Genomic DNA, 72,089 nt, shown 5'->3' on the forward strand with positions numbered 1-72,089 from the left:
GTCTGCTTGAAGTGGGGATAGCAGTTGATGAAAGCACCAAGTCTGAAGGCCTGAGGAAATATGACTCGTGGTTTCAACTTGCATTCAGAACAGGGGAGGTGTGGGACCTCCAAGATCGAATTTTTAGTATGAGGGAGCGAAAAGAAATAAATGGTCAAAGATGAAAGAAGGCTAAGCTCGACCCCCAAGTGGAGATGAAGTCTAAGTCACGTAAAAGTGACTTAGTAATTGAAGAATTACTTGAGGATATGAAGCTGCTTCCTTGGAGGTCATTGCAAGGAATCAAAGATGACAGATTATTAATATCTGTATTATAAGGACTGGCCGCCAAGGAGTTTAGTCTTGATGAAATGGTCATAGAGTTTCAAAAGTGAGTAATCTATGTGATGATTTATTTTCATTGTATTGATTTGTTGATTTGCTCTTAATTCAAACCTTACTTTCTTTTAATTTTTAGTGATAAGGTTTATATGAAGATACAAGGGCTGATGATGAAAAAATTGTCCCTGCTTACGTGGGAAGAGGTGGAGAAATCGTGCCCCAAAATATCATCATCCAAGGCTCTTGAAGAATTCTTCATTGTGTTTATAGAGTGGGTATGTATGTTTTACAAATATTAATTGATTTTAGGATAATAGGTATCTTCTTACAAAACGTAATTACAGAAACTACCTCGCTCAAAGAAAATGGGTGACACCAATGAAGGCATACCAAGCGCTTTCATCACCCATTTGGAACGAGCAAAATATGAGAAACGAATGACAAAAGGAAAGGAGCTCAAGGTGCTTGAGGACTCAGATACTATGAAAAGTTTTTGCACAAGGCTGATCGTTTCCAACAATTGTACTATAGTGTTTATAATGGTGATGTGGGTAATATGCTTGACATATTACCCAAGAGGCATTATACATTGCTCGTTGTAGATATACCATATGGATTCCGGATATCAGGCTCTACATACGACGATGTACAATACAAATATCCGCAAATAGAGAAGATGGTACAGGACTTTGCAGAGCTGACCTTGGCTCCATTATGGTGAATTGTTATATTTCATAGTATGGGTCAGGCTTTATCAGTCACTACTGCATTGAAGTCGAGATGCCATGATACCGAACACATGCATTGGTAAGATTTATGTTACTATATATTTAATACATGGATTCTATGGGGCTTACTACATATATATATTAACTTGTTTAAATTCAATTACGAAATAGGGTTAAAACAAACATAACTCGTACCCCGGGTGATCGAATGGCGATCGTTGTGGAGGATTTGTGCGTGGGATATTACGATGTTATTTCTAAGAAGAAGGCTCGGGCACATGTGAATTAGCGGAACGTCGTCAACTATATCATGTGCCCATTTGTAACGAAGAAATTGTGCCATGTGTCTAGCGACAAGAGTCTTGTAAACCCATATCAAAAGCCCCAACGATTGATTAATTGATTGGTCGAGTTGTTCTCGAATCCTAATGATTGGGTGATCGACTTATTTTCTAGTACAGGTAATCTCATAAGTCCAATCAATTTTTCTTAAAATAAAATAGAATTTCCTGTCTTTGTTTTCTTACTTTTGCATGTTTGTTTAGGAACAACGACTGCGTGCGCTATTAAATTGTTCAGGAACTGCGTCGCATTAGAGAAGGACCCCGAGCAAGTCAATTTTATTAAGATGAGGATCCAAGGCAGCTGGGATTGTCCCGACCAGGACCAAGAGGTTGGGGCAAAGCATATCAATGAAATTGAGATGTTTCAGCTGACCTCCAGAGAGCCGATGGAACCTATAGACGAAGGAGGGGACCTTGTCGACCTTGAAGATGCGCTGGGGTCTGATCAAATACAAGATTCAACTGAGGAGACAGAACATGTAGATGCAACACAATTGTCAGCTGATCTTGGAGAGCAGCTTGTTCCAGACCTCCTAATGAAGAAGTGATTGTATAATACTTTGCATTTGTAACTAAAAACTTGTAACCATAAACTTGTTTTGTAATATAGGTTTTTTTTGTTTGAGTACCATTTCTTTACACTATTCCATTGGAGTCTTGAACTTTAAGTGTCTATTATATGTTTGCAAAGGTTGACTCGTAAAGTATGTGGTTAAGTATAATTTTCATTGATAGAAGATGATGAACTATCCATAGTTACATGACAAATGTTGGTTCTAATAATTTCTTGATTAATATAATTGAATTTAGCTTTATTGTATGATCTATGTTGTCTTTAATCTTGGTTATTGAGTTTCTAGTAAACACAATAATATTAAGTCAATGTTGTTGCTCACATGATAATACATTCACGTTGTTCATGTATGATTGGGATATAATGTTCGTAGTAGTTTTTGGGCATGTGCGGTATATCATGCGATATTCATTTGTGAATATTGTGGTGGTCACATGGACCACACCTAGATTAGGCCCCTACCAAGCCCCATGCACCACACATAGACCACACCCAAATTAGGCCCCTACCAAGCCTCATGCACCACACCCAAACTAGGCCCCCACCAAGCCCCATAATTAGTAGAGCTAATTGGAGCGGGAGAACACCCTCCACGCTAAGAGAGAGTCTATAAAATGTAACTTGAGACATAATGAAAAAGGGGGCTATTCTTGAGAGCATTTCACATCTTGAGCATTTCACATCTTGGTGGAGAAGACGGGCCAAGCCACCCCAACTCACGACCCCAACAACGCCCGCCACGATGCAACACGACAACAACGACGGCAACGCAAACTCGATGAATCCGGAATTCCTACAACACAATCAAGGACACCAGCCCACATCGCCAATCAACCAACTGGTTCAAGCTTTGTCCAACATCATTTTACAAGTTAACCATACTAACCAAGCCATGTTGTCCTTTCTTTCAGCACGATCCGAGCCACAACAAAATCTCCCGGACTCTCGAGTTCGCCCAAAACCGTTCTCCGGCCTACCATCGGAAGACGTCCTTTCTTGGCTGGATCATTTCGAAATGGTGGCCAGTTACCACCAGTGGCCACACACTCGGAAGGCAATGGAGATGAAGACACTCCTCGAGAATATCGCGGCAACATGGCTTGTACAACAACCCGAAGAGACACACAACGATTGGGATCTGTTACGGGCAGCCATGATTCGGAATTTTGCTCATCAAGACTCCCGCCAGACGGCCCTACAACAACTTGAGTCAATTACCCAACAACCACGCGAACCCATCACCCAGTTCGCGGTTCGTTTTGTGCAGATCCTACGCCGGGCTGACGCCAACATGTCGGAGGACATGAAGTTGTTTTTTTTCTGGCCGCGTATACGACATGACCTCCGCCGCCGTGTACGCGATCAAGGCCCGACGACACTACACGAAGCCATCCTCACTGCCCAACGCATCGAAGCTGCAGACGCGCACGACATGCACACACCAGGTAATCTTAGTCATGATCATACAAACACTATACCAGCCGTCACTCCCATGGACATCGACATCCAGAATGCGCAATTACGTGCCAAGCGTGCATTGCCCGAACGAGACAGCCAGGGACGCCCCAAATGTTTCTCCTACAACAACTATGGCCACATTCGGCGTCACTGCCGAAAGTGGCAGAATCACCAACAGAAGCAGAACGTCCAATTAGCTGACGCTACCTCCCTCTCTGAGCTCCCGGAAAACTAATGCGCGGGGTGCCGCAGGGAGAGCCGCCCCCGCACGTCCACGTCTCCACGTCCTCAACTTCTCCCGTTTCTCCCACGATCGAGCCGCCCCCGCACGTCCACGCCTCCACTTCATCAACTTCGCCCGTTTGTACCACAATTGCCCGCCCCCAGCACACGACCCAAGAAGTTCTCCTCGACTCCGGCAGCAGCATCTCTTCCATCAGCGCAGATTTAGTCACCCAATTACAACTTCCCACGAGCCACGCACCGCCCATTAAAATCCTCTTCGGCGACCAACAACGGGTGTACCACTCACATACGCAAGTCAGGTGCATGCTCACCATTAGTTCCGCCCAGATCCACCATCGTTTCTACGTCCTCCCGCGCCAGTTGTTCCCAATCACCTTGGGATGTGATTGGTTCCTCCATAGTCGAGCCTGTCTCGATTTCTCCGCACAACAGCTCATCCTCCCAAATCACATTCCGATCGCGCTCTTCACTACTCCGCGGGATACCACCCACATCAGCAACACACAGTACCTGATATCACCGGCAGAGCGCATCAACGACATCAGACGGCTCCTCGCCACCTTTCCCTCGTTGTCTACACCACCTGTAAAACCTCCCTCGGTCCGTTTTCCGATTCACCACACGATTCCTACAGGCAATGCCCGCCCCATCAACGCAGCTCCCCGACGTCGCTCGCCTCTCGACCACGAGCGCATCGACAACGCCGTCAAAACTATGCTCCAACAAGGGATTATCACACCTTCCAAGAGCGAGTGGATCTCGGAGCCACACATGGTAAAGAAAGGGGATGGTTCTTACCGCTTTTGTGTCGACTTCCGACAACTGAACCATGTCACCACCCATGACCGATACCCTCTCCCTCGTATCGATGACCTCCTCGACCAGCTTGGCAAATCAAAGTACTTCACCTCCCTCGATCTAGCCTCGGGATATTGGCAGATCCCGATGAATCCTCACGATGCCCACAAAACTGCATTCCGCACTAGGAAAGGCATTTTTCAGTTCACACGGATGCCCTTTGGCCTATCTGATGCGGGGAGCACATTCCAGCGAATGGCTAATGCCATCTTCGATGATCTCATCACCCGCCGTGTCGTCATCGTCTATCTAGACGATATTCTGGTACATACAAGCACTTGGGCAGAACACCTTCAAGTCCTTCGGGAGGTCCTAACTTGTGTTCAACGCTATCGATTGCAGCTGCAATGGAAGAAGTGCCGATGGGGTAGTACGTGCCTCCGCTTCCTTGGGTACGTCATCTCCTCCGAAGGAATACAAATGGACCCGGAGAAGACAGAAGCAGTCCAAAAATTCCCACGCCCCACCACAGTCAAGCAGCTTCAACGCTTCCTCGGCCTCCTCACGTTCTCTCTTCGTTTCATCCCACGGCTAGCCGACCTGTCAGCCCCACTACGCGCGCTCCTACAAAAAGACGCACCCTTCCTGTGGACCGAAGCCTACGAATCCAGCTTCCTGCAGCTCAAGAGAACACTCCAAGCCTCTGACCTCCTGGCCCACCCTGATTTCACGAAGCCTTTCCATCTGCAGACGGATGCCTCCAATGTCGGCCTTCGTGCGGTCCTGCTCCAATCCGACGACAACGACCAACTCCGCCCGATTGCCTACATCAGTCGGTCACTTACCAAAGCCGAACAAAATTACTCGACAACTGAAAAAGAGTTCCTCGCCATTGTCTGGGCATTCCATCGTTTCCACCCATACCTTCACGGATCAAATACATCAGTCGAAACAGATCATCAGCCATTGCTCTCCCTCATAAAGAAGGCTCATCCACCCGGCCGCTTACTTCGTTGGGTTTTGGCGCCACAGGATTACACATTCACTCTGCGCTATCGCCATGGTCCACAAAACATCGTCGCCGATGGATTATCCCGCATATCCTTTCAGGTGAACCAGATCACCTCCAACACAATCGATGTCCCCATATCCTCATCCCAAATGGCCAACATGCAACAACACGACAAACAAATCCAAGATATCTGCCACCGCCTACGAGCTGAACCGACATCATCCCTCACCAAGCAATTCATGATCCAGGATAATGTCCTACTTTTTTGTCAAGTAGGCAAAGAACCCCGAGTCTACGTGCCTAAGCAACTACGCCAGTCTTACCTTCGTTTCTTCCACGATCACCCGTTGTCCGGCCACTTGGGTTTTCATAAGGTGCTCGACAAAATTCGTCGCAAATTCTATTGGCCTGGGCTACGCCACGAGGTCGCCTCCTACATCAAAGCATGCAACTTATGTCAGGCCATCAAATCACCTCAAGTGGCTCAAGGCCTCTTACATCCGATACAAGTTCAAGCTCCATTTGAAATCGTCGGATGGGACATTATGGGCCCCTTTCCCGACTCACAAGGAGGGAACAAATTCATCCTCGTCATCACCGAGTACTTGACGCGTTGGGCTGAGACGGCTGCTATCCCAGATGCAAAGGCTATGACCATCGCCTCCAAACTATTGGAGAAAATCATCTTCCCCCACGGTTGCCCACTCCAAATCTTGTCCGATTGAGGACCCCAGTTCAACGGTGAGCTCCTACGCCTCGTTTCAACACAACTAGGAATCCAACAGTTATTCACGTCACCCTACCATCCGCAAACGAATGGGTTGACGGAGCGCCTCAATCGAACCTTAAAACAACAAATCTCAGCCTACATCGATCCGCTGCACTCAACCTGGGACCGAATCTTGCCCTTCGTTACGCATGCCTACAACACAACTGTGCAAGCCTCTACCCGCATTAGCCCATTTCGAGCCCTTTACGGAAGGGACCCGCGCTTACCCCCAGAAGTGGCAGTCCCGCAACCAACCACACGACTCCACGCTGACGCAGTGTCTTGGTGGTCCCACCTACAACAACTCCAGCCCCTCCTCCGCAAAGCCATCACGAGCAACCTGCACCAGGCACAACTACGCCAAAAACGACAACACGATATAGGCCGTGTCGACCATCAATACCACGTCGGTGACAAAGTCCTCGTCTACTTCCCCATCCGTCGTCGCGATCTCAGCGAATCGCTCATGCACCGATGGATCGGTCCCTTCGAAGTTCAAAAGCAGATACGCGACACTACATACCTGCTCCGCCGCGCCTCCAACAACCGCTCTACCTTTGCTCACCAGTCTCGCATGAAGCCCTTCCATCAACTACCACCGCCCCCGCCCACACTCATGCCTACGCCCACGCCCGTGTCATCCCCCCGTCTGGAGCCGTCGCCCACGCCTCGTCGCGCTTCGACTGCACAGTAACTTTTTTTTTTACAAGGGGGAATTGTGGTGGTCACATGGACCACACCTAGATTAGGCCCCTACCAAGCCCCATGCACCACACATAGACCACACCCAAATTAGGCCCCTACCAAGCCTCATGCACCACACCCAAACTAGGCCCCCACCAAGCCCCATAATTAGTAGAGCTAATTGGAGCGGGAGAACACCCTCCACGCTAAGAGAGAGTCTATAAAATGTAACTTGAGACATAATGAAAAAGGGGGCTATTCTTGAGAGCATTTCACAATATGTTTCTAGTTATATCCAAAAGTGTCATTTACTAATTCAATATAACAATATTTCTAGGATTTAGAGACAAATAGAGGAACAAAATTGCATTTCTAAATTTGTTAAGTTGGATTTGAAATCAACATTATGTACAATGAAGCATATTAAAATTATGGTGGGGATGCATTCCCGTAATCGAACCTAAGAGTCAGATAAATTTGTGTATAAATTGAGAAAATATAGGTTAAATTTGAAATCTTGATAATATTAACTGTATTTTTTAGTGATGTTTTTAAAAGTCATGTGCGCATGTGTGATACATTCTTGAAAGTTTGTTCAAAAATAGTAATTCTTGACATCTCATGTATTTATCAATAAAGGAACACGACATATTACTTGTTCTAAATGATCCGGTGTTTTTTTACCATTTTTCTGTAACTCTTGAGTTCTCTCTCTCTCTCTCTCTCTCCACACACACACACACACACACACACACTTCTTCCGCTGCACAGAATCATCACCGGTTCTTTACAATAACCATTTCCCAGAACAAAAAGATATTATAAAAAATACTTCTATCTTGCAAAAAACCAGATTGTGTGTCATGAATAATAGATGGCAATACAACTCGTAATCTAATAACAATAGTTTTTGCCGCAATCTTATACACGACATTAAGCAATGCTATTGGCGGCCACTTGGAGACTTAATCACACTTAACATCTGACTTAAGAGTCATATATATGATTCCTTTTGTCCATTCCTCAGGCATATTACCACTTGAGAATATTAAATTAACTACTCTAGTAAGGAGAGGACCAAGAAAATTCTAATAATGCAAATAGAAGCCAATTCGTATTCCTTCTTTTCTCGGACAAACATCCTTACCTAAGGATTTAGGCGCAGCAAAAACCTCTTGAGATGTAAATGGTTGTAATAACTGAGGGGCCATTACATTTGTAACTTTCTGTTGAACAATTACAAGAACAACTTATATCTTGTAAAAATTGTTTGTCATAAAAGATTCAACAGACAATAACTTATGATAATAATCCGAGATTATACTTCGCATCTCAGAGACATCTGATGTATAGGATCCATCAAGCCGCTTCAAAGAAGTAATAGAAAGTGATCTAGTTTTTTGTTTAAACTAATTGAAGAATTCCCTATATTGATCTGATCCTGCCTTTGCGACAATGAGCAACAGTACGACAGTAAAAGAACATTGAGCATGCCTCCTATTTTTTCCTTAAAGTGCTTTTTACTTGCTGCAAATCACAAGATAATATAGATGAAGTTGGATACCTTTCCAACAATTGTTGTAATGCTGCAAGAGCACGACACAAGTTGGCAATTTCTGAAGTGTAGTGATAAACAGACGCTGAAACTATTTTTGTGAATAGAATCTTTGTATCAAGTATGGCATGAACCATATTGCTAATCAAACAATCATCCGAGAAATTGTAATTTGACCATATCTGAGTGATTGGTAGTCGATGACTATAATTAGAGAACAATGCATGAGGGATACACAATTGCCTAGAATATCACCTCTTAGTAAATGTAACATGCAAATTCATAGGTTCGTGGTAAGAGACAGTTGATAGCAGAATAATTCCTATGGATCCACCCGTCTCCCAAAAAACACTACTAGCATAAAATCTATTTAGTTGAGACAAATTTGTTGCAACCAAACTCCCATCTCATCTAGAAAACTGAAGGGATCCTTGTATACATGAAAATGAATGCACCTTCCATAAATCAAGCAAACCATAAGCAAAACAAAAGTAGTCCCAACACTTAGCTTCCCATCCTAAAATTGTAGTAGTTATACCTCCCATTCTATCAGTTACATCCTCAATCATATTAAAGTCACCTCCCACCAACCAACAATCTGCTAAACTCGCATAATCACACAAAGATAGTCATAACCTTGCCCTTTCTGACGTAGAATTAGGGGCATAGAGATTCATCAAACCAATCTTCTGGGATCCCATTTTTACAATAAGGAATTGTGCCCGTTTATTCATAATAATAGCAGTTGACACGATGATAGACTGCAAATGTTGTTTAATAGCAATGCATAATCTAGCCTAGTGGCCAGTGGGGCCAAGAATCCAGAAATGAGTCCACCGTCTTGGTAAAATAGATCTATACTTCCGAATCCTATCCATGCATAGGTGATGCTCTTGTAAAAAAGAATATCAATAGTACCTACATTAGCAATACCTATATCCAAGCGTAAAAGTCTTTAGATCTACGATAAAGCTTGACCACCTAGGCCTTGCACATTCCAGGAAAGAAGATGTAAGGTGTCCATCTTACACAGATTTTATTGGTGTCCTTTTCTCAACAAGAGCATCCTGACGGCCTTTTTGGGCACCCTCCAGAGATCTTGCTTGTCTTTTTAAAAGCAGATAGTTCCCTGCATACTTATGCACCCTATGATCCTTAACTTGCTTTTGAGGGGTTTGAAGTGTTAGAGTATCCTGTGAAACTATGAATTGAAATCCAGCACAAGGAAGTTTATCTACTCCTTGAGCCATTTCAAAACCCATAATATTTGATTGACCAGAAACAGGTTTTCCTATGAGCTTTTCAAAAGGAATTGAATTAACAGAAACATCGATTTGTTGGTTTGATTCGATTCCCATAACACTTGGAGTGCATTTCTACATCTGTAGTATCTTGAGCAGAAACAACTTTTCCTTTTAATTTTTCAGAAGAAACCAAATTAACAAATGTTATCAATTGATGATTCTCAACAATTTTCAAGGGTGGCTGGCCTGCTACCAACAACAGGAAAGGGAAAGACTTAGGCAATTGAGTGGAAAGCAAGTCTGTCTTTTGTGAGGAAAAACGTGAATTAAATCTCTATTGGGAAAGGTGGGACAATGGATGATCCGAAGTATTCACTTCATGTGAACGATCCTCTTCTACATGGAGGATAGAATACCTATTTTGTAAGGGGGAAAATTCCTTTAAATTATTATTTGACACATGATGAGGCTTGTCATGAGATACATGTGAAGATGTCTTCTTATGCCCTACCTCAGTCCAACCATCATATCTATCCTGATACGGAACTATAGTTGTATTGGGTACATGGCTTGTCCATATATTTATTCAATTTTGGGCAATTTTTTGCCAAATGGCTAAATCCAAAACAACGAAAACATGATTTGGCAAACCCCTATACAAGATTTTTTGAGAATAAGATTCCTGCCTTGAGTCAAGTAAATTGGGCAACAAGATATTTGAGGGCAAAACTGTAGACTTAGAAATCAAAAGTTTTGTGATGCAACTCCCATATACCTATCTTCGATCGGTATCGGACGAGGCTTATCATAAGTTTCCAAGACTATACCAATAGTGTTGGCAATTAGATGCACAAAAGGCATCCAGTCTTTGCAACTTTTGAGGTTGACTTCATGTATATACTGTGTGAAAACAATTCACAATAGAAGTTAGTGTGCCTCAAGAACCATCTTAGCAACATTCAAACATCCTATGTATGAAGATACAGAAGGCTTGTTTTACTCTCTGTAACTTTCTCAGATTTGTTGTATGCATGCTGCAAGTTTTGATTTTTCTTCTGACAAGTAGTCATTTTTCATCTGTGTACTCATATGTAGAAAAAAAGAAATTAACAAAAGAAAACCTTTTATTTGGGACTCTTTGAATACATGTACATGCATTAAAGAACGTACTCTCGCATCTTGAAAAAATACAATGATCCCAGCAGTTGGACTCTTTGAGACATGCAATAAGCTTTTAAACGATTCATGGATCAATAAGAAATTATATGATCTTATCAGATGGATGCATTTCCTAATACTAAAGGAGTTGAAATGTCATATGCATTTGGTATATGGGGGGGGATTCAATTACTTTGGCATATGGATACATTTCCTGATGACTACAAAATAATTAGTTAAAATGGTCATACATAGGTGTGCTATAAAGTTTAAACAATCCATTGATTGGTTGCGTATTTATATTAGCATATGGTTTATACAGAATCCAAGGCCTAATTTATTTTATTGATAATGTTTGAACACTTATTGCTTGCGTATTTAAACTAGCATAACCAAGAATTTAGTAAGTGTTTATTTTACTGATAATGTTTATACAAAATGATGTATTGTCGGATGGTTGTACTTCCTAATACTGTAGGAATTGAAATGTCATAGGCTATTCATATATGGGGGAATCAATTACTTTAATCAGATTCACGTGCCATTTCCCCAAGACTACGTTATTAATTATGATGTCCATACATAAGTAAGATACGAATGGTTCAAAAAATCTGACATAATCAAACATTTAATTACTGTATATGCCATCAAACAACATTCTGTGTGAAGTGCGTTTAGTTCTTTTATCCTGTACAAGGTGTATTGATTACACGCCCAATTGATTGTTGATCCTTGTTGATCATTCACTTCTGCTTAGGTATCTTGAATTTCCTGGTGACGCTTTCAATCCTTTTAGAAAACCGAATAGAAAGTGAACAATGCGAACATAAAGAAAAGTGTATTGATTACGCGCCCAATTGATTGTTGATCCTTGTTGATCATTCACTTCTGCTTAGGTATCTTGAATTTCCTGGTGACGCTTTCAATCCTTTTAGAAAATCAAATAGAAAGTGAACAATGCTAACATAAATAAAGGTGTGAAGGAAATTTACCCGTGATATATAAACACATTAAATGTAGTGAATAGGCATTACCTTGTCACACGTAAACTTCTCTTTTCCAGTAGACTCATTTAATGTTTAGATGGCTTATGATTATATTTTGTTCTTTGCGCTAGAATTTTATTTGAATTTTATTGCAATCCACAACAATCTCCCTGATTCACCCCTCAATGCCTTGCCTAATCTTTCTGATTCCAACCTGCATGATTGCATACTTAAAGACCCAGGATTCATACATTTATAGAAGCATGAGCGATTGAATGAGTTTGAGACCTGAGTTTCACATATTAATTCATACCTGTTTTGGGAGCTTCCACCGATTTCTAACTTTCTTAAGAGACTGCCTTGAAGTTTTACAGCCTTTCTTATGGGCAAGTTGAGTTCTCCATTTGTTTGGTAGGTCCTGCATAATGAGAGAATTGAGTTGAAACCTCGATTGCATTATGAAACTCAATATTACGTTTACATGATAATGCAAAATAAATTTTAGTTGTAGTAAACAGAAAGAATTGGGCACCTCATATACTGACTCCATGAAATGTTTCCAAATCAGTGCAGCATGAGAAGCTCCAGTGCCTATCAAGAACAATTCACAGGTTTTAAAAATATTAAAAACGACAACATGATAATAAACTTCCCCAAAAATCACAACCTGGATGGTGGTTGCTGACACAGCTATTGTCATCATATCCCTGCCACACCTGGTACAAGAATAAATTATCCATGACATCATTCTAGATTCACTTAACACTATTCTAAACCTCAGAAATAATCTATTTCTTCTATGAACTTCTTACCAAACAACTAAGATATGGGGTGAAGCCTGCAAACCACGCATCATGATGTCCACTTGAGGTTCCTGACATCCCAGCAGCACACATTCGAGTCTGTGCACTTTTCCCACTTCCTCTCTGGAGAACCGCCTGCCACATGAAGACGAATCCTGAGAAAAATATGAAATTGTATCGAAGTCTTTTACATGTAAGAGTTACCTGCAGCAATTTATGTAGCTCTATAATTGCATGTTCACTAACAACTCGATCATTATGGGAGACATGATGCTGCATTGAATAACATAGAGATAGAAATGAACAAATGATTGAGAATTCAGATTTACGTTCAACACAAAAAACTGCTGCTTACCTTTTCCAAGATTTCACCCTCTTTGGTTTCGATTTGGGTGATTAGGTATGGCTTGTGAAAATTGCCTCTAGCAGCAATGGTGGCGTACACAGTTGCTAATTCAATCAGAGTGACCTACCAGTATGGAAGATAAAAAAACATGAAACAAGAATGTTGGTATCTTTCATCCATATGAAGTTTCAGGAAGCACTTGAAAAGTCTCAGCAATATGCAAGCAAAACAGAGATCCATAAATTATTTGCCAAATTTTACCCTTTAAAGATAATGGAACACAATAAATAGCGCCTTATTCTACCCTTTTCCACCACAATCAGTTGTAGATGTCTACAAATCTAGGCTGTGGCTCTCATCACAAGTACATTTGATAATAAGCATATCATGCACTGCTCTTGTGTGGTTGATAAAGACATTAGATCAAGTGGCAGTCTTAAATTTGAATATTTCATCATATTACATCACACTAGGTCATGGACTGTGCTTTGATTTTGGATCAATAAGAACAGCTAATGGGTATTCACATTGAAACTACACCTGGATTCAACCTAAATCGTGGACATCTTTCTATATTCAAATGATGATGCACAACACCTGTTGGCATCATAAAATTCTGGTTGCGGCAAATGCAAGGTGACAACAAGCCAATGATGAGATGGTTTTAAATTTCAGTGACATATAGTCGATCTCTACCGCAGGTTTTCACATAGATGTAAAAAATCAGTAAAGACTATGAATCCATTTTGGTATTTTCTTTTATTGATAAATAGTAGAGGATAATGCAACAAACCCTAAACATGAAGCCCAAATTCTAGAGAACAAGCAATGACTCTTTTTTTTCTGTTTTAGAATTAAAACCCATATATAGAGTTTCCATCAAAACCAATTTTAGCCATGACATTTTCTTGCCTTTTTATTCTCTTCTGATCATAAATCAGTTATGATCCCTGCAGATTTTTGCATTAACAAATGCCACTCTTCAAACAACATAGCTTAGCCCTCTCACTTATCCACTCATTGCTTTCAAGTGAACTTACGTATGCCTCACTTACAGTGATTTTGTAAGGCACATGTTTACAATTGGATGCACAAATATCAGAATTCAATGCTAACTGGACCAATGACACGCCAATCCATGGCCTACCATGGTTCCTCTGGTCTATGAACCATCCAAAAGAGAACAAAAATGTAACACCTCATGGTGACAGTTGAACAAAGCACAGTGGTAATCAAGGTAGAAAATATTACTCACCAAGCATGTACAAGCCTTCTAACTATGTACGACTGAGGCCACAAGATTTATAAATCATAAAGTTAGCCAACTTAGGTTTCACACTATTGCCCTTTGGTCCGGCTGCCGACTTCATCACAAGACTATATGCATGCTAGGTCACATTGCTAGTGATATTATGTAGCTATATGCAGTATAGGAGGCCAACATTGCAAAGGTAAGGTACACTAATTCTCTTTTATTCTAACTTAGATTTTTATTACTCCAAATATGCACAAAGAGTAGGTTTCACTCTATGATATGTACTGTGATAAAATTGTTCTGAACAGTTGTAAGATGCCAAAGAGGGTAGTAGCTGCTTAACAATAAATATAAAAAAAGCATGGATTTTGAAACCCCTGCATTTATGAAAGGAGATAAAATATTCCTAGGTGCATAATGAGTTAATGTAGCGGAGGAGTGGACAAAGCAAGAAAGATATATTAACGTCTTTTAAGAGGCCAAAATGGCCCATAACACAAAACAAGAGATTAAATCTTAAGTTTGTCTCGTCTTTGAGAACAAATCATCAAAATAAATAAATGTTACTAAGTAAAAAAAGTAAATAAGATAAAAACTAAAGAATTTTGTTATCAGTATATGTAATATTCCCCAAATATATTGTAATTTTTTACTTCAAAATATCTCTAGAATAGGTCAATTTAGAATGGAGGTCTCCACAGCAAGGGAAGCACTCATGATGGCAGGAGATAATGGACTTTGTCTGATGATGACAAGGGTGGCGAGATCATGGTTCATGGAGCCAGGGCCTATGTGCACCACAAATTGCTATTGCCTGATCTATTGTAACCCCGTTCTTATGTCCTGGTTGGGAGCCCATTCTGTAAACCTTGATTGACTTGTAGCATGAGTAGGAGTGATGGGTCTAATGAAAGCTGTGATTGTTCTTTGTTGTCGAGCTTGTATAGCTGTATTGTTGTCCTTTTAACAACTTTTCCCTCTCTCTCTCTTGAGTTCTAGCAACGAAAGTCCCAATGACCATTGGTCCATCATATTCCATTACTTTGCATAGCGAGCCATAGCCTTGTTTAAAAAGGCAATGCTATCTCACTCTTGTTTCAAGTAAATCTTGAGAGAGAATGTGCAGAGAGATTACAGAAGGGAGAGATCAGTTCTGGGGCTGTCACCCTCCAACATGTAGAAGACTGATATGCATGAGTCATAGACAATGCCTAAATTGGTTAATGACTCCTATGTGCAACCATGGAAGCAACTTGCAATGCCACTGTATAATTTGAAAGTGAAAAAGGACCTTTAACCATCTACAATGCTTGAACATGAAGAACATCATTGCCTATGTTAAGCAATAACTTTCTTTGCAACTCTAATGTGGACTCATACTGCAAAGCCGGAAATCAGACTGACAGGAGTATAAAACCGCCACTCGAGAATCTATCAACTTAAATATAAACGAATTGCCAGTCGTCGGATACTATTCTCGGAAAACTTAAACCTAAGAAAGTTACCTATACAATGGAATAAGTTTTTCAGCAAATCAGATAGTTTGAGAATCCTTATAATTCTCAAGAGATCTGTTTGAGATAGAAACCAACAAAGGGCTCACTATCATGCTGTAGCTATATATCATGGTACTGAAATAAAAATTGATTGCATGAAGATCCTAAAGAAATATTGTCACCTAGAACTTCACAGTTTTGGTATACAAGAAATAATCCTTGTTTCACAATTTCCAGACATTTTTATGTACCACAAAAGGAACTCTGTCATCAAAATGTTTCATCAGATATATACAAATATATGCAGATCTGACCTGGGAAGCATCGACTGACTTGATTGATCTAATGTTTTCATATCTATTAGATTTGTTCAAATCTGCTTCTTGCAGGAAAACAAATTCATTGCATCTTACAGAAGTTGCTTCATATGAAGATAGCTTGCCTTGAATTGGCCTAAACCTAATGTGAAATCAGATGGAAGTGGTGCAGTGATCCCCAAAAGCTTTCCCATCATACGAACCTGCACATCATATATTATTTATTTGCACATTTAGGTCATCAAATCAAAACCCCCCTTCACCAGTTATTAAGACAACATTAGATAATTATAAACATGTCCCACTTACTTTATCAGTACCAACTTTCTCGCAAAGTCTCACTATTGGTGGTGCAATCATAGGTTTCAAAACCAGATTCTCTGGTGTGTCCTATGTTGTTAAAGCGATTTTCATTAAAATGATTAATAGGAATAGTACAAAGGTACACACAAGTCTAATATTTTATTACAAACGATCCAGGTCTAGAAGAATGATGGATAATACCAATATAGTATACTCATTACCTTTCCTTCATGTCTTTCTAGCACATCCACAAGCATATCCTTTCTATTTCTACACAGATCCAAAACAAACATTTTTAGCTCTAAACTTGCTGGTATTGCCTATTGCTAAAATTTGGCATATGACAACGTGCATACATTCCGTCTGCTAATGCTGCGAGATAAACAACTGGAGAGAATGTTGTGCCTGGAGATCGATAAGCCTGGGTAAATTTTAAAATAGACAGATGAGTTCCAGATTCTGCGGTTCAGACCAATTTCTTTACACACATATTTGCAGAGTGTTTTACCCTTGTAGCCCAATTTGAACTGTTCTTACTATAGTCCCTGCCACCAACTAATACTCGGACACCTCCAGTTGAGGGATCTATCCCAATCATTGATGCTTCAAGCCTGATTATTGTTGAAAGTTACTGATTACTAAACCTGACACAGAAAATACTGATTCCAGAATTAATGACCAGCAATATTACAGTACCTCACCCGCACAGCTACTTCGAACTCTTGTCCAGTCTTATCATCTGGAAACTGCAAAGCATATTCTCTGTGCCAAGCACATTACAAAATAAGAGTCTCATCACTCAAATCTTCAGATACATAATAATAGGTTGAAATGATTCGGAGAACTTATATGTAATCAGCCAGACAGCAACATATTTCTGGTCATGAGAAATAATTTCAATAATCCACGTAAAAGAAGAGGCATACTGTTATACTTGGAACCTAGCAGAAAGGACTAGAAACTATACAAGGAAATCTATCTCTTTCTCATATGGGAGGAAAAATTATACTATTAGAAGTTCATGCACAAAATACATGGGCCAAACTGAAAATCTCCAACATGGCAGAAGGTTTGGTTTAACAATACATGGACTCTTGCTTAGAGCAGTTAATCTTGACTGTAAATGTTACCGATGATGGATTGCTAAGATGACAAGCTCAACCATTCACATTGTGTGTGAATATGTGTGCGTTAAAGTTCACCTTCTTACTCCTACCTTTATTATGTGTGTGACCACCCTAGTTGTACCTTAGAGAATAATCGTTATATTCAATGTAAAGGTTATGTGAAGGTAGTCTTGAACATGTGTATGTTAACGTTCACCTTCTTGCTCCTACCTTTGTTATGTGTGTGACCAATCTAGTTGTACCTTAGAGAATAATCGTTATATTCAATGTAAAGGTTATGAGAAGGTAGTCTTATATGAACCAAGCCCCCCTCCAATGGAGAAAGTGTTGGACATCATTGATTTATAGTCGATTTATTAGCACGTGGTTATCAGTGTTCTTGTCATGGCAATCTTCTCCCAGCTTGTTAATACAAGTTCACAATACCAAGTTGGAAGAAGATGAGCATGGATCTTTGCATTCCACACTCAAGGTGATTGCTTCAAGCCATAAAAATCTTACCTTGTAAACTTTAGTTTCTGCACTTGAAATGACAAAACTGGGAGGTTGAGTTACATAAACCTCTTCTTCTAAATCTCCATTTAAGAAGGCAGTTTTAATTTCCAACTGGTGAATCTTCGATCCTTTATTTGCGGTTGTAGAAAGTGTAGCTCTGATTGTAGCCATCCTTGAAGAAGGAGCGAAGATTTCTTCATAGTCATCCCCTCTTTTTGGGAAGTGTAAACACTAAACCCTAAACCGGTTTCTTTTTAGAACAACCTTTTGCTACAAGTCTTGCTTTAAAATAATCAAGGCTACCATCCACATCATGCTTGACTTTGTAAATCCACTTGGTGGCAAGCACTTTTCTCCCTTTAGGTAGATCACATAACTCCCAAGTGTTGTTCTTGTGGATGGACCCAAGTAAATTTCAGCACTAAGAGCATGATGCACATAATGCAGTTCAGCTTGTTGATTGGTTGACCAAGTTTTACCTTGAAGAGGATGGATCGATCCTGTAAACTCCAACTACCAGTTTCACATCAATGTGTGAAGGCTAATGCAGATACCTGAGCTTGGGATGGCCTCAAGTGTGTATGAAGGGGTACGATGATTTATTTTGATGAAGAGATTTTTCTAGTTATGAGTGATGTGACTGGTGTAATGTGTGAACCAACATCCCCCTCAGGCATCATTTTTGGAGGAAGCCTCTTTTCATGACAATGGAGCGTTTCTCCAACACAGAAGTTGAATCTCTACAGATATCTGCAGAATGATAAGAGATGTATGATTTCTTTGTCTTGAGTTTCACCACATATTAGATGTGCCTTAGAAAAGAATATTGGGAATGGGAATGCAGCCGCTAAATCAAATTCTCAATATCTGTGAGCCTAGCAGGCAGGAATATCTCTCGGTTATCTAAATTCAATGAGTTCTTTCTTGCAAGAACATTGGGAATGCAGCTAAATCGATTTTGCAATGAACATGATTATATCATACAATTATGTCTATTGTCCATGAGGCAGGACTGAATGCATGCTACCAATATTATTTGTCTTGTAGCAAGCAAAATGATGAAGTAGACTAAATGCAAGTCGCATGGAAACAATAATGAACAGAAAGTAGAAGGATATTTCAAAACTCCATAAACTTGAGGATAAAAAACTGGCCAAATCTATCTCAAATGTTCAGGGTTTCTCATGACGACACTATTATGGAACAGGTGTATAATATGATAGATTATAGCATTTGAATTTATCCAGCCACTGCACTTTCACCACCTGAGGTGCAGCTATCAACAACTTAGCCAATGCTGTACTTAAACTCGTTTAGCTTAATTCTTCTATTTGTTTCCTTAACAGGAATATTAGGAACCCCAGATTATAATTAGTATTCCATCAAATTAAACTATTGTATAAAGATGCACATACTCATGATTAACTCTTTGAGAGTTTCCTTTCATTTTATTATCGTGAGCTTTCTCCAATCCCTCAACATTTTCTTGACATTCTTCCCTAGCTGTTTGGGTAAAAGTTTTTCTTTGATTATCATATTTATTCATCTCTTCCTCAATTATCATCTCAGCAACGGATTGCATGTGAAGATCCAATGTAGTATAAATCTGCAAGATAAACAGTGCAAAGGAAAGTAATAATCAGGAGGTTCTACATTAATAATATACTAGCGTTTTGAGTAAAAAGAAAATATGATTATTAATATATAGCTATATAACTGTGACAACCTGTAGATTATCCAATACCTTTAATCCCCCTTCAGAAAGCCTATCATGTCCATACCTTTCTTGTACTTCAGAAATCACCTACATGACATGCAAGAAGGAACAGCATCATGACATGATGGAAGAAAAGGGTCCCATCATTAAAGGAATCATAACTTAAATAGAGATAGTGACCCCAAACAATACGTCATTTCAATAATGGCACTTTGCGATGAACAACCTCATCCACAAAAAAGGGAGCTCTACATGATCTTGATTTCATTTCTGTAGGTCCACTTCGAAGTTCCAAATCTTGACTGATTATTACTTGTGCATGGTTCTTATCTAAGATTCCAGTCTCGACCATCCTCTGTAACGCTCGTCGTTGCGATTGTTTACCCCTAGGACAGAAAAACATTTCACATCATATATTCAGCACAACATAAGGTTGTGATGATTTTGAAACGAAATAAAACTGTTGGTGTTGGCCCTGCTGTCATCATTGAGCATGGGGAAGCTTTAAGGGTTCATACGTATATACTCACCTGCTGGGGTCTCGGAAAGGTGAGAGAATCTCGGGGGCAGGAATCATCCCAGCCAGCATTGCACACTCTCCTATCGTCAACAAGAGTGGAGGCTTTCCAAAATAGAAGTTTGCTGCTGCCTCGATGCCATGAATACCATGGCCCCAATAAATCTGCAAGCATTTAGTTTTGTTGTAAGTTCTTACCAAAACGCATATTTTCATCATACTATCATAATGGGTGAAAAAGAAAAGGGAAATAAATACATAATAGTCAAGGAACACATATGTCAAATGAGATTGGAAAGTTTTGAAACAAACCTTACATAAGTAGGCATGTAATATATCCTGCTTGCTCATCCGAGTCTCTATAAGAGACGCCAATAACATTTCCAAGATCTTGCGGGTCAATGTACGCTCATTCTTTAAAAACACATTCTTCACAAGCTGAAGCCATCCAACAAAACAAGCTATAGTTCAACAGGAAATCTACCCAAAATGGGAGCATTTAAGAATATGGATTCCAATAATAAAGACCTGCTGAGTGATTGTGCTCCCTCCACCATTCCTGGAGAGAGACAAGAGTGCCCGAGCGAGTCCTCGGGGATCAATACCACGATGGCGAAAGAAGCGACGGTCTTCACATGCTACCACAGCTTCCCGCAAGACACTAGGAATCTCCAAACTTGCTTTCTTATAATCATAACCAGAGGAATCACCAAAAGTAACAATAACCTCACCATTCACATCATAAATCACATTCTCCTTTTTCTTCTTATAGCCAGCCAATGCTCCCGAATCACACTCCTCCAAGAAACCATGCCAGCGTTGCACAAAGTCGGGAGGTAGAGCTGACAGTATAGTCTTGATGATGGCAAGGGACCCTCCAAACAGTAGAGCCATGGCCAAGGTCCGTATTGTTGGGAGCGATGGCAGAATCAGAGGGTTATTCTTCTGTGCCTCTGCAAGAAATTGATTACCGATATCAGCATAATGATGGTTATTAGCTGCAGCAGCAGCGGAAAGGGAGTTGCAGCAAAATTGAGGGTTGTTCCATGTCTGGCGTAGTGTGTGTTGATGGGAAGCAGCAGCGAGAACAAAACAAGGCAGTGGAATCGCAGGCAGCCTGGGAAGATGGGAGGCCCTTCCTCCACCATCTCCGCAAAGGAAGCTCTCCATTAGGCACTCCTGATAACCTCTCGATCGATCGCTCGCTCTCATCTAAACGTGCCACATTACTTGTAGCTTTTCCAGAACCATGCGGCTGATTTCCTTTCCTCGATTATTTCTTTGGTTTAATTTTATATTGGTGTCTCAAGACAAGACCAAGACCAAGACCAAGACCAGACCAGGCATCAAGAGGATACCAAGGCATCATTGACTATTTCTTTGGTTTAATTTTATATTGGTGTCTCAAGACATGCATGTCATTGCTCAACTAATCCCGTCTGATCTGTATGTTTGATTGAGGCATCAAATCCTCCTCTTACCAACACGCACAGGTATCACCCTTACTGAAAGGTTTATTCATATTAAATTGCCTACTTGCGTCCATCACTTTTTCTATTTGGATATTATCCATAATAGTTTCAATGTTCACTTGTCCTACTTTGAATATTATCTATTAGTAACTATTTGGCACTAGTTGTACGATAGTGCTTGTTATGTGCCCTTCAATATGCCTTATTAAAATTTCCTCCTCTAGATTCCAAAATGGAGAAATCTTCACACGAGGAATTAGGAAGAGCATAAAGACAAGAAAATGAATCTGCCCTAACATTAACAATGTTGCATCAAGACAGACAAATGCTGGTAAGAATCACATGAACATTGAAGATTACGCAAAGAATGGGGTGCTTAGTTTCAAAAACCAGATTTTCCATTTTAACAAGGTTGATATGATAATAATTTTGGACACATGGTGATGGTCTAGATATGTTATTGATAACAAGTATCACAACACAATATAAATTTCTGCTATGCATGTATAAGACATTACATCTTCCGTTATTAAAATCTGACAATGTCATATATGTTCATCAAGCTCATAAAAACCAAAGACAGACCAGTACAAAAGTTGAAAGATCTTCAGCATTATACTATATCACATCAGTGTCCTCCATTATTCATTAGTAAATATGATTTTGTCATAAAATTGCTTTTCCATCATGCCACTTATCAATCCAGTGAGGATGGATTGTTCTTGCATTCAACAATTTTACATGCCTCAACAATGTGTGACAGTAGATTCACCAAATCTAGGGTGCGTTATGAATAGGTTACTTACCATTCCCCTTGCGTTAACTAGGAAAAAGCCAATAAATTACATTGCTTATTATGATAGAAAGAAGTGCAGAAAAGAATCAAATGTCACCAAATATGATAACAGATGGAACCAACATATCTCATTAGCAAATCTATCCATAAATCTGATATGTTTTTTGTTTTTCTATCCGTGCTATAAAGAAAGATTGAAAAATGAGTTGAAAACATTCCAATTTTTTTGTAAATTCTTCCGTAGCTGAGAACAGTTGAAAGTAATTTTGTACTCTTTCTCTTAAGAGTAATTGAATGACGAGGAGCCACGCGAGGTGGGAATCTCACGTACCGTTCTCACGTAAAGCCAAGCGCTCAGGTTGTTTGGCCAATTGTGGGTCACGAGATACTCAATGGGGATGTAGGCGGAGGGTTCCAGGGAATACAGATAACTTCTGGATTCTTCCAGCTTTGGTGAGCCTCCGGAATAACTAGTGAATTACAACTGTACTGCACAGCAATCGGTGGGTTAGTCTTTGCAGGATTAATGTTTTTCGCTGGTTGGTTTCATTACCATAAAGCTGCTCCAAAGCTAGCCAGGTTCCAGAATGTAGAATCCATGTTGAATCACCACCTGGCAGGTCTTCTGGGTTTAGGTTCTCTCGCATGGGCGGACATCAAATACACATTTCGCTACCGATTAACGAGTTATCAGATGCAGGAGTTGATCCCAAAGAGATAACTAAAGCAATATATAATCAGAGAAAAATACATGAGTTTATGACAACAAAAGTAATAAAATAACACAGGGATCATTCCTGTGCTTTCAAACTGCACACTAAAAGGAATCTCCTCGATTGCTCTTTTGAATCCTAATAAGTAATTCTTAACTCAACCTGAACTTGAAAATAGATTAAGAACACAATAACTTGAAAAACAATTACTGATAGAATCGTGCATTTGGTAACATATCCAGAGATATTGTTAATCATGGATTCACATCCAATAAATGAAATATTCACTGCCTACCTTTGTGTCTGTACAACTATATGCTATAAAGTTCTTTAAAGCTTCAATCGACATCCATGTAAAAAAACAGCTTTGTGATTGTCATGAAGACATCATGAGAATTTTTTTAAATACAAAAAATAGACATTTTCAAAGAAACACTTCCCAATGTAAATCCAACTCATTAAAATCCAATAAGGAGATGAGGACTGGCTATCATAATGTTACCATTTCGATGTTTTTGATGCTCTCCCTCTTATCTGCAAGTGACTTATGAAAATTGCCTCTTCAGTCAATAAAAAGATCACCACTGACATCACGAGCAGCACTCACCAATGAACCTCGGGTGAAAAAATTATTTAATTTTCTCAAATAAGATCTATCCAAGCTACAAGGATACCAAGCCGCTGATGGAAAGATCTCAATTGAATTGAATTTAGAAAGTCGTCCACTACCTTTATTAAACACATCCCCCTCACCGATTAGCACCTCAAAAGGTGGTGGTTATCAATCTGTTTGCATCCCCTCTCCGTCTTGAAAGGAACCCTTTGTTTCCATGGGTTCATTCGCATGTATTTCACCTCCAGCTTCATTATGAGTCCCCTCCTTGCCAGGTGCGCCAGGTGCACCTTTTGAATCTGGGTTAGGAGATGCTGGTTTTGGAGCAGGTCGGGGCTTTGTCATGATTGACTTACAGAACCTGAAACATGTCATGAGAAATCAGACCAGAGAAAGTTTCTACAACTAGGACCAATGAAAACCAAAAAGGATGCAGAAATAATAATAAGGCAAAAAAACATCCAAAAAACCCAACTTTCTGGATAACTAGCAGGATACTATAAAAACAATTATTGCAATACACCTAGAACATTGTACTACAAGGGAATTTCCACTAATTTCTTGAAAGTTTTACAACTTGGGTATAAGCATGAATATCCAAAAACATAAACGTCTCTTGGATTTTTACAAAAAGAAAATATAATTATATAAATATTCCTACAACGTACAACGTGGGCTCCCAAGACTCAAAAACACAATAACCATGATCATATGATATCTCATCCAAGCATGTGGGTGAGAGTAAAATGCCAAAAGATTATTTTCTACAAACTCAAGAATTGGTCTATACATTATAATACTCACCTATCTAATGTCTCTATCTTTTTCTTCACCTCAGCAGATAGAAGAGTAGGATTTGCTGACTTTGGAAGCTTCTCTTGGTGGGAAACTTTTTCCTTTAACCAATCTTCTGCTTTGTTACATTCAATTACAACCTGCAGAACAAGTAATCACGAATATTACCTTGCTAGAAGAACAATGAAGACCAAAGAAAAATCCTTGATGACATACAGAGATAAGCATGCCTTCTCTTTCTCTGCAACTTCAATGTGGTCAAACTTCGGATCCTTTGATTTTGCAGCTTCTCTAAAGCTATTGACACAATAGAGCAACTGCTCTATGTATGGTCCACGTGCTTCCTCTTCCTTGAACCTCTCTTCAATGGGATCCCCCAACTAAATGAAAAACCAGATCAATATGTCCTCCCAATATTCCAGAATCAGGTAGATCAATGGGATTATCACTATACATGTAATTTCAATATACATGTCAAAAACAGAAATAATGTTGTAATACTAACCTTCTTAAGCTCTATAAACTTGGAAACATAAACGCCTTTTGTCTCATCGTCACCTTCATTGTACAGCCAATCTTCTGTCTCTTGAAGCTTTGTAGCCACAATTTCTCGCTCTGCATCAGTAGCATAATCTTTGTACTTCTCATACATCTGCAAACACCAGAAAATTGTTGAGAATGTGGCATTTAGCTTTAATATTTCTAATAGATAATGCACAAAATATCAACACCCACGCATGGCTGACATGGCCCCAGGAACCACCAAGCATTATAAAGTGGTCTCCCCAGCCTTGCAGGTGGGGGGAGTGTTTTGTAAGATAACAATACCATGGGAAAGGCAATGAAAGCATTACAATTAAGGCAATACATAACAAAACCTAGCCATATGAGAGTAAAAGAAAGACATATACCATTAAATGAACAAAATAACCTGGACTTATGAATTATACAACTGAAAGTAAGAGAGTGGATAAGTAGATGATGATTAGCATATAACAACACCCACACATGGCCCAGATGCCCCATGGAACCAGCAATTGTTACCATAGAAAGCCAATGAAAGCATGACACTAAAGGCAAATCATAACAATGCCTAAAAGTATGTGAGTGAAAGAAAGACATATACCATTATAGAAACAAAACAATCCAGACTACCAAATTAAACAACCACAAGTAAAAGGGTGGATAATTAAATGATGATCATCACATATCAACACCCACAGGTGGGTCAACATGACCCAGGCAACCAGCAATCATTACAACGCACTTTCCCAGCCTTGCAGGATGGGGAATTTAAGATGCTAGAACAAAAGGTGGAAGTGAAATCTAAAATGAATACCCCCAAATTATTATGCTTGATGTCCTCATCTGTTAGGCAGTACATCACGGCAACATAAGCCACATATTCTCTCTTCCCATTCAATATTCAAATACACTTTATTTTCAATGTGTGAAAGTGTGGGCATGGATGGACAGCTCGATTTGAGCTACGGCATCAATCAGCCACACCTTGTTAGTTTTCCCAGTATTGAGTATTAATGTAACCGACATAGTCTAACTTCAATGTATTTTGTGTTCTCCATTTAGTCAGTAGGGCTTCAAATGTGGCTGAGTAAAACATGAACTTATGTTTTCCTGTGTCATTCTTTTCCTCTATGTAGACATTCCAATATTCATCAACATGCCACTTTGCAAATCATTTCTGGATGTCTTGGACAACCTGGATGAAATCTAATGCAATGTCCCTTGCAAGTTGCAACCTTGAGGAGGGGATTTCGAGGCAGCACACACTATACTTCAGGTATTTCTTAATCCTTGGACAACAAAACTCAAAACCTGAAACATTCTCACTGATGTGCCATTTCCACATTCACAGATTATTGTTGACAAATACACATGTGACATCCATGTTATTAGAAATATTGAGAATCGAGTAGATAGGTATATAGAGTTACAACTGCAGAGATGGATATATGAAAACAGAATTTCTATTACATATGAGAGTAGTTCAAAAATGGTAGTTTTCCCATGCGCTCACACCTTAGAGCTTAGATAGGATATGGACCGGCTCACTACAAAATTAGTGGGGACTAATGATCAATCTGACCACTATGTGAGAAAAGTGACTTATAATCTATGTTTGGCCTTAGTATAAATGTGCAAGTCAGTTGACAGTAGTGGAGATATTCCTTTTCTGTCAACTGACTTGTCATTTAATATGACCCAACTCCCTAGGTACAGGCTAGTGCTAGATAATACTTATCTTGAAGTCAATGACGCATACTTCAAGACTATGTACATCGTAACTTGCCCACAAAATATTCTAGCTGACTTGATTAGCCAATCCTTTTATCTATTTCTCTCTTTCCTAAATATATTGTGTCCTACGCATCTACGGTTTCCTAGATTAACACCTTATCGACCCATATGGTCGAGTTGCACACTAGCCGCTCCTCATTTGGGGCGCTATCACAAAATGTGCACTCTAAGAGCACATATGGGGATAGATTTACAACTTGGGGCTGATCATTGATTATATCTAACACGCCCCCTCAATGATCAACCCATTGAGTTCACTTGGAATTGGGCCAACACCTAGTCGTCGAAGGTGTTGTTGCAACTGTTCTGCTCCAAGCGCCTTTGTGAAGATATCTGCAGCATTTTCTGATGTTGGACAGTACTCAAGCTCCACAATCTCATCATTTATTAGCTCCCGCACATAGTGATACTGAATCTCTATGTGTTTAGTACGTGCATGAAATACGGGGTTCTTGGCAATGGCCATGCAACTCTGATTGTCACACCTCAATACCGTTGCCGTCCTTATTGGGACTGCCACATCCATAAGGATTCTTCTTAGCCAAACTACCTCGCATGCCGCTATGCATGCTGCTTTGTATTCTGCCTCCGTTGAAGATAGTGCCACTGTTGGTTGTTTTTTACTACTCCATGAAACAGCTCCAGATCCTATTGAAAAACAATATCCAGAAACTGATTTTCTGGAATCACTATCTCCAGCCCAATCGGAGTCGCAATATCCACTAAGTTGGTCAATTGTTGGCTTGTAGAAGATTCCATAATTTAAAGTACCCACAATGTACTTTAATACACGTAGAGCAGCTTTCCAATGAGTCTCCTTCGGCTTGTTGCTGAATCGACTCACCACATTGACTGCAAAACAAATATCCGGCCTAGTGTTGCATAGGAAAATTAGACTTCCTACTAGTTGTCTATACTTCCTTATGTCAACCATTGGTGATGAGTCTTCTTGGGATAGCTTGCAGTTTGACTCCATTGGAGTCGACTTCGACTTGCTGTCCATCATCCCGAAGGTCTTCAAGATCTCTGTTGCATACTTTCTTTGTGACATGAAGATGCCGACCGAGGTTTGCCAAACCTCAATTCCAAGGAAGTAGTGTAGAATCCCCAAGTCTGTCATTTCAAACTCAGTTTTCAAACACTCTTGTGTTTGGCCAATGCACTCTTCATGGTCACCAGTAAGTACTAGATCATCCACGTAAATGATAATGATGACTTGTTTCCCGTCCTTCATTTTGACATACATACTTGCATCCGAAGCACATTGCTTAAAGTCGATTGATCGTAAGAAGCTGTCTATCCTCTTGTTCCAAGCTCTTGGTGCTTGCTTTAGACCATATAGTGCCTTCTTCAGCTTGCAAACTTTGTTTTCTGAATTCGGTATCTCAAACCCCGGTGGTTGTGTCACATATACCTCCTCCTTGAGATGCCCATTCAGAAATGCTGATTTGACATCCATTTGATAAATCGGCCATCCTCTTGAAGCAGCCAACGCTATGACCATTCGAATTGTTGTCATGCGAGCTGTCGGGGCAAATGTTTCTTGTACATCGAACCCTTCAATTTGGGAGTATCCTTGCGCTACTAGCCTGGCCTTGAATTTCTCCAAAGAGCCATCAGCTTTATACTTTACTTTCCATACCCACTTCGTGCCTATCACCTTCTTCTTTGTTGGCCTCTCTACCAACTCCCATGTGTCATTTTTCATGATGCTATCATATTCTGATATCATCGCCTCTTTCCACTTCGGGTCGGCCATAGCTTCCTCCACCGAGGTCGGCTCACTCACTGAGCCTATGATGTCCACCATCAGAGCCATGTTGACAATGTGGTCAGAGGTTCTTCCTTGCTCCTGTATTCTTCTTGATCTTCGTAATCCATCAGTTGAAGTTTCAGGAAACTCAACTTTAGGAGTATGATCATTGAAGAGTTGTTGAGCCCACTTAGGTATTTTCTTTACATGTGGGACTGGCATAGGCTGAACTAGTGAATCATTACCATCAGATGGTTCAGCTTCCTTTTTTGGATAATGGGTCGGGATTGGGTAAAATACTTCTTCAGTTGATGAGATAACTTGAGAATCGTTGTTCTCAGCTAGCTGTGGTTGTTCCTCATCGAACACCACATCGCGGCTTGTCAATATCTTTCTTGCCTCTGGATCGTAGAGTCGATAGGCCTTTGACTCTTCACTATATCCGAGAAAGATACACTTTTTGCTTTTAGCATCCAACTTCTTTCTGCTCACATCTGGAATATGTGCGTAGCACATACACCCAAAGGTTCTGAAGTGCAGCACTGAAGGTTTCTTGCCTGAATAAGCTTCTTGGGGTGTTTTCCCTTGAAGTGCCTTCGTGTAGCTCCGATTGAGGATGTAAACTGCTGTGTTCACTGCTTCAGCCCAGAATGGGTCGGGCAGCGCTTGTGCCTTCAACATACACCTAGCCATCTCGACAACTGTTCGATTTCGACGTTCGACAACGCCATTTTGTTGTGGGGTGTAGGCAGTTGTAAGTTGGCGCTTAATTCCATGCTCTTTGCAATACTCACAGAATTCTATTGATAAGAATTCTCCACCTCGATCAGAGCGTAGCTCCTTCACTAACTTTCCAAACTCTCGCTCGACAAACTTATGCCATCTTTTGAAGATTTTAAAAGCTTCAGCCTTCTCCCGAAGGAAGTAAACCCACATCTTTCTGCTGAAGTCGTCGACTATTAGCATATAGTAGAGAGATCCACCCATTGCAGGAGTCACCATTTTTCCAGAGAGGTCAATGTGTATTAGCTGTAGAGGAGTCTTTGCCCGATTTTGACTCTCTTTTGGAATGGCTGATCTTTGATGCTTGCCCATCATACAAGCATCACAAACATGACTTAAGTCAGATAGGGTTGGCAACCCAACTACCATATTCGACTTCTTCATCTCCTTCAACACAGCAACGTTGAGATGCCCAAATCTCTCATGCCATTGCTTTGTGTTGGTACTTGTGCTGTGGTCAGTAGAAATGGTAAACGCGCTCAGCTCATAGAGATTGTTGCGCCTCACCCCTATTCCTACAACCTTGCCAGCAGAATCTGTTATTTCTGCACCCGACTTCTTGAATCGAACATCAAGACCCTTGTCAGTCAGTGCAGAAATGGACAGTAGATTCTTCTTCAGATCTGGCACGTACAACACTTCAGAGAGATGCTTTGTCCCACCGGTCGTTGCTTTGAGGGAGACGGTTCCGGTTCCTTTGGCCGGACATCGAGCATTGTTCCCGACCACAACATTGATGGGCTCTTGTAGAGGTGTCCAAGAACTGTACCAGTCACGATTACTGGTCATATGTCGGGATGCTCCACTATCGAGAATCCAAGACTCATCAACAACTTGAGTGTCAACTGAAGAACACACTTCTTCAGTTGCGACCCATAACTCAAGTTCATCTACGACATTGTTAGCGGACTCGGGCTCTCTCCAAGAAGTCTTATTAGAACCATTCTTCTCATCCGCCATCTTCTTTCGACAATCCTTGATTGTGTGACCCTTCTTGTCACAGTAGAAACACGATCCATTGAACTTCTTCTTCTTCGGTATCCTATTCGCATTGTTTGAATTGGATGCCCCTTCACCCTTAGTCCTAGAGACAAATGCTGAATCTTCCCTTTCTTCTCTTGTCTTCAGCCGAAGCTCCTCTTCAAGCAGCATTGCACTTAGTTCATCAAATTTTAAAGGAGTGGGTCGAACCTGAGTGTTCAATGCTGTCACAATGCCATCATACTTGAAAGGAAGTACTCGAATGCACCGACGAGCCATATCCTCTTGAGAGACGACTACTCCAACAGCCGCCAGCTGATCTTGAAGATCCTTAATCCTTTTTACAAAGGATTCTACTTTCTCTCCATCAGCGAGCTTCTCTGCAGCAAGCTGATTTTCGAGGTTTTGTATCCTTGTATAGTTTCTGGTCTCATACTGGCTGGCCAGTATGCTCCAAGCTTCATGTGCCCTAGTTGTATGTTGCACTAGTGTTAGTACGGAGTCACATACACCAGTGACTATGGTATATAGCGCATCAGCATTCCTTCTCTTCCAGGCTCGAAGTAGATCAGCATTTGGAGGAATTGATGTGGTAGGGTGTGCAGGGTCAAAGGTTGCCATGGGCTCAGGGTCTCCCCCTGTGGGTCCCATGATTGTTTCCAACAACTCGTAGGAATCCAAAATGGCAGACATTTTGAACTTCCATAGAGTGTAGTTGGTTCCATCTAGCTTTCCATCAGACAATGGAGGTGGGCGAATGCGCAATGGAGCAGCTGCAACATTCGTGGACAAGGCCATTGATACTCTGTCTCTCTCTCTCTCTCTCTCTCTATTTCTCTCTGTTGCTAGACAGCAACTACCCGTATATACCTAATCTAGATCAACCTCTTCGCTCTGATACCATATTAGAAATATTGAGAATCGAGTAGATAGGTATATAGAGTTACAACTGCAGAGATGGATATATGAAAACAGAATTTCTATTACATATGAGAGTAGTTCAAAAATGGTAGTTTTCCCATGCGCTCACACCTTAGAGCTTAGATAGGATATGGACCGGCTCACTACAAAATTAGTGGGGACTAATGATCAATCTGACCACTATGTGAGAAAAGTGACTTATAATCTATGTTTGGCCTTAGTATAAATGTGCAAGTCAGTTGACAGTAGTGGAGATATTCCTTTTCTGTCAACTGACTTGTCATTTAATATGACCCAACTCCCTAGGTACAGGCTAGTGCTAGATAATACTTATCTTGAAGTCAATGACGCATACTTCAAGACTATGTACATCGTAACTTGCCCACAAAATATTCTAGCTGACTTGATTAGCCAATCCTTTTATCTATTTCTCTCTTTCCTAAATATATTGTGTCCTACGCATCTACGGTTTCCTAGATTAACACCTTATCGACCCATATGGTCGAGTTGCACACTAGCCGCTCCTCATTTGGGGCGCTATCACAAAATGTGCACTCTAAGAGCACATATGGGGATAGATTTACAACTTGGGGCTGATCATTGATTATATCTAACACATGTTAGTAAATGTTTGAGTGAATATATGGTTAAAAATGTGCATACCACATTTATATATCGATAATTTTGTTCTTTCTATTTGCATCATTGCTGGCCAGAAAATAAGTAAACAAGCTAATCTAATTTATTTTGAAGATACCTTGTTTCGCATATCATAAACATACGACTCCACCGCATTCTTCTTATCCTTTGTTTCCTCCATGATTCGGTCTTGCAAAGCCATCTCATATTCCTTTTCAATAGCCTTCTCCAGCTCACTGTGAGGAAGACCTCCAATAAAACCTTCCTGAAATTGAATATCCTTTCTCTTGGCCTTTTTTTTCTTTGCATCTTTCTGCAAGCATTGAGTTGATGAATGATACTTTTCTTTTCCTGCATTGCGAGCTTGAATATTATTTGATGCCAAAATTTAAAGCAAACCTTGGGAGGCTCAACTTCCATTTGTGAGCCCTGCTCTGCACCACTAGTATCTGAAGGATTAGTTTCAGCCATGGTTGTCTTCAAATTGATTGCATCAACTGGAATATCTACGCCATCCATACCTTCATCTTTATCAATCTCCATATTCATAGTCCTTTTTGTATGAGCTTCTACATCCTCCTCTTCAACCATCTAAGAAAATTGTAAAATATCACTTGACTCTATCAAGTCTACATGTTCGCTCAAAGGTGAGAGTGGTACTTACAATCGCTGATTCCAATGAGATGATTCCATGCAAATTCAATCTCAACTTAACTTTAATTTTAGCTATACCATCCTTTGTAGGTTGAATGGGACCGATCTGTGAAAAACCATTACCACAACTAAGTAAAACCAGATATATGTACCCAAACAAGAAAAGGTTGTATAAGAGTGTTTCTTACCATATATGTGTTTATTTTCTGAGAAGCTCCCAGAGGGAGACCCTGCATGTCTGTATAGAGAAGATCAAAACTGAAGCTTCCTTGTCTATAGAAAGTGAGCATTTTGGTGCTCGGGACAGGATTTCCTTTCTGAAACACAATGCTACTGAGTTCTTTTACCCCTGCCTCATCTGTGCTTTTCCATACAATTGAGATGGAAAATGGGAATGCCTCTTGAACCTGAAGAATACGTTTGCAATGAATGATACGAATTTGAATAAGAAGAAATCAAAATCAATCATCTTATTTGGGTTAGAAGAAATATGTTGTAATGATGAAAATCCACATCAAACAACATCCAGAAACCTATGACTTTGAGCTAAATGGATGAATAATATGATTTTGAAGAGTGAACATAAATCACAACACTCAAATCATATGATTTTGTGTTACGTGAATCACACAATTTTGAACTATAAAAATTTGTCGCAGTATAACATGTATACCTCAAACTCACGAACTCTAAAGGTCGGACTTAACATGGCACATTGCAAAGCACAACCCCGAGCAATGCATTCACTTGCATTCATCGTCCTCCTTGGCTCTTTCTGAAAAACACTAGAAAGGATCTTTAATATGGCAGGTACCCTTGAACCCGAACCTACCACTTCCAAAGCATGGAGCTTATCTATTGATATATCCGCCTCAACCAACGCTCTTTCACACAGATCTCGCACTCGTTCGAGAATGGGTTGAGCTAATATCTCAAAATTCTCCCTCTTCATATAGCCCCTCACATCTTTCTCATCCATTAGGCATTCAATGTTCAATGGGGCCTCTGCATTGGCACTCAGTACCTTCTTCATCTTTTCACAGGCCAATCTCAATCTTTGGCATGCCCTAGCATTGGAAAGAACATCAATCTTGTAGTCTACTTTAAAGTTTGCACAAAAGTGGTGAAAAAGGACATCATCGAAATCTCGACCTCCCAGAGATCGGTTAAATGCATGTGCTAACACCTTGAGGTGCCCTTTCTTGAAGGCACATATGCATACTTGCATTGAGGCATGGCCTACATCAACAAAAACAACATTGATCGGGTCATTTTCGGGCAAATCAGTTCGATAAAGACCATAAGCAAGGGCGGTTGAGGTGGTCTCATGCATTAAACGAAGAGGCCTAAGGCCAGCAATAGAGGCAGCATCAATTATAGCTCGACGTTGTATATCACTGAAGAACACTGGTATTCCAATAACACAATCACACACATTTGTCTGGAGGTTTTTTTCTGCAATGCTTTTGAGATTCGACAAGATCATGCCAAGGATCTGTGTAGGCGTAAAAGCTCTGCTTTCGCCTAGGTAGGAAACGTGGATCAATGGTGAACCGTCGGGTCCCTCAGAGACGAGAAAAGGAAAGTCTTGTATATCTCTCTGAACCTCGGAGTCTCGGAATAATCTTCCAATAAGACGCTTTACCTGAGAGACTGTGTTGTTAGGGTTCATTGAGAGGGATGCAGACGCTGCTGTGCCCAGGAAACGCTGCTTCTCGCTGAATGAAACGAGGGCAGGAGTTTCCCGTTTCGATTCGTCGTTGAGAACCACATCGATCCCTCTCTGACGAGCTACGGCGACGATGCAGTTCTCGTTCCCCACATCCAGCCCTACGACACTCATCGCAGCCAACCGAGCGTCGCGCGGAGAACAGAGGAGATGCAGACCAGACCTCCTCTTCCGGCGAATGGAATATGTATGTAAATGAAGTTTCTGTAGTCTCTCTCTCTCTCTCTCTCTGTGATGCAGGAAGAAAGAAAGAAAGTAGTAGGGGTTTCGTTACATAGTTGGTTCGTTGGTTACTTACTACTACTACTGATCAGTTCGTTTGTTCGTTCCTTCCTTCCTTGTCTCTCTCTTTGCAGATTTATGCATCCGTGACTTTGTGTGTGTGTGTGTGTGTGTGTGTGTGTGTGTGTGTGTGTGCGCAAATGCGAACATGTATAAGTAATTCAATGTTAACGTGTGGGTACTAAAGTGTATATCTAGTTTAGTGCGCACATGCATTTGTGAATGAGGGAGGGAAAGAGAGAGAGGTATTGTTTTTATTTTATTTTATTTTATATTTTATGAGAATCATTATTATTATTTAATTATTTATATCTATATGATCTTATTTCTATGTGATTTTTATTTATTTATTTATTATTATCCAGTAAATATTTTATTTGTATATTGTTATTTACTTACTTATTTTATTTGAGAGTAACATTGAACCGAACCGAACCGCGAACCCGCGGCTTAACGGTTTCAACGGTTCGGTTCGGTTCAGTTCAGGTTTAGGTTTTTAAAAACGGTTTGGTTTCAATAGTCAGAAACCGCGGTTTAAACGGTTTAACGTTTTTTTTATTTTTATTTATTTTTAAATATAAAAAAATAATAAATTGTTTTCAAACAATCTTTTCATTTTTAGACCTTATTCTCACATTTTAGGAACATCTTAAAAAAATTTTAAATGAAATATTATAAATTTTAAAATTTTGACCTATGTTGAAAACCGAAACCAAACCACGAAACCGCGGTTTTTCCGATTTAATGGTTTAACGGTTTTGTGGTTCGGTTTGGTTCAGGTTTCAAAAAATTTAAACGGTTTGGACCCTCTCAAACCGAACCGAACCATTGCTGATTGTTATTTGAGAGGGGGAAATGATCGCAACTGAAGCTTTAGGGTTTGGGGATAAGGTTTTGCGCCGAGGGTCAAGTGTTTAAGGTTCAGGATTCAAGGTTGAGATGTAAGTTTTCAAGGGTGAAGGTGTAAGTTTCCATAGCTACGGTTTGATTTTCCAAGATAGAGGTTTAAGTTTTTAGGGTTTAGGATTTACTAGGGTTAACGGTTAACAATTAAGTGTTTAGGGTTTAGGCTAAGGGCTAAGGTAAGAGGGTCCAGTGCTGAGAGATCAAGCTCATTGTGAAGGGTTAAGGGTTGAATGTATCCAACTCGAGTATATCGTGCTGAAGACACCAAAACTCAACGGGTTGGCCGAGAGGATGGACCAGACCATTATGGAGAGGGTCTGAAGTATGCTCGCACATGCTAAGTTGTCCAAGATGTTTTGGGTTGAGGCGATGGTGACAACAATGTATGTAACACCAGGTCATTTGAAACAGGTAATATGTCACAATTTAAGAACAGTCTGTCCAAAAAAGACACAAAGTAGGTCATTTCACAAAAAGGACCATCACATGCGTAAAAGGTTTTGGAAATTGAATCAAAATATATTGATTTATACCATGTCCAAAAATTTAGGGCTTTCAAAAAATGCCCTAATAATCGACACGTGAAATTTACAAGAGAACATACAAAAATTACAAAATGACGAACATGTATATTTATACATATTTGTGAATCGCCATATTGATGTAACATACAATATTTACATTTCATATATGAGATCCATCACTTCCCAGAGATACGCCTTCCCCTTTAGACCCACCCGATGAACTAGAAGAGCTTTGTGAGGTCTCATCCTCATCATCACTAGCAACCAATGCATTGTCTTCATCCAATTGCAAGTCACCGTGATTATGAGACATACTCCTTGTTCATATCTGTAATGCGTCAACAAGCACATATGGGACCTCCTCTTTTATTATCTTGATTGTAGTCGGTCTTAGATGGCCTGTTATGGTCAATGAGAAGTCATACACCAGTATGACAACATTATCAAGTGTTAGAGTAGACATGCTGGGTAGATTCTTTCTTCTCTGCTTTCTACTTGTGCCTTCGACATCCTTACTCATCTCTAAAGAGTACTTCCCAATAAATGCATCTTTGGAAGAGGTATGATAACAATGGACCACAATGTATTGAACTTGATTGCCTTCATCATCCTTAATAATTTCAATGATTTTAGCAATCCAAAAGGGATGGCCCAACTTATCACCCCCAGCTAATGTTGCAACCAGCATACCAACTTGTAGCTCATGTAGATTGCCTTGCCATCTTGTCTCAACAGCATGCGATAATCTTGGGACCACACGTAAATCTCTCTTTATCGTGGACGAACTAGATTATTCATTCGAATTGATTTTGTACTGGCCATACTCCCGCAAAGTAGTTATCTAATATCGTCCGTTGATGATTAAAGAAGTTATCCCACCATTCCACATCCTGATCACCAACATACTTTTTGGTTCTCTCAATATTTTTGTGTTTTTCCTCACGGCACCGCGTCCAATATATCTTTTACTCTTCAATTGAACTATTAGTAGCCAATCTTTTGTGGTCATCATAGGGCATTTGTTCTGCACCATAGATTACTACATCTAGGAAATGCAATAAGAGCCTACATCCGTCTTGTGGCTCCCATTGCGAACTAGATGAGTGTTGTTTGACGTACAACATCGTCTGGTTGTGACTGACCGCACTTTTGTGGAGGAGGAAGACGTGGTTAAAACTTATATTATTAACTTAGTAAGAAACCTACATCGAGTCCCATCACCATTCTCATAGAATTGTTTAAAATCATAAACTTCATCGAAATGTCGTACATCTGGTTTTGGGGTATAAGCTTTTGTGATCAACTTTGATAGCATAGGAAGTGTGAAAGCATCACATCTCGCTAATTTCTTGGAGAATCAACTAAACATTTGATCTATGTGATCATGTGTGTGACCAACCAGTAAGAAGTTGACCTTAATCTTTTTGAAAATACCCTTGTCTACTAACATGCTTAAATAACCAAACACAGTTGAGTTCTTGTTTTCTCTCGATATAAATGGATCACCCCACAAGAGCCACTCCCATCTAAAATGTTGTACTATAAGGAACATTCCTTGCACTTCTCTAAGTTAGGTTTTATTACACAACCAAGATATCTAGATACATTATTATCAAATGCACTAAGGGTGGCCATTGGACAACTTAGGATATTATCTCACCAACTTGAGATTGAGAATGGTCGGGCTAATAGAGTCCCCAGAGAGGAAACGCTATGTAGGTTATGCCACATAGAGATAGAGGATGAGTATCACTTCACATGCAAATGCCCAACTTATGCTGAGATACAGACGGAATACCAAGACACATTAGGACCCTCTCCCACCCTCTCCAAACAATTGGATACCCCGGATGTAAAGAGACTAGGTAGGTATATCTTAGAGCTAAAACAACATAGGGAGAATAAATTACAAAGTGTTAACCATAACCCTTTTACTATTCATCAACATGTAACTAGTATAATTTTTCAGGAACAAGGGGAGACAATGAATGTGGATACACTTACGCCACTCGACCTCTCTCTTGAGGAATCCAAAATGCAAAGAACAACCAAACGCCCTTGGATGTTGGGCTTCAAAACAAGTTGACACGGAGTAGAAAAGATTAAGAAGATAAGGGAATGTGAGCTACGTCGACTAGAAGCAATGGTTGGGGTACCTTTTACATTGGGACCACGGGCCACATCCACATCGAAAACCCTGGACCTCCCGCTTCTCTTCGAGAGACTTGGATGGAAATGAAATTAGGCCTAGTATAACATCATTTTCATTGTAGAACATGTTTTTTATATAGAACATGTTTTTTATTTTACTAGAACTATTTAGCTTAAAACTCTATTTTTATCTTATTTTTATTTTTATTTTTTACTTTCGATGAATGGGTAAATATCCCATTTTTTGTTGTAAACCATTTGTCTCATGGGACAATTTTGGCCTTAGAAGACGTTAATATATCTTTCTTTCTTTCTTTCTTTCTCGATGTGTTGTCTACTTGCACGTATAGTACTACTGGCAGGAGTAAACCTTACCAAGTCTGCAAAACTCTTTGCGTCACTGTTACTGTAAGATTAGGGTCGTTGTGCATATGTGGATAAGTTAGGAACACTTGAGGCCTTATTGTCTGAAAATATAGAAGACAACCTACTAAGTGCATCTACACTAGGCATTCATCTCCAATATCCTTGGGCAACCTTCGAAAGTCTGGCAAACAAGTTTTCTTCTAATCCATCCCATCTATAATCAAGCACATATACCTTTATGGTGATTGAAGTGCTTTTTGATGATGGTGCATAGCTTTAGATCTTTCCAACGCTTGACTTTCTTGATGCTCTTTTAATAAATTCTTATAATTGTTTATTTCATCATCTATTGTCCCACTCTTTGCCATGCTTTTTAAACTTGCACATACAGAACAAACACCCATTCGAACCTTACGGGGTGTGACCACATTGTTAAACTTCAATCTCCATAATCAATTAAAATGTCGATATTGTATATAAGGTACACTTTCTAATAACATGTCATCCTTATACGCTTCGCTTGGTACATCTCACGACGAGTGAATTTATCTGACAAATGTAATCTTCCAATAGTGGGTATAACATCACATTGCTTCGAGAAATATATCTCCATCCATCTCACGACATGCCGCCCAATCAGACCCTTACATGCAGATTCTATATTGTTGAAAGGTAGCCACGACCCCTTATCTAATCGATGTTGAAATTTCTGGAGCCTCATGTTACCAATGCTATAAGCAATCTTAAAAGCTACTGGACAACTCTTCATATTAAGTGAAAGGTAATATTCCACATGCGGAGAACTTGAAACTGCCACGTGTTCCTTAACAAGTTGCATATGTGAAATCAAGAAATTTTCTTGTTCATTGCCATTAAGTGACAAATACTTCTGTCGCAAGCCCCTCAAGTTTACCTTTCCAAAATTTGAAAGATAGATTCCCATAACATGGCTTGCATATATCAAATGCAATTTGGTGATCTAAACACAAAAAATTATCTTTTAACACTCACTTGTTGAGGAACTCTTTGAAAATTCAGAGCCTTATTGACACAATCCTCGTCAACATTACATAAACTAGAATCATCATGGTTTGTAACTACTTATTATTTCGTAGTCTACCTAAGTTAAAAGGCTTGATCGAAAAAAGTGAATTCGAACTTTGCCCAACATCATCGTTGGACTCTACATGGCACAATTTATTATTTATATGGTTATATTCCTCGATAGAGAATACTGAATTATTAGATAATTTAAAAGGCTCAATGGAAAATAGAAAATTTCTACTCGAGGTTGAGGACATCTTGACTAAGGCTAACTAAGCTCAACTAGGTCGAAAATAGCTCAAAATCTTCTTCTATAATAAATCAAATTAAAAAATAAACAAATAAATAAATATAAAGGAAAGGCCTCTTGTCATTGTCATTATCGCATTCAAGAAGCAAAAGAGCATAGGAGCATAGAACATCCCAAACCTTCCGTTTTCGCCTCCCTGGTCAACTCGAGTCGACTTCAGCAACATGAACAAGGGAAAGAAAATTGTTAGGTATCTTCTTTGAACTATTTTTTAAGATTCTCTAAAGATTCCCAAAAGATTCCATTCTATTTTTGTTCATTTTTTGCACCAAGAACTCAATGCAGTGCATCGATTTCCCGTTATCGAGTTCCTGTTGAAGGAGGGAGAACTCGATGCACTACATCGATTTCCCGTTGAAAGCCACCCCCTTTCAACAAGAACTCGATGTTGTGCATCAAGTTGTCGTTCCCGTTGAAAGAGGGTAGCCTTCAATGGGAACTCGATGCACTACATCGAGTTCACGTTGAAAGAGGCAAATTTTATGATTGATATACTAGAAATAGTAACTTTATTGCTATTTTATTAGCTTTTTTAAAGTGTTTTTGATACAAGGTTACATTTAAATTCGAGTGTTTTCCTATTAATTTCCATGAAATTTTCCTTTCTTATAAGGTTTACAATGTTTATTTTTATGAATATTTTTATATCATTGGGGTTTTACTTGTTGTTTTCAGTGAATCACGTCAAAAAGTACCATCTTTCAAATTGAAGATTCCATCCCCAATGAAAAAACCTGCCGACCAATCTCGGAAAACTTTAATTGAGTCGGGAGGTGATGGGACCTCTAAGACTAGGGAGCCTCGCCTCAAGAGCTACCCCCATGTGGAATGGACGTTGATCTATTCCGAGGAAGAAGGGGAATTGCTCCTTGTACTTGCAAAATCTGAAGGTGAAGGAAAGCTTCAAGTGGGAAAGACCTTCAACTACGGGCAAATAAAGAACGTTGAATATGAGGACAATGACTCATCGAACTTGTTTTTCGATGTTGATAGCTCAATTGGGATGCGTAGAGTCTTAGTTGATAAAGGCAATTTTATAACTGACTCCTGCCACCCCAAAGCCTTAAAGAAAGATGTAGAAACAAAAAACATTTTGATTGTTGCTTTGCGTCCGTATATCAAAGGAGAACTCATGGTCGCACAAGCATGCACCCCACCAAAGCCGGCCAAAAAAGGAAAAGCAGAACACAAGAAGTACAAGAAACGACAACATCCTGAGGAGGACGAGCCCGAAGTACTCGAGTTTGTTGAAGATGAGGAGGAAGATACACAACTTGAAGTAATTCCTCTAGGTGGCCAGATATCCTCGGGGATCCTCACTTCAGAGCAAAATAAGATCAAAGAGAATATTGTAAAGACTAAGCTTGTCCGTAAGGGACAACTATTTCACTTACCGATTTGTTCTATTTAAAGGCCACCAATTGATCCAAAACTAGGAAGACGGGCTCTAGAGATAAGAGAGCCACATTCAGTGGATGCGCAAAACGTGAAAAGCAAAATGAAGATAAATCCACATGCTATTGTAGTGCCATTCTTAATAATGGTAGACTCAGATCAATGCCCAACTGTAGCTGATTTCAAGTATAGTTCGGCTGATGATTATACATACTACGTGATTGGAGGATGCCACTCTACCGAAGCACGACGTCAACTTGTGAAGGAGTATCCTCTTACCACGTTCTTCAAATATGCAAAATGTAAAGTGCACGTTGGCCTTACACATGAAGAAGCCAAGCTGCTAGCCTGGGACCACAATAATGATAATGACTATAGACAAAAGATGTCATGTATAGAGCGTATCAGGTTCTTTCATCAAGAATACCTTGATGCCTTACAAAAATTTGGTCCTAGGCTGCATCTTGGATTGCGACGACAGTGTCCGCTTGAAATGGGGATAATAGTTGATGAAAGAACAAAGTCTGAAGGCTTGAGGAAGTACGACTCCTGGTTTCAACTTGCTTTCAGAACAGGGGAGGTGTGGGACCTCCAAGATCGAATTTTTGGTATGTGGGAGCGAAAAGAGATAAAGGGTCAAAGATCAAACAAGGCTAAGTTGGACCCACAAGTGGAGATAAAGTCTAAGTCACGGAAAAGTGACTTAGTGATTGAAGAATTAGCCGAGGACATGAAGCTGCTTCCTTGGCGGTCATTGCAAGGGGTAAAGGATGACAGATTATTAATATTTGTATTGTCAAGAGTGGCCGCCAAGGAGTTCAACCTAGATGAAATGGTGACAGAGTTTCAAGCGTAATCTATGTGATGATTGTTGTTCATTGGATTGCTTTGTTGATTTGCTCTTTATTTTAATCTTAGTTTCTTTTCTTTTTTAGCCATAAGGTTTATATGAAAATACAAGAGCTGATGATAAAAAAAGTTGTCCCTACCTACGTGGGAAGAAGTGGAGCAATCATGCCCAAAAACATCATCATACAAGGCTCTTGAAGAATTCTTCATTGTGTTTAGAGAATGGGTATGTATGGTTTATGAATATTAATTGATTTTAGGATAATGGGTATCTTCTTACAATACGTATAATTGCATAAACCACCTCGCTCAAAGAAAATGGGTGATACCAATGAAGGCATACCAAGCGCCTTCATCACCCATTTGGAACGAGCGAAATATGAAAAGCGAATGACAAAAGGAAAGGAGCTGGAGGTGCTTGAAGACTCCGATACTAAAAAAAGTTTTTTGCACAAGAGTGATCCTTTCCGACAATTGTACTATAGTGTATATAATGGTGATGTGGGTAATATGCTTGACATATTACCCAAGAGACATTATACATTGCTCGTCGCGGATATACCGTATGGATTTTGAATAACATGCTCCACATACGACGATGTACCATACAAATATCCGCAAATAGAGAAGATGGTAAAAGACTTTGCAGAGCTGACCCTGGCTCCATTATGGTGCATCGTAATATTTCATAACATGGGTCAAGCTTTATCGGTCACTACTGCATTGAAGTCAAGATGCCATGCTACCGAACACATGCACTAGTAAACTTTAAGTTGCTATATATTTAATGTATGGCTTCTATTGTACTTACGACATATATATTGACTTGTTTTGATTCCATTACAATTAGGGTTAAAACGAACATAACTCGTACCCCGGGCGATCAAATGGTCAGCGCTGTGGAGCATTTGTGCGTGGGTTACTACGACACTATTTTTAAGTAGAAGGCTCGGGCACATGTGAATGAGTGAAACATCGTTAACTATATCATGTGCCCAACTGTAACAAAGAAATTGTGCCATGTGTCTGGCGGCAAGTGTCTAGTAAACTTGTATCAAAAGCCCCAACGATTTATTAATCGATTTGTCAAGTTGTTCTCGAACCCTGATGATTGGGTGCTTAACTTAATCTCTAGAACATGTATTCTCATAAGTGTGATCAATTTTTCTTAAAATAAAATAGAATTTCCTGTGTTTGTTTTCTTACTTTTGCATGTATGATTGTTTATTTAGGAACAATGATTGTGTTCTCTCAAGTTGTTCAGGAACAACGTTGCATTGGAAAAGGACCCCTCCTAGGTCAATTTTATTAAGACGAGGATCCAAGTTATATGGGATTGTCCTGACCAGTACCAAGAGGTTGGGGCAAAACATATCAATGAAACTAAGATGTTTCAGTTGACCTCTAGAGAACCGATGGAACCTATAGATGATAAAGGAGGGGACCTTGTTGACCTCGAAGATGTATTGGAGTCTAATCAAAGACAATATTCAGCTGAGGAGATGGAACATGTAGATGCGACACAATTGTCAGTGCAGCCTGTTCCAGACCTCCTAATGGAGTGAATTGTATAATACTTTGTATTTGTAATTGAAAACTTGTTTTGAAATATAAGAACTTTTCGTTTGAGTACCATTTGTTTACACTATCTGATTGGTGTCTCGAACTTTATGTGTCTATCATATGTTTGCAAAGGTTGACTCGTAAAGTATGTGGTTATGTATAATTTTTAATGAATAGATGATGATGAACTTATCGATTGTATGAAAAATGTTTATTATAATTGTTTCTTGATTAATATAATTGAATTTAGCTTTACTCTAGGATTTATGTTGTCTTTAATCTTGGTTATTTAGTTTCGAGTAAACACAATAATATTAAGTGAATGTTGTTGCTCACTTAATAATACATTCACGTTGTTCATGTATGATTGGCATATAATGTTCGTAGTGGTTTTTGGGCATGTGTGTTATATCACAAGATATTCGTTTCTGAAATTTTTTCAAATTATATCCAAAAATCCTATTTACTAATTCAGTATAACAATTTCTATAAGATTTAGAGACAAATATAACAACAAAATTGAATTACTAAATTTGTTGCCTTGGATTCGAATTTAACATTGTATACAATAAAGCATATTACAATTATAGTTGGATGCATTGCCGTAATCTTATCTAAGATTTGGATAAATTTGTATATGAATTGAGAAAATATCGGTTAAATTAGAAATCTTGATATTATTAACTGTATTTTTGAGTGATGTTTTTAAAAATCATATGCGCATGCGTGATAGATTCTTGAAAATTTGTTAAAAAATACTAATTCTTGACATCTCATGTATTTATCAATAAAGGAATGCGACATATTACTTGTTTCAAATGACTGGGTGTTACGTGATTAACAGATCACCATCCACACCCTTGGACGGAGATTTTCCACAAAGGGTGTGGACCGACAAAGATGTGTCATACTGACACCTAAAGGTGTTCGACTGTCATGCCTACGTGCATGTGGCTAAGGATCAAAGGAGAAAATTAGATCCAAAATCTTGGCCATGCATATTTCTCGGCTATGGAGATGATGAATTCGGCTCTCGACTATGGGACTTAGTCGATAAGAAGGTCGTTCGGAGCCTAGACATAGTCTTCATGGAGGAGAAGACTATTGTCGACTGGGAGTCGGAGAAGAACACATCCTCCTGAGTAGTTGGAAGCCAACAACCAACTAAAGAACATGGAGAGTCGACCGAATTCGGGTCGACAATCGAAGTCGGACCGACTGCCGAACAAGAAATAAGGCAATCGGCAAAACACAAAGCCGACTCAGACTCGGATGAAGAACCGACTAAAAATGTCGAAGAGGAGCCGACCGTGTCTGTCGAGGAGAGAAGATATCCTCTTAGAGAGAGAAGCCCCCCTTGGAGATTTTCGGATGAAGAGCATGTATTGCTGACCAACGAGGGGGAGCCAGAGAGCTTTGAGGAAGCAAAGAGGGACACCTCCAACCGCAAGTGGTTAAGTGCCATGTAGGACGAGATGGATTCCCTGCATGAGAACTACACATACAAATTGACAGAGCTATCGAAGGGAAAGAGGTCGCTCCGAAACAAGTGGGTATACAAGTTTAAATCGGGAGACGCCGGAAATCCACCGAGGTACAAAGCCCGCATTTTGGTGAAGGGCTTCTAGTAGAAGAAAGGAGTGGATTTGGACAAGATATTTGCTTCAGTAGTAAAGGTGGCATCCATCCGGACGATGCTAAGCATAGTGGTAAGCATGGACCACGAGGTCGAACAGCTGAACGTCAAACAACGTTCCTGCATGGTGACCTCAAAGAAGAGATCTACATAAAACAACCGAAAGGATTCGTCAAGAAAGGGAAGGAGAACCTGGTGTCCTGGTTGAAGCAAACTCCTGTCGTGACTCGTGAGAGAGAGAGAGAGAGAGAGAGAGAGAGAGAGAGAGAGAGAGAGATCTAGAATCATCAAGAATGTTCTAGAATATTCCAAATATCTTTTAATAACTAAAAATATAATTATTATAACTACACATCATATATGTTATTACAATGGTTAAAGGTTCAACACAGACCAAGAAGTTTCGAGTTCAACTCTTGATAGGCCAAAATGTACTATATCTTCATGACATTATCCCCCCTCTTCGACGACGAGTTCCACGAGTTGGAAGACAAGAGTTCAGACTTGGTTTATGGGGATATTTGTTGTGAAATGCAACAACCATGTTGGAAGCATTAGCAAGATGCTCGATAGGCTCCCATGTTCGATCATTAGGTGTATAACCTAACTAATCAACCAAATAATATAGTTTGTTGTGAATGATCTTGGAGTCGAGAATGGAAACAAACTCATATTCAGAGCCATTGGAGACTTAGATTGGAGGTGGGGGAATAGAGCTTGGTGTGTAGGGTTCCAAAAGTGAAACATGGAAAAGACCGGGTGAAGACACATATGAGGAGGAAGATCAAGGCGAAATTTCACATCATTGATCTTACCAGAGATCACATATGGGCCGAAACGTTGATAATGTTGGGTTCTTGCTTTGAATCCCAAAAAGCTTCACCACTTTAGGGTTATGAAAGTATATATAGACAGGGGGAAAAAACCTCCTAAAGAGGGAAAAAATGCCCCTGTTGTCCTAAGTGTGTTCACACATCACTGTCCTAAGTGTGTTCACACACATCACTATCCTAAGTGTGTTCACACAACACTGTCCTAAGTGTGTTCACACAACACTGTCCTAAGTGTGTTCACACACATCACTACTGAAATATGTCAACAAATCCCCCTTGGGAGTGATGCGGTGAACAAGGAGCTAGCACTCATGGCTAAGCAAGTGCCAAGCTATGTGGATAGAGATCAATCCATAAATGGAAGTAGGCCTAAAGCTTTGTGGAAAGCTTCAAACTTCTCCCTAGGCAGAGCCTTTGTGAAGAGGTTTGCAATGTTCTCTTGCGTGGGCACATAAGCCAAACTGATCTCTCCGACGGAGAACCTTTCCCTGACATAGTGATAATGCACCTCAATGTGCTTAGTGCGAGCATGGAACACAGGGTTCCTTGCAACTGCCATTGCGGTTTAACTATCAGTGAAGATGGTGGTGGCAAAAGACTAACCAACACCTAAATCAACTAAAAGGCGTATGAGCCACACCCACTCAACTATAGCTGTGAAAGTTGCCCTATACTCAGCTTCACAACTAGAAGTGGCCACAATAGGCTGCTTCTTGCTCAACCAAGATATGCGTGAGCTACCAAGCATGAAGCAAAAACCACTTGTGGACACATGAGTGTCATAACAACCAGCCCAATCAGAGTCAGAAAAAGCATGCAAGTCTAGTGGTAGTGTTCCCCCCTTGGGATAAAACAACTCAAGTGATCGGGTACCACTCAAGTAGCAAAAGATGCGCTTAACTGCCTGCCAATGCTTAACTCCTGGGCAATGCATAAACTTGCTCATTTGAGAGACAACAAACTGAATATCAGGTCGGGTTATGCATAAGTAAATCAAGCATCCAACTGCTTGCTGATAGAGAACAACATCAAATGCATGTCAAGCATCATTAAGGCTCAAACATAAACCTGTCTCCATGGGAGTGGCAATAGGTTTACAATCTTCAAGGCCAAAATGCTGCAATAATGTGTCAATGTATTTCGATTGACACAAAGCTATTCCACCATCAACTTGCATAAATTGAATGCCCAAATAATGATGCAAATGCCCCAAATCTGACATCTCAAAAGAGGCATGCAAATCAACCTTAAAGTCAGCAATATGCTTCTCATTGGGACCAGTGAGCAACATATCATCAACATACACAACCATGATCAGAAATACATCATCATGATGAGCTGCAATTGCACAAATGCTATGAACAATAGTCATATGGCAGGTGGGTGCAAATGTCTCATCAAAATCAATGCCTTTTTCTTGGGTATAACCTTTCACAACAAGCCTAGCCTTATACTTGTCAATTGTTCCATCAGGTTTACGCTTTAGCTTATATACCCACTTAGTGCCAATAACCTTCTTGCCAGGAGGCAAGTCACATAAAGACCATGTACTAGTCTTCATAATATCATCATATTATGATTGCATAACAACCATCCAAATTTCTGAATTTTGTGCTTCATCAAAAGAAACATGCTCATTCTCATCGCAAAGACTGGAGGCAGCCATAACATAACAATCTGATGCAAAAGATGCACTATGATAACCTGAACGAGTACGATATGACAAAGGAAAATCCAATTTACTGTCTTGCAAAGTCTGCAACGGCCATTTAGGCACAATCTTTGCCTCCTCTATATCAGCCCTCTCATTAATAAGTGCATCATGTAAGTCTGCATTAGAAATAGAATGATCTGCATCAGAAATGGAATAATCTGTAGATTCATTATGAGTAGCTTCCAAAGGTTGAGAAGGTGCCTCAAGTGGGCCATGTCATGACACACCAATGGCTGGACATTTTGGCATCCACAAGACTTTGGCGTTAATTTCTCGAAGGTATTAGTGGCCACGACTTCGCCATTTTGTTACGGATTATGTTCGTAGTTGTGATACATGTTGCCGATCCAAAAAACCTCGACATCATCCATATGGCTTATTACAGCCAATGCCTATTCCTGAGAGTCCATGGAAATCTATTTCATTGGACTTCATTACGGATCTACCACCTTCCAAGGGTTTTGATTCTATTCTCACGGTAGTAGATCATTTTACCAAGATGGCACATTTCCTTCCCTGCACAAAGGCCATTACGAGCCAAGAGACAACCGAGTTACTCATGCGAGAGGTGTTTCGACATCATGGTCTTCTTGATGATATTATCAGTGATCGGGGTCCCCAGTTCATCTCAAAATTTTGGCGGCACATGTTCAAACTCTTACATATTTCTTGCAAACTCTCTTCGGGCTACCATCCAGAAACTAACGGACAGAGTGAGCGCATCAACCAAACAGTAGAACAACATGGTCTTCTTGATGATATTATCAGTGATCGGGGTCCCCAGTTCATCTCAAAATTTTGGCGGCACATGTTCAAACTCTTACATACTTCTTGCAAACTCTCTTTCGGCTACCATCCAGAAACTAACGGACAGAGTGAGCGCATCAACCAAACAGTAGAACAATATCCTAGCCGTTACCCAACTGATGTTGCCCGTGTGGGTCTAGTTGGTACCTTGTTAACGGGTACCACATTAGCATGGTTTGCACCACTCCTAGAGAAGCACTCACCATTATTAGAAGATTTTGAAGGGTTTATTAATGAGTTCCAAGCCAACTTTGGAGACATTGATAGTATGAGGACTACAATAAACAAAATTCAGTGATTACGACAAGGAGATCGTCCTGCTTCCGCTTATGCTGCAGATTTTCGCCTTCTAGCATGTGATATTCCATGGGACGAGGCGGCATTAATGGACCAATTTCGTCAAGGTCTGCGCAATGATGTGAAGGATTTACTTCTTACCTTCCATGATGATCCAAAATCTCTCACTAAAGCGGTAAGCCGGGCCGTTGTCGCGTTGCTACGCACGTGCGTGGAGAAAACGAGGCGGGACCACCGGGGTCTTGAACCGAAGAGCAGGTGATAGGAGGGGAAAGAGAAAGAGAGAGAGACGACCGGTTACGTATGAGCAAAGAAACACAGGGACACGGCCCGTCAACGCAGAGAACGCGAATGGACACAGAGACAGAGAGACACGAAAGTTTGTATATTAACGAATAACAAATACACAACAGAGCGCGCGAGCGGTTACAACCGACCAGGCCGGCGAACAGATGCTGATGCCTGTTCGTCTATGCACGAAAAGGGATAGGATGGAGGTGTTGCTGGAAGCATATGGGCGTTCCTCGAAGCAGCGCGAGCCTCCCGAAAACCTGCAGAGAAGAGCGATAGAGAACAAACAGAGGAGAAGCGTTCGGTTACGGTCCGACAGCACTTCGTCCTCCTCAACGCGCGATGCCTTCTTTCTGCGTCTCCCTCTCCTTTATAGCGTCAAGAAGGGAGCAGTCTCCCTCATTTACGTCCTACCTACCGAATCTAACTACCCAGGATATATATACCTACGTACTTGATCTCTATTATATACATTAAGGGCGCGCACGCGTGAAGAGCCGGTTCACGCGCGCTATGCACCGATTGCGCTAAGGGACGGTTTTCTTCACGACATCCGCCCCCACCTAACTGCGCATCCACCGGTATGCGCCAAAATTGCGCTCTGGTTGGAGGAAACCGGCCAGAGTTCCGGTTCTTCGTCCATCGGTTCGTCCTCCGTTTCGGACTGTTCGTCGTCGCTGCCCAGGCCTCTTAGATCCGGTTCGCCGTCGTGGCGCTTCTTGAATGCTTTGATCCACTTCCTTGCTACCGGTATCGCTATCCTCGTACCGTCGAGTTCCGCCAGGTGATACGTCCCGTTGTCGTTGGCGCTCGTTACCACGTAAGGCCCGAACCACCGCTTTGCAAACTTCCGTGTTGCCCGGTGCTGGTTGTCGAGGCTACTGTCGTAGACTAGCACCCAGTCGCCTTCCTCGATTTTCTTTGGTCGGAGCCGGTGCGTTCGGTCGAACCGGGCTTTGTTCCTCATTCTCGCCGTTCGAAGTCTCTCCGCCGCTCGTTCCACGTCCTCTGGCCTCCGCTTGAGCTGCCGTATACGCGTCGCTAGCAGTTCTTCCCGGCTCATCTCGTCTCTCTAGTCCACTGTCACCCAAGAGGAGATCGTCCGTTCCATTGGCATGATCGGCTTCTGTCCGAACATGAGCTCTGATGGCATGAACCCGGTTACCGAACTGTGTGTTGTCCTGTCCGCCCACAAGGCATAAGGTAACAGTCGTGGCCAGTTCCCGACCTGGCCTCTACATGCCCGGACTAATGCTTTGACGATCGGTCCGTGTCCGCGCTCCACCTTCCTGTTCGCCTCCGGATTGTACGCTGTGGTGAGCGAGAGCTTGACCCCTAACCGGTCGAACAGCTCCTCGGCCTCTTCGGCGTCCAACTCCCCGCGGTCAGCCACGATCTTCCCGACGCACCCGTACCGGCATATCACGTCCTCGATCAGGAACCGACACACGGCCTCGGTCGTTTTGTTCTACAGGGCTCGGCCTTCCACCTGGTTCGTCAGGTCCTCCCGGGCCAACACCAAATATCGCATCTGCCCTACACCCATCGTCATCGTCACCAAATCTACCATCCACTTGAAGTGGATGGCTGGAGGGTATGTAGGATGAAGCTCGTCCCGATGTCGGCCTGTGGAGTGTATCTGACAGCTCTCACAAGTTGTCACGAACCGATGCATGTCCCGGTACAGTCCCGGCCACCAGTACTTCCCCTTTAGTTTCTAGAACGTGGCCCACGTTCCTCGGTGTCCAGCCTAGGGGCTGTCGTGGTAGGCCTTCAGCAACTCCTCCTGTACCTCCTCCATCACCACTACTCGGAGCGGGATGCCGTTTCTCTTCTTCGGGTGCTTCCACAAGTATCCGTCCCGGAGAAAGAATCAGTATGCTTTCTTCCGGATCCGGTTGGCCTCGTCCTTTGTCCATGATGCGTCCGGCGTCATCGTCCTCAAGAATCCTCCAATCTGCAACCACTCCCCATCGTACTTGCTCTCGTTAAAATCGTTAAGCGCCGGAGTGCTCCCCCCCTCGGTTGTTACGTAAGCCACCTCGAAGAAGTCCACGCCGACTTCCTCGTCCTCCGAAACCATGCCGCCCTCGTTGTCGAATCGCGCCCTTGAAAGCATGTCGGCCATGGCATTGTCTTTCCCGGAAATGTGTCGTATTTCCGAATCCAGGGACTTGATGTACGCTATCCACCTGAGCATTGCCAGGTCTGGGGTTGCGCATCCGGAAACCATGCCGAGAATCGGCAGGCAGTCCGTTGTCGTGAAGAAAACCGTCCACAAGCGGAATCGGTGCACCGGAGCGTAGGAACCGGCTCTTCATACACGTGCGCCTTATGTTGTACATAGAAGATCCTCGGTAGGTAGGAAGTTAATAGGAAACGGCTCCTTCCTTGCCTATAAAAGGAGGGAGACAAGGAGGGGAGAGGGATCGCGAAGGAAGGGAGGACGAAGTGCTGTCGGATTGTGGGCCGAAGGTTTCTCTCTCTTCCAAACTCCATAGCTTCTTTCTATGCAGGTTTCGGGAGGCTCGCGCTGCTCTGAGGAATGCCCGAGTGCTTCCGGCAGCACCTCCAACCTACTTCTTCCTTTCTGTACGTTTACGAACAGGCGTCAGCATCTGTTCGCCGGCCTGTTCGGTTGTAACCAACTTCGTGCTTGTTGTTTGTCTTGTTTATATATATTTCTACATATATTTGTGTCTCTCTGTGTCGCTGTCGCACTCGCGTCTCTGTGTCGAAGGGTCGTGCCCCTGTGAATCTACGCTCGCACCTTGTGGGTCTTTTCCCCTCTCCTTTTCTCTTTTGCTCTTCGGTACAGGACCCCGAGGTCCCGCCTCATTCCACGCATCCGCGAGGGATACCTCGACATCTTGGTGAACCCGACGTGAAAGAGGCGGCAGAAGAGCAGAAGATGAAAGGGTCGGATCTTGCAGAGGCCATGGCTTCGGCCGTGGATCGGATATTGAGTGCACGCGAGGGCACCGACGCCCTCGACAGAGCCATCGAGGCGGTCGTCGGTACGATCGGCCGGTTCAGCGGAAAGGATGCCACGAAGTATTTGGCGTCCTACGGGGCAGAAATGCTGATGCGGGACATTCCGGAAGAGAGGCGTCTTGCCGGGTTTCCTCAAGTGGCGATGCCGAGCATCCATGCGGAGGTGCTCGAGGTGCGGGCGGAGAGCCGTACCTGGGAGGAGTTTGAAGGCCGACTCCTAGAAAAATACGGGCTGGACGACGCACTCCGGCTTTCGAAACGAGACTTCATGGAATGGGTGGAGTCCCCTGGCAAGGGAGGAAACGCGTCCGCACTCCTCCGGGAGTTTGACGAACGCTTTGCGCGCCTTTCGGCGCTTGACCGCACCGTTCTGGATACGAGCCGGGTCCTACTGTTCGTCAAGTCGGTGGACGAGCGGGACCGGGATCAAGTTGGCTCCTTGCTGGAAACCGAAGACGGGCTGACGACCGACTGGGCTGCGGTTAAGAGAGTCTGTTGCCGTTTCGACAAACGGCGAGAATGGGCTGATGGCGGGGCAGCCGGTGTGGGCTCTGTCACAGCAAGGAGGCTTGAACCGGCGCCGCAAGGGCGAAGGGAAGAGGCCCGGGAGTGGCTCGAAACCGGTTCGGCTTCGACCGGCATGGTCAATGGCTCATCCGGAGGAGCAGCGCTGGAGGAGTTGACGCGAGCGATAAAGGATCTCCAGATCGCCCAGACTCGAAGGGAAGGCGGCGAACCGGCTCGTGACCGACGGCCGGTAGTAGGGAACAGGTGCATGTGGTACGACGAGGTCGGCCACCTCCAGAAGGATTGCGGCGATTTCGCAGAAGCGTTGAGGAACCGGGTGGTGTACCTGTGGGAAGGCCGGGTGCACGCCGGCGACACCAGAAGGGCCCTAAACCGAAACGACGGGCGAGGAGGTATGAAGAGACTGATGGAAGAGGCAGCGGCCCGACACGTGGAGGCCATCCACTACTCGGCGTCGGCCGGTATTCGGGTCGGGGGCAGCGAGGCCCGAAAGGAGAGCAAGGACGGGTTCTGGTCGGCAATGCTGGAAGGCCTTGCCGGCGCATGGCTAATGAAAGATGAAACGGACCGCGCTGAGAGACGGGTCCGGGAAATAACCGGGTGGAGTGATCCGGTAGAGGAGAAGACGGGCTTCGTAGAAGCCGTCTGCTGGAACTACGAGGCTCTGGTAGAAGACAAACGAGTGGGGAAAGCCGGAGCGGCCGGGCCCTCACAACGGTACGAGACCCGATTCGGGCAACGACGGAACGATGCTGGTGGGTCCAGCGTGCAAGATAACCCCAGGAAGGGCGGATACCGACTGGGGACGGAAATAGAAAGGACTACGGACCTACGAAAGGTCCTAGAAGAACGGATCCTCGACAGCAAAGTGGAGTTGTCATTGCGAGAGGTGCTAGGGATCGCAAAGAAGGAGTTCCACTACTCCATTGTGGACCTGGTGAAACGGAAGAGGCTGTCGACGGAGACGGAACCGGAAAGACCGGTGGAGGTGCGGACGACGCACATCGACGACATAGCGCTGGAAGATGAGTGGGCGGAGAGCCACTATTCAAGGCCGCACTGGGCCCGAGCGACCACGGAGACCCCGGTAAAGATCGGAGAGGTTCAGGAACCGGTGGTGGCATTGGTGGACCACGGTTCGGAAATAAACCTGATGTCCATGGACTTCTATAAGAAGGGAAAGTGGCCGATCAACACCAAGCACGGGTGGAAGATACGGGCGGCGACGCGCGCCACCGAGGAACTGCACGGGGCCTGCCCGAACGTGCGAGTCAAGATCGGCGACGTCGAGATTGACCAGCACTTCTTCCTACAGGAGACGTCTTCGCACCCGGTCATATTAGGGGAACCATACATCACGGTGGCGCGAATGGAGACCAAGGTGCTGGACAACGGTTCGGCCTACGCGAGGGTCAAAAGCCAGGACGGGCGCCATTCGGTTCAATTTCTGACGGTGCGGCCGAACCACGAGAGAAACCGCGAATCCCTCGGTGGTGAGAACCGGGAGGATTTTTAGAGAGGACTGCCAAGGCGTGGGGCCGAGACAGCCGGGACACTCGGGAAAGACCCCACGACTGTACGATAGGACCGAAAGCCAAGGAACCTTGTACGATAGGTAGGAAATTCTGCTTCTCCAACAACGGAGGGTGTATGATAGTCGGCATCGTCGGCCGAGAAAAGACAAGGACGGAAGTGCGACTTCGAGCGTGCGGAGTTCTCGGCCCGGACGAGGAAATCAGCGGAGCCGTGGAGGCGGTCTCCTTCGACGACACTTTGGGAATGCTGGGGGAGGTAGCCGGAGAAGACCTTAACGAAGACCGGACGATACCGGTATGTTCCGAAGAGATGTACAAAGTCATCACGAACTTCAGTCGGGGGCTCGGGTCGGATCGGGCGGCCCAAGTTAGCACGAAGTACAAGGCTGTGGACCGGAAGGTAAGGCCCGTCGCGGCACCCTTACCGGAGGGCAGCGAATCCCGAATCAGAGGGGTTGCGTCGGACCCCAGTTTACGAGATCCGGCCTGCATAGGACACACCTTCACCGACGGGATGCTCCGGGAGCTCAAGGTCGGTGGGGGCGGGTTCCTACTGCCGGCGGAGGAAGACCGGTTTCGGAGAATGCTCGGAAGGCACGGGAAAGCCTTCGCATTTTCGCCGGAAGAGATCGGGTGCGTGGACCCGACGATTGTGGAGCCGATGGTGATATTCACGGTACCACATGTGTCGTGGAATCTCAAGCCGATTCCAGTACCGAGAGCTCACATCCCGGAGTTGATGGAGCTATTGAGGCAAAAGGTCGATATGGGCATTCTCGAACCGTCGAGTGCCCCATACTCGAACCGATGGTTTACCGTACCAAAGAAAAACGGGACATTGCGCTTCATTCAGGACCTGCAACCGATCGACAGAGTGACCATTCGGAACGCAGGAATCGGACCGACCATAGACGAGTTCGCAGAGGCCTTCGCCGGAAGGTCGATTTACTCGGTCGGTGATCTGTACTCGGGGTACGACCAGTTCCAGCTAGCCGTGGAGAGCAGAGACATTACGACGATGCAAACTCCCCTCGGCCTGGTGCGAATGTGTACCCTGCCACAAGGAGGGACCAACTCGGTGGCCCACATGGTGAATGCAATGAACAAGGTACTGAGGGATTGCATCCCGGACATCACCATGCCGTTTCTAGACGACATCCCGATCAAGGGGTGCCCGGTGGAAGAGAAGGACGAGACAGTCGGGCCGGACGGATGCCGGCGATTCGTGGCGACACACATCGACGACTGCGAGAAGGTGCTACAAAGGCTAGAGGATGCGAGGCTCACCTTCTCCGGGGAGAAATCGGCCTTCGGGCAACCGGAAATCCTGGTGGTCGGACACCTATGTGGACCATATGGCCGGAAGCCGTCTCCGGCAAAGGTAGAAGCCATCTCCGCGATGAAGACCGACTGTAGCTCTGTTACAGAAGTTCGGAGGTTCCTGGGGGCATGCGCGTTCTACCACATATGGATCCCGCATTACGCCCACGTTGCGGAGCCGCTATACGGGTTGCTGAAGAAAGGGCGAAAATTCGAGTGGCGAGACGAGCACACGGAGTCGGTCCGGAAGCTGAAGGAAGCTCTTGCGGCAACACCGGCGCTCCGGAAGGCTGTCTACGAGAAGGGTACCCCGGTATACATAACGGTGGATACGAGTCCGACCGGGATCGGATGGGTCGTCAACCAAGAAGACGAGGACGGCATTTGGTTCCCGATCCGATTCGGCGCGAAGGTCCTCAGCGAGCGACAGCGAGGGTACGCCCAGGTTAAACGCAAACTCTGGGGTATCGTTTCGGCAGTAAAGGCCGACAAAGACTACTTGATCGGGACAGAAGTGATTATCGAGACGGATTGCCTGCCAATTCTCGGCATGGTTTCCGGATGCGCGACACCGGACCTGGCGATGCTCAGGTGGATAGTGTACATCAAGTCCCTGGACCCGGAAATACGGCACATTTCCGGAAAGGACAACGCCATGGCCGACATGCTTTCGAGGGCGAGGTTTGATGACGAGGGCGGCATGGTTTCGGAGGACGAAGAAGTCGGTGTGGACTTCTTCGAGGCAGCGTACGTGACGACCGATGGGACGAGCGCTCCGGCACTTAACGACTTCGACGAGAGCAAGTACGACGGCGAGTGGCTCCAGATCGGTGGATTTTTGAGGACGATGACGTCGGATGCATCGTGGACGAAGGACGAGGCCAACCGGATCCGGAAGAAAGCTTACCGATTCTTTCTCCGGGACGGATACTTATGGAAGCACCCGAAGAAGAGGAACGGCGTCCCGCTCCGGGTGGTGGCGATGAAGGAAGAATAGGAGGAGCTGCTGACGGCCTACCACGATAGCCCTTGGGCTGGACACCGTGGAACGTGGGCCACGTTCGAGAAGATAAAGGGGAAGTACTGGTGGCCGGGACTGTACCGGGACGTGCATCGGTTAGTGACGACTTGCGAGAGTTGTCAGATGCACTCCATAGTCCGCCATCGGGATGAGCTGCACCCTACGTACCCTCCGACCATCCACTTCAAATGGATGGTAGATCTGGTGACGATGCCGATGGGAGTAGGACAAATGCGGTATCTTGTCCTGGCTCGGGAAGATCTGACGAACCAGGTGGAAGGCCGAGCCCTCCAGAACAAAACGACCGCGGCCGTATGTCGGTTCCTGATCGAGGACGTGATATGCCGGTACGGGTGCGTCGGGAAGATCGTGGCTGATCGCGGGGAGTTGGACGCCAAAGAGGCCGAGGAGCTGTTCAACCGGCTAGGAGTCAAGCTCTCGCTTACCACTGCGTACAATCCGGAGGCGAATGGGAAGGTGGAGCACGGACACGGACCGATCGTCAAGGGGTTAGTTCGGGCATGCGGAGGTCAAGTCGGGAGCTGGCCGCGGCTGTTGCCTTACGCGTTATGGGCTGACCGAACTACGCACAGTTCGGTAACCGGATTCATGCCGGCAGAGCTCATGTTTGGGCAGAAGCCGGTCATGCCAATGGAACGTATGATCTCCTCATGGGCAACCGTGGACTGGAGAGACGAGATGAGCCGGGAGGAACTGTTGACGGCGCGCATACGGCAGCTCGAGCGAAGACCGGAGGACGTAGAGCGAGCTACGGAAAAGCTTCGGGTGGCAAGGATGAGGAACAAAGCCCGGTTTGACCAAACGCACCGGCTCCGACCGAAGAAGATCGAGGAAGGCGACTGGGTGCTAGTCTACGACAGCAGCCTCGACAACCAGCACCGAGCAACACGGAAGTTCGCAAGAAGGTGGTTCGGGCCTTACGTGGTACAAAGCGCCAACGACAACGCGACGTACCATCTGGCGGAGCTCGACGGCACGAGAATGGCGATACCGGTAGCTGGGAAACGGATCAAAGCGTTCAAGAAGCGTCACGACGACGAGCCGGATCCGGATAACCTGGACTGGGACGACGAACGATCCGAAACCGAAGAAGAACCGACGAGCGGGGAATAAAGGCTGGACCGGTTTTCTCCGTCCCAACTCAATTTGGCGCATGCCGGTGGATGCGCGGTTAGGTGGGGGTGGATGTCGTGAAGAAAACCGTCCACAAGCGGAATCGGTGCACCAGAGCGTAGGAACCGGCTCTTCATACACGTGCGCCTTATGTTGTACATAGAAGATCCTCGGTAGGTAGGAAGTTAATAAGAAACGGCTCCTTCCTTGCCTATAAAAGGAGGGAGACAAGGAGGGGAGAGGGATCGCGAAGGAAGGGAGGACGAAGTGTTGTCGGATTGTGGGCCGAAGGCTTCTCTCTCTTCCAAACTCCATAGCTTCTTTCTGTGCAGGTTTCGGGAGGCTCGCGCTACTCTGAGGAATGCCCGAGTGCTTCCGGCGGCACCTCCAACCTACTTCTTCCTTTCTGTACGTTTACGAACAGGCGTCGGCATCTGTTCGCCGGCCTGTTCGGTTGTCACCAACTTCGTGCTTGTTGTTTGTCTTGTTTATATATATTTCTACATACATTCGTGTCTCTCTGTGTCGTTGTCGCACTCGCGTCTCTGTGTCGAAGGGCCATGCCCCTGTGAATCTACTCTCGCACCTTGTGGGTCTTTTCCCCTCTCCTTTTCTCTCTTGCTCTTCGGTACAGGACCCCCGAGGTCCCGCCTCATTCCACGCATCCGCGAGGGATACCTCGACACCGTCTCGATAATCACCTCTGTCCCGATCAGATAGTCTTTATCGGCCTTTACCGCCGAAACGATACCCCAGAGCTCGCGTTTAACCTAGGCGTATCCTCGCTGCCGCTCGCTGAGGACCTTCGCGCTGAACCGGATTGGGAACCGAATACCGTCCTCATCTTCTTGGTTGACGACCCATCCGATCCCGGTCGGGCTTGTATCTACCATTATGTAGATGGGGGTGCCCTTCTCGTAGACAGCCTTCCGGAGCGCCGGAGCTGCAGCAAGAGCCTCCTTCATTTTTCGGACCGACTTCGTATGCTCGACTCGCCACTCAAATTTTCGCCCCTTCTTCAGCAACCCGTATAGCGGCTTAGCAACGTGGGCGTAATGCGGGATCCATATGTGGTAGACGCGCATGCTCCCAAGAACCTGCGCACCTCCGTGACCGAGTTACAATCGGGCTTCATTGCAGAGATGGCTTCCACCTTAGCCGGAGACGGTTTCCGGCCATACGGTCCGCATAGATGTCCGACAACCATGATCTCTGGTTGCCCGAAGGCCGATTTCTCCCCGGAGAAGGTGAGCCTCACGTCCTCTAGCCTCTGCAGCACCCTCTCGCAGTCGTCAATGTGTGTCGCCACGAATCTACGGCATCCGTCCGGTCTGATCGTTTCGTCCTTTTCCTCCACCGGACATCCCTTGATCGGGATGTCATCCAAGAATGGCATGGTGATGTCCGGGATACAGTCCCTCAGCACTCGACGGTTCGAGGATGCCCATATCGACTTTCTGCCTCAATAGCTCCATCAGCTCCGGGATGTGAGCTCTCGGTACCGAAATTGGCTTGAGATTCCACGGCACATGCGGTACCGTGAATATCACCATCGGCTTCATGACTGTTGGGTCTACGCACCCGATCTCCCCCGGCGAGAATGCGAAGGCTTTCCCGTGCCTTCCGAGCATTCTCCGAAACCGGTCTTCTTCCGCCGGCAGTAGGAACCCGCCCCCACCGATTTTGAGGTCCCGTAGCGTTCTGTCGGTGAAGGCGTGCCCTATGCAGGCTGGATCTCGTAAACTGGGGTCCGACGCGACCCCCTTGATTCGCAACTCGCTGCCCTCCGGTAAGGGTGCCGCGACTGGCCTTACCTTCCGGTCCACAGTCTTGTACTTCGTGTTAACCCGGGCCGCCCGATCCGACTCGAGCCCTCGACTGAAGTCCGCGATGACTTCGTACATCTCTTCCGAACAAACCGGTATCGTCCGGTCCTCCTTAAGGCCTTCTCTGACCACCTCTCGCAGTATTCCCAAGGTATCATCGAAGGAGACCGCCTCCACGGCTCCGTTGATTTCCTCGCTGGGCCCGAGAACTCCGCATGCCCAAAGTCGCTCTTCCGCCCTTGTCTTTTCTCGGCCTACGACGCCGACTATCGTACACCCTCCGTTGTTGGAGAAACAAAACTTCCTACTTATGGCACAAGGTTTCTTCGGTTTCGCCTCTATCGTACATTTGTGGGGTTTTCCCGGAGTGTCCGGACTGTCGCGGCCCCACGCCTTGACAACCCTCTCTAAAAATCCTCTCGGTTCTCGCCACCGAGGGACTCGCGGTTTCGCTCGTGGTTCGGTCTCACCGTCAGGAACTGGACCGAGTGACGCCCATCCTGACTCTTGACCCTCGCACCTTGGTCTCCATTCGCGCTGCCCTAATGTACGGTTCTCCCAGTATGACCGGGTGCGAGGACGTCTCCTGCACAAAGAAGTGTTGGTCTATCTCGACGTCGCCGATCTTGACTCGCATGTTTGGGCAGGCCCCGTGTAGTTCCTCGGTGGCGCGCGTCGCCGCCCGTATCTTCCACCCATGCTTGGTGTTGATCGGCCATTTCCCCTTCTTGTAGAAGTCCATGGACATCAGGTTTATTTCCGAACCGTGGTCCACCAGCGCCACCACCGGTTCCTGAACATCTCCGATCTTCACCGGGGTTTCCGTGGTCGCTCGGGCCTAGTGTGGCCTCGAATAGTGCCTCTCCGCCCACTCGTCTTCCAGCGCCATGTCCTCTATCTGCGTCGTCCGCACCTCCACCGGCCTTTCCGGTTCTGCCTCCGTCGACAGCCTCTTCCTCTTCACCAAGTCTACGATGGAGTCGTGGAACTCCTTCTTGGCGATTCCGAGCACCTCCCGCAACGACAGTTCCACTTTGCTATCGAGGATTCGTTCTTCCAGGACCTTTCGTAGGTCCGTGGTCCTTTTGATCTCCGTGCCCAAACGGTATCCGCCCTTCTTGTGGTTATCCCGGGCACTGGACTCACCGGCCTCGTTCCGTTTCGGCCCGAATCGGGTTTCATATCTCTGTGAGGGTTCGGCCCCTCCGATTTTACCTACCCGTTTGTCTTCAACCAAAGCCTCGTAGTTCTGGCAAGCTGCTTAGATGAAACCCGTCTTTTTTTCGACCGGGTCACTCCACCTGGTTACCTCCTGAACCCGCTTCTCCGCGCGGTCCGCCTCGTCTCTCTTTAGTCGGGCACCGGCGAGGCCTTCCAGCACCGTTGGCCAGAACCCGGCTTTGCTCTCCTTCCGGGCCTCGCTGCCTCTGACCCGAATATCGGCTGACGCTGAGTAGTGGACGGTCTCTGCGTGCCGGGCTGCCGCTTCTTCCATCAGCCTTTTCATTCCTCCTCGCCCGTCGTTTCGGTTCAGGGCCCTCCGGGTATCGCTGGCGTGCACTCGACCTTCCCACAGGTACACTACCCGGCTTCTCAAAGCCTCCATAAAGTCCCCGCAGTCTTTCCGGATGTGGCCGACCACGTCGCACCACATGCACCTACTTCTTGCCGGAGGCCGTCGGTCACGAACCTGTTTGCCGCTTTCCCTCCGAGCCTGGGTGATCTGGAGATCCTTTACCACTCGTGTCAACTCCTCCAGAGCAGTTCCCCCGGACGAGCCTCTGATCACACCGGTCGAAGACGAACCGGTTTCGAGCCACTCCCGGGTCTCTTCCCTTCGCGCTTGCGGTATCAGTTCGAGCTTCCTTGCTGCGACAGGTCCCGCCCCGGTCGCCTCTGTATCAGCCCACTCCCACCGTTTGTCAAAACGGCCGCAGACTCTCTTTACCGCGGCCCAGTCGGCCGTCAGCCCGTCTTCGGTTTCCAGTAAGGAGCCAACTTGCCCCCGATCCCGTGCGTCAACCGATTTGACAAACAGTAGGACACGACTTGTGTCCAGAACGGTCTGATCGAGCGCCGAAAGGTGCGCAAAGCGTTCCTCAAACTCCCGGAGGAGTACCGACGCATTTCTTCCTTTGTTGGGGGACTCCACCCACTCCATGAAGCCCCGCTTCGAAAGTCGAAGCGCATCATCCAGCCCGTATTTCTCTAGGAGCCGTCCTTCGAACTCCTCCCAGGTCCGGCTCTCCGCCCGGACCTCGAGCACCTCCGCATGGATGCCCGACATCGCCACTCGAGGGAATCCGGCAAGACGCCTCTCCTCCGGAATATCCCTCATCAACATCTCCGCCCGGTAGGACGCCAAATAACTTGTGGCATCCTTTCCACTGAACCGGCCGATCGTACCGACGATCGCCTCAATAGCCCTGTCAAGGGCGCCGGTGCCCTCGCGCGCGCTCACTATCCGGTCCACAGCCGAAGCCATGGCCTCTGCAAGATCCGACCCCCTCATCTTCTGCTCCTCTGCCGCCAGTTTCACGTCGGGTTCACCAAATATGTCGCGTTGCTACGCGCGTGCGTGGAGAAAACGAGGCGGGACCACCGGGGTCTTGAACCGAAGAGCAGGTGATAGGAGGGGAAAGAGTAAGAGAGAGAGACGACCGGTTATGTATGAGCAAAGAAACACAGGGACACAGCCCATCAACGCAGAGAACGCGAATGGACACAGAGACAGAGAGACACGAAAGTTTGTATATTAACGAATAACAAATACACAACAGAGCGTGCGAGCGGTTACAACCGACCAGGCCGGTGAACAGATGTCGATGCCTGTTCATCTGCGCACGAAAAGGGATAGGATGGAGGTGCTGTCGGAAGCACACGGGCGTTCCTCGAAGCAGCGCGAGCCTCCCGAAAACCTGCAGAGAAGAGCGATAGAGAACAAACAGAGGAGAAGCGTTCGGTTACGGTCCGACAGCACTTCGTCCTCCTCAACGCGCGATGCCTTCTTTCTACGTCTCCCTCTCCTTTATAACATCAAGAAGGGAGCGGTCTCCCTCATTTACGTCCTACCTACCAAATCTAACTACCCAGGATATACCTACGTACTTAATCTCTATTATATACATTAAGGGCGCGCACGCGTGAAGAGCCGGTTCACGCGCGCTATGCACCGATTGCGCTAAGGGATGGTTTTCTTCACGACACAGTGCGATGTGACAATCACTTATTTGAGCGGCGTTCTGAGCGCCAACAAATGTTACACTTCCGACCAACAAAAACATATGCTTCGGTGGTTGCAACTCCACCCCAAGTATCAAAGTCAAGTGTGATGGAAGGCCCTACTCCAATGGAAATCGAGACAACATGACGTCAAGGACCATTATTGGATGCCGAAAAGCAACGACGGCGAGCAAATCGTTTATGCCTCTATTGTGGTGGTCCAGGGCATATTGTTGTGAATTGTCCACATAAACCACGACGACAAGTTAACCAAGTAAGTGCTCATGACAATCCCATCTCAATTTCTGCCCCGCCTTCTCGTAACCCAAGTAGGCCTAGTAGTCCCTATCATAAAAATACATTTGATGTCTTGAGCCAATTAGATGATGTGTTAAACGAGTAAGTCCGGCCAAAATCGGAGCCATTTGGTTGGACAACCCTAGGCATGTAACGTCCATCCCTAGTTGTGGTTCCATTTCATCCGGTCAAGTTAGTTGAGTTTTCTCTGCACAAGTTGAGCTTAACACATCTAGGTGCCATTGAGTCCCAGCTTCTGCCCTCTTAGACTCTGGAGCCAACTCTTGTTTCATGGATCGTGAGTTTGTTGTAATGCATAATATTCAGTTGCATAAGTGTTGTTGGGTGGGGGGTGAAGCCATTCTTGGCTTCACCCCCCTCCCAAGGGGGTTACGTTAGAGATAGATAGATAGATAGAGAGAGAGAGAGAGCAAGAGAGACAAATAGGAAATGACAGCAAAATGAGAGGGGAAACAAACTGTCTTCCATATGTGCCCCCATAAGGGGGTTTTATAGTACATACTATAACGGTAAATAATATGTCCGTTACAAAAAGAGACCATTACATTCTTGTCACATGCACATAATTGTGCATGTGCTCACACATACTCATCCTCACACTCATATACATTACACATACCAACCAACCCCTTTAACGTGTTTTACCCTTATACCACCCCGTACAACTCCTACGGGTAACACATAGCACGCCTGTGGGACAGTGCATCGCACGGTGAACCCACTCACCATGGCAACTATTAACGACCGGAACTCCATCGGTCGTCTCAACGGTCGGAAATCCATCGATCGGATCATAGCTCTATGATCGATAACTTCGATTGGAGCATTGCTTGACTCAAACCTTCTCGTTTGGTCAGCATGTTGCTCAATTGGATCACACACCAATTGGCTCCTCCATTGCGGCATGGGCCTTTCATGATTCTGTTACATGTATGTGTATTTTTCGGTTTAGTCATGTGAATTGAGCTTTGTAATTTGTACCCTTGATCTCTAAAATTTTTACCTTCGAGTTTTTTTTTTGTCTTTTTTTGAAATTTTATTTTTGGCCCTTGAGTTTTCGAAATTCTGCATTCTGCCCTCCACTTTTTGAAATCTCACGTCATGCCCTTGAGCTTTTGAAATTTCATCTAATACCCTTGAGATTTTGAAATTTCCTCTTCATACCCCCCTCTCTCTTTCTTCGTTTCCTTCTTTCTCCTTTTTTTTTTCTTTGTTTTCTTCTTGTGTGTTCTTCTCTTCCTCTGCTTCTTCTTCCTTTCTTTCTTTCTGTTTCATTTTCCTTCTCTCTGTGTTCGTCGTTGTCATCTTCTTCTTCTTCATTTCTTCTTTCATTTCTTCTTGTTTATCTTCTCTTGGCCTCCTCTGTCCTTCTATCCGGTGGCCATATCCACCTGCCAGCTCTATCCGCTGGCTGTTTGGCTCTCTCTGCCGGCTGTTGCGGTTCATAGGTTGTCTTTGTCTGTCGGTAGTGTCTGTCCGATGGCAACCGTTCGGCTGCGTCTCGTCCACGTGTTGGCCGTGCGCCTCGGCAACGCGTCTTGGCCGTACTCTCGGGCACGCGTCTCAGTAGCGCGATTTGGCCGCGCGCCTCAGCCGTATTCTGGGATGCGTATCTCGGCCATATTCTTGGCCTCGTGTCTCGGCTATGCTTTTCGCCGCCGTGTCTCGGCCATGGTCATTCTCGGTAGTTGCCATCTGTTCAGCCCGCTATGATTTATTGTTTTCTAGGTTATGTGGAGATGGCCCTCATCTCTCTCTCTCTCTCTCTCTCTCTCTCTCTCTCTCTGTGACTGTATTTTCCTTCTGCCGGCCGTCTCAGCCATGGCCATCACTCGCTCGTCCGTCTCTGTCCGACTGGTCGTCGCCGTCCGTCTATCGGCGACCAGACTATCTGTTCAGCTGGTTGTCCCACCGTCTGCTGGACCATCTGTCCAACTAGCCGTTGTTGTCCGCTCGTCTCAGCGTCGGCTATCTACTCGTGGTCGGACAAGCTGGTTGTCCGACAGGCTGTCGTCGCTCGCTGATGGTTGCTCTTAGTCGGTCCTTTGTATTTGCCCCTCTGCTGGCTCTATTCCTTGGCCGACCGTGTCTGTCCGCGGGTCAACTGTCGGACGTCGGACGTCACCGTTCGTTGGTGGCCGCTTGTCCGGTGGGCTCTGATCGTCTCCGATGCTTTGTCACACCTAATCCTTCATTTGTGGATTTCTATGTTTCCCACAAGGTTTTAAAGGTCCGTAATGAAAAGGCACACCACTAAATTGTACATAGAAGGCTATTATATGGATGGGATACTGAAATAAGACCATTTTGAGGACACAGGGAGATCATCAGAGGGTATCAAAAGGAAATGTGGGGGAAGAGATAACATGGTGATGATGTTGAAGAAGAAGTGATGTAGAGGAACCCTAAAAAAGATTGTGCAGGGAGAGGGATAAAGAGGGCGTATGTGAGATGAAGAACAGAGAGCCGAAATAGATAAATAACATAGAGATGAAGAACAATGGAGGAACAGAGAGAGTAGAAATAGATGCATTCAATCGCTCTTCAATACTAACTTTAGAATACTCCCATTCCATTTGCAAGCTCGATCGGGGGTGGAGGCTGTGTAATACGTCTTGCGATGGTGTTCTCTTGATAGGGTTTGAGGGGAGAACTATGAAACACCGGATGTATTCGAAGTTGCGGAGGTAGATCGAGACGAAAAGCGACATCATTAATCTTTCCTATAATACGGAAAGGACCTAATCGCTGATAATCCAACTTCTTGCATGGGCGAGTAGTCTTGAAGTGTCGTCGTAGTAGCCATACCCGATCTCCAATGTTAAAACTGGATGGAAGTCGATGACGATTTGCGTAAACCTTGTGTGTTTGTTGAGCCTGTTGGAGATGAGTAGATAAATCGGCTTGTATCTTGCGTAACCGCACTAAACGATCCTCTGCGCAAGGATTTGTGGACAACTCTAGGGTTTCAAATACACACCACCGGGGGTGACAACCACCCGTATAAGCATAAAATGGCGTAACTTTAGTCGATGCATGGGCAAAGTTATTATAGGCAAATTTGGCGAAGTGGAGAATATCTGCCCAGTCATCCTGATGATAGCTTAGAAAGCATCGAAGATACTGCTCCAGCATTTGATTTGTTCGTTCTGTTTGGCCATCGGTTTGCGGGTGGTAGCCGGAGGAGAGGTTACAAGTGACCTTGAGCATTTTAAAAAGGTACTTCCAGAATTTCGATACGAACTGGGGTCCACAGTCGCTGATGATACTATCGGGAAGGCTATGATGTCGACATACTTCACGCATGACAATTTCAACGGTTTCTTCACTGGATATTTCCTTAGTACATGGCAAGAAATGAGCCATCTTCGTATATCGATCTACGATTGTTAGAATCGCATTGAACCCCTTAGAGACTGGAAGATTTGTGATGAAGTCTAGAGCAATGGATTGCCATAGCTTGCTTGGAATTGGTAATGGTTCTAATAAACCATATTGTAATCCATCTTGTCCGTACCTGGTGGTTGCGATTGTGAACAAGATGCTCGAGAGGGATCAATTTGTGCTAGAATGGCTTGGGCGAAAGCATTGGTCTTCAAGTCCTCACGTATAGTATCGGTAATGTGTGAATCCATGGGCATGCCAAAGACTTGTGTTGCTTGCAGTCGTGTCGGTCCCAAGATTACTTGCTTTTGGTTATCAAAAGCTGGCTCGCCGAGGCGCGGTGCTAGGTACGAACGCCGTGATAATGCATCTGCCTTCCCTTGGTGCTTCCCCAGACGATATGTAATTTTGAAGTCAAAACGCCTGAGGAAGTGGGCCAATCGAGCTTGACGTCGATTTAACACACGAGCGTCCTGAAAGTAGGCAAGGTTTTTGTGGTTATTGAATACGATGACTTGATGAGAGGATCCCTCTAGAAAATGCCTCCATTGCATAAAAGAGTCCACTATTGCCAATAGCTCCTTATCATGAATTTCGTAGTTGATTTCGGCGGTGTCAAACTTGCGTGAGTGAAAAGCCACAAGATGTAGCTTCTCATCATTACCTCGTTGTGATAGAATGCTCCCTAATGCGAAATCCGATGCGTCTGCTTCGATAATGAATGGTTTTTCTAGATCGACATGAGCTAGAATTGGAGCCGATGTAAATGCCTTTTTAAGACTTTCGAAAGCCATGTCCGCTTCTTTAGACCAAACGAACAATTGTCCCTTCTTGGTAAACTGTGTGAGAGGCATAACGAGCTTTGAGTAATCCTGTATGAACTTCTGGTAAAAATTGGCAAAGCCTAAAAAGCATTGCACATCTCGCACCGAACACGGAGTCTGCCACTCTACCACAGTTTTGACCTTAGCTGGGTCCATGGAGATGCCTTCCAAGGAAATGACATAGCCCAGAAATTCCACTTGGTTGCACCCAAAACTACATTTTTCCAACTTTGCATAAAGACCATGTTCTCGAAGTCGTTTTAGTACTAACAATACATGAGAATCATGCTCTTCTTGTTGTAGACAAGGCCGTCAATGCGGAAGATCAAGTAGCATTCGATTGGGGTTGAGTACCTGCGTATGGCAGTTTCCAAGATCGTGCACAGAGAGAGAGAGAGAGAGGAGGCACAAAAGACTCTTTCTATTCAATAGAAACAATAATACAACCAACCTTACAAAAAGGTTACTAGGTCACTTTATATAGTGACAGACTTAGGGCAACTACCATTTATGCTAATTACACAAATGGCCCAAACTTGAGCTATACAAAGGGATAGTGTGAATACGTCCATTATACACTTGTATTCGACACTCCCCCGTAATGGGCGTATACATGGGTTATCTAAGATTACAGGTATAAACCTAGGTTCTCGGACATATCAGTTTTGTTCGAGTCGGCAGGGTCCGAAGGCAGAAGACCGGACTGGTCGGGTCGGAAGAGTTGAAGCCGATCATTAAGGAATTGATGTCGGTTGTCTGAAACCATCCTACGCTGTGTCCGGCTCTAACCGGACTGGTTTGTCGTTACGCCCATCTGATGCCGAAGGGACCGAAAGCGGTCTGCCGAAAGACACTTGGTCATTCCATCTGCGACATTGTCGGTTGTAGATATTTTCTCTAGACCGATTTTCCCTGAAATGACGCAGTCCCGAACGAAGTGATATCGAACGTCGATATGTTTGGAGGCGTTGTGGTGAACCGGATTTTTCGACAAGGCAACAACACCTTGACTGTCGCTATAGACAACTGGGGCCGAGTCATGGTCGACTTGTCGAAACGTGTGCGCCAGCCGGCCGAGCCACAAAGCTTCTTTTGCAGCGTCGGACGCAGCTACATATTCTGCTTCGGTCGTTGAGGTCGCTGTGCACTCCTGAAGTTTCGACTTCCACGAAATTGCTCCATTGCCGAATTTGAAGCAGTATCCAGTTGTTGATTTCCGACTGTCTATACAGCCGGCGAAGTCCGAGTCGGTGTAACCGACTACGCCCGAGGTTGAGTTCGGACCGAAAAGAATGCCGTGGTCTTTTGTGCCAGCCAGATATTTGAACACATGCTTGACTGCGTTCCAATGCGATTGGCCAGGATTGTGCATAAATCTGCTAACGACTCCTACGGCATGAGAAATATCAGGCCGTGTCGCGACCATCAGGTACATAAGGGAGCCGCCTGCCGGTGCATACGGTACCGACTTCATATCTTCCCCCTCCGGACCGGATGTCGGGCAGTCTCGCTGAGAGAGCCGAAGATTCATGGGGAGCGGGGTTGAAGCAGATTTGGCTGATTGCATGTTGAAGCGTTCCAAGACACGTCCGATATAGTCGGTCTGAGACAAAAAAGATGTCGTTTATCGCGATGCCGACTAATCTTCATGCCAAGTATGTGTCGTGCCGGACCGAGGTCCTTCATGGCAAACTTCAACCGCAATTGCCGAATGAGATCGGCAAGTTCGCCCGCGTGGCGTCCAGAAATTAGCATGTCGTCCACGTAAATGATGAGGAAGATGGGTGATCCATCTTGAGCTGTGTTGGTGAAGAGACAATGGTCCTCATCGCTTTTGGAGAAGCCGATCGATTGGATGAAGTCGTCGAACTTCTTGTACCATTGTCGCGGTGCCTGTTTGAGGCCGTATAGACTCTTCCTGAGTCGGCAGACTAGATGTTCTTGGCCAGTTGCCACGAAGCCTTTTGGCTGCTCCATATAAATTTCCTCTTCAAGATCACCATGGAGGAAGGCTGTTTTGACATCTAGCTGAATCAGCTCCAAGTTGTCGGCTGCCACTATGCCGAGTAGAAAACGAAGGGTTGTCATTTTCACCACTGGTGAAAAAATCTCGTCGAAGTCGACGCCATATTCTTGTCGGAAGCCCTTCGCAACTAATCTGGCCTTGTACTTTGGGGTGGTCGAATCAGACGTCTCTTTTAGTCGATAAACCCACTTGCAAGGAAGAGCACGTCGATTCTTAGGTAATTCGACCAGATCCCAAGTCTTGTTTGCCCGAATGGAGTGCATTTCCGACTCCATCGCCAGATGCCAGGTGGCTGAATCGACAGATGTCGATGCTTCTTCGTAAGACGTCGGTTCGCCGGCGTCGGTGAAGAAAATTCCAGGAGAATACCTCTCCGGAGGTTGCGACAGTCTCTCGGATCGTCGAGGTATGATTGGACTGGTCGTATCGGGTATCGAGGTCGGATGGTCCGAAAGCGAATTATTCTGCTGTGCCGAGTCAGAGTTGTCCGAGTCGGTAGTGGAAGGTTCAGCTACCCGTGAAGCTGACCGTGTGTTAAGAGCGGGGCCTTCTTGAAGGGTCGGCACATCGGAAAATGTTACCCTTCGGACTTCGATCGGTGTTTTGACTGATGGATTCATAGCCGACTCGTTGAACACAACGTCCGAACTTCGAACGATTTGTCTGCGTTCGGGGTCCCAGAGTCGGTATCCCATTTCGCCGTCTGATCCATATCCAAGGAAAATGCATTTCCTGGACCGAGGTGCAAGTTTTCAGCGATCATCTTTCGGAATAAGGGTGTACGCCTCGCATCCGAAGATCCTCAGCTTGTCGTAATTCGGCTTACTGCCGATCCATAGTTCCTGAGGAATTTGAAGTCCTAGAGGTCTGCTTGGCGACATATTGATTATGTGTACTGCCGTGAGTAGAGCCTCTGCCCAGAAGCCATCCGACAGTCCGGAGTGTTGGAGCATGGAAACTATCCGTTCTTGGATTGTCCGATTCATGCGTTCTGCAATCCCGTTTTGCTCCGGACTGTGTGGTGCCGTAAATTCACGTCGGATGCCGCGTTGTCGGCAGAATTTGACGAATTCTTCTGATTTGAACTCTCCCCCATTGTCGGTCCGAAAGCATTTCAGTTTTCGGTCAGTTTGATTTTCTACCATAGCGAGCCAATCGGAGAAGATCGAGAAGACACGATCTTTGGTGCGAATTGGATAAGCCCACACCTTTCGAGTCGAATCGTCAATGAAACTGACAAAGTAAGAGGCACCGCCGAGAGACTGATGCGGCATTGGGCCACAGACGTCCGAGTGGACTAAATCGAGAGGTCTCGTTTCTCTTGGTGCTGATGTCGGGTGTGATGCGGCTGCTTGTTTGCCATACTGGCAATGTTCGCAGAATTGATGGTCCGAGAAGGAGAGTTTAGGGATGTATCCGGCTCTAGATAGGTGCGTGATGCCGGCCTTGCTGAGGTGTCCTAATCTTCTGTGCCATAGTGATGACACAGGAATATCCACCAAAAACAGGTTACCCTCTCTGAGCGTAACATGTAACGGATACAGTGAGTGTATCTTGGGTCCTCTAGCAAGCAGGAGGTTCCCCCTGTGGAGTGTCCACCCTCCCGAAGAAAAACCGGCACGAATGCCGTCTTCATCTAGTTGTCCGACTGAGATCAATGGCCTTGAGAGCTCGGGTACATGTCGGACATTGTGAAGTACAAGTGTAGAGCCACCTGCAAGGTTGAGCTCTACTGTGCCGATTCCAATGATGTCACAGTGTTGCGAGTTGCCGACTCGAACTGAGTCGGAGTGACGGATTGTATATTGCCGAAATTGGGATCGATGAGGAGTCACGTGAAATGACGCGCCCGAATCTAAGAGCCATGTGCTCGATTCTTCAGTCGTGAGCAGAACTTCTGATCCGACTGGATTTTCGATTGATAGTATATTCGGGTCGTTTGGTAGCACATCAGCTGAGAAGCTGACGTAATTGATCTCCTCATGCCGGCCACTCTTCTTGTCTGATTTCTGAGACTTGTCGTTCTTGTTCTTGAGTGCGCGGCAGTCGGCTTTGATGTGTCCGGGTTTCTTGCAATAGTTGCAGATTCGATTATCCCGTGACTGGCTCCGTCTTCGTTGATTGTTCGGCTGCCGTGAGGAATCTCTTCCTCGTATGTTCGATCGGTCTGTCGAACCTTGTACTACATAAGCGTCGTCTGTTGAGTCTTTGGCGAAAGACTTTCTCCGAGCTGCTTCGGTCAGGATTGCGCTCGTGACTTCGGAGTATTTAACAGCCGTGGTTGACGCGTTGCACACGGTAGTGACGAAAGTTTCCCATGATGAGGGAAGGCTGCTCATGAGTATCATTGCTCTGAGTTCATCCTCGATTGCCGTCCCCTGAGATGAGATTTGGGAGCTGCATCCGAATCGTGGCGCGGACGATTCTGTCCAGCTTCTGCCACTCAATTGGTTTGTATCCTTCTGGAGGTTCTTCATTTTCGATGGGATCGATTTGCCCCTTGACTATGAGATAGTCCTGCATTTGCTCCTTCCAGAAGTTGAAGTTCGATCCATCGAACTTTCGTAG

General features: G+C 44.3%; 3 protein-coding genes across 8 annotated transcripts; 1 reads left to right on the plus strand and 2 right to left on the minus strand.

Moving 5' to 3' along the window:
• The first annotated feature begins 2,745 nt into the window (after window positions 1–2,745).
• Window positions 2,746–3,660, plus strand: LOC147851234 (uncharacterized). Its single transcript, XM_087335980.1, has one exon. The coding sequence runs from the start codon at window positions 2,746–2,748 to the stop codon at window positions 3,658–3,660; it is 915 nt and encodes a 304-aa protein (XP_087192106.1).
• Window positions 3,661–11,489: 7,829 nt separating this feature from the next.
• Window positions 11,490–21,540, minus strand: LOC147851235 (uncharacterized). 6 transcript variants are annotated; one of them, XR_015531600.1, is made up of 20 exons: window positions 20,782–21,539; window positions 20,566–20,691; window positions 20,267–20,418; window positions 19,963–20,122; window positions 19,764–19,823; window positions 19,435–19,625; window positions 17,094–17,159; window positions 16,906–17,008; window positions 16,754–16,818; window positions 16,619–16,667; window positions 16,404–16,484; window positions 16,215–16,297; window positions 13,036–13,144; window positions 12,885–12,953; window positions 12,690–12,815; window positions 12,545–12,593; window positions 12,410–12,468; window positions 12,191–12,295; window positions 11,884–12,106; window positions 11,490–11,801 (listed from the first exon to the last, which is right to left on the minus strand). XR_015531600.1 is itself a non-coding variant. In XM_087335614.1 (19 exons), the coding sequence occupies exons 1-19, from the start codon at window positions 21,463–21,465 to the stop codon at window positions 12,053–12,055; spliced, it is 2,379 nt and encodes a 792-aa protein (XP_087191740.1). In that variant the 5' UTR covers window positions 21,466–21,540; the 3' UTR covers window positions 11,490–12,052. The 6 variants fall into 6 exon arrangements, 5 of the variants coding, with proteins under 5 accessions (XP_087191740.1, XP_087191739.1, XP_087191741.1 ...); XM_087335614.1 differs by having other exon boundaries at window positions 11,490–12,106; window positions 12,690–12,803; window positions 20,782–21,540; XM_087335613.1 differs by having other exon boundaries at window positions 11,490–12,106.
• Window positions 21,541–23,501: 1,961 nt separating this feature from the next.
• On the minus strand, window positions 23,502–34,574 carry LOC147851236 (heat shock 70 kDa protein 14-like). Its single transcript, XM_087335462.1, has 9 exons — window positions 33,366–34,574; window positions 32,881–33,099; window positions 32,703–32,798; window positions 32,438–32,629; window positions 32,157–32,351; window positions 25,148–25,294; window positions 24,873–25,022; window positions 24,652–24,782; window positions 23,502–24,208 (listed from the first exon to the last, which is right to left on the minus strand). The coding sequence occupies exons 1-9, from the start codon at window positions 34,533–34,535 to the stop codon at window positions 24,016–24,018; spliced, it is 2,493 nt and encodes an 830-aa protein (XP_087191588.1). The 5' UTR covers window positions 34,536–34,574; the 3' UTR covers window positions 23,502–24,015.
• Between the last annotated feature and the right edge of the window lie 37,515 nt (window positions 34,575–72,089).

The sequence above is a fragment of the Azolla caroliniana genome, unplaced genomic scaffold (assembly GCF_043228905.1).
Source record: "Azolla caroliniana isolate FFs.n. ecotype wild unplaced genomic scaffold, voAzoCaro1.0.p SCAF_20, whole genome shotgun sequence".
In the NCBI taxonomy this organism is placed as follows: Eukaryota; Viridiplantae; Streptophyta; class Polypodiopsida; order Salviniales; family Salviniaceae; genus Azolla; species Azolla caroliniana.

Bases quoted from the DNA above. Each gene is read 5' to 3' on its own strand.
- LOC147851234 (XM_087335980.1), top strand. From the start codon at position 2,746: ATGAATCCGGAATTCCTACAACACAATCAAGGACACCAGCCCACATCG.
- LOC147851235 (XM_087335613.1), bottom strand. From the start codon at position 21,465: ATGAGAGCGAGCGATCGATCGAGAGGTTATCAGGAGTGCCTAATGGAG. The intron at 16,819-16,905 runs GTAAAACACTCT...AAATTTACCCAG, and splicing joins GTTCAAATTGGGCTACAAGG to GCTTATCGATCTCCAGGCAC. The intron at 16,668-16,753 runs GTATGCACGTTG...GGATCTGTGTAG, and splicing joins GCAGCATTAGCAGACGGAAT to AAATAGAAAGGATATGCTTG.
- LOC147851236 (XM_087335462.1), bottom strand. From the start codon at position 34,535: ATGAGTGTCGTAGGGCTGGATGTGGGGAACGAGAACTGCATCGTCGCC. The intron at 32,799-32,880 runs GTAAGAAACACT...GGTTTTTCACAG, and splicing joins AGAAAATAAACACATATATG to ATCGGTCCCATTCAACCTAC. The intron at 32,630-32,702 runs GTAAGTACCACT...CAATTTTCTTAG, and splicing joins TCTCATTGGAATCAGCGATT to ATGGTTGAAGAGGAGGATGT.